This window comes from Chiloscyllium plagiosum, unplaced genomic scaffold, assembly GCF_037043375.1.
Source record: "Chiloscyllium plagiosum isolate Xiang-an unplaced genomic scaffold, Cpla_swu_hap1 HiC_scaffold_37, whole genome shotgun sequence".
Taxonomy (NCBI): Eukaryota; Metazoa; Chordata; class Chondrichthyes; order Orectolobiformes; family Hemiscylliidae; genus Chiloscyllium; species Chiloscyllium plagiosum.
In genome coordinates this window covers 29,991,540-30,063,628 of record NW_028270175.1, presented here as the reverse complement: position 1 = coordinate 30,063,628, position 72,089 = coordinate 29,991,540, and positions in this window count along the sequence as shown.

Below are 72,089 nucleotides of genomic sequence, written 5' to 3'. Positions count from 1 at the left end.
GAGTTAGATTTACACAGGTATCTCTGAGGGAAACATCTTGCCTGCATTTGGCCCATATCCCTCCAAACCTTTCCTGTTCATGTACCTGTCCAAATATCTTGTAAATGTTGTATCTGTATCTGCAACTATCACTTCCTCTGGCAGTTCATTCCATATACGAACCACTCTCTGTGTGAACAAGTTGCTGCTCAGGTCCCTTTTAAATCTTTTCTCTCACCTTAAGTATATATGCTGTAGTTTTGGACTCCCCCAACCTGGGGAAAAGACCTTTGCTATTCACCTTATATGTGCCCATCATGAATTTATAAACCTCTATGGGGTCACCCCTCAAACTCCTATGCTTCAATGAAAAAAAAGGGGGGAGGTTACAGATGTAGGGAGAGACAAGGTCATAAAAGGATTTGAAAGCAATGAAGGGGATTTTATAATCAAGATCTTTCTTGACTCGGAGCTAGTGTGAGTCAGTGAGCACAGGGGTGAATGGTTCATGGAACCTGGTGCGTATTAAGACACAAGCAATGGCGATTTAGATGAACTCAAGGTTACGGATGCTAGAATGTAAGTGAAGTGTGTGGAAGCCGTCAGCACTAGAGGTAATGAGGCTTGAGTTTTCCAGTTACTCAACACTTCCATCTCCAATACCAAGGCCATTATTTTTGTTTCTCTCTCCACAGTTAGCCTGCGCATTTCCATCATTGTCTCTTCTAGTTTCAGACTTCCAGCCTCCGCAGCATTTCACTTCAGTTTTAAAACATACATAATTTGCTTTTACAAAAACACACACTTTCCAGCAAAGCCGCTTTAAGTGGTTTAATTAACATTAGTGACTCTGGCATTTTCATCCTGTCTGTCAGTAATCTGCTTAAATAAAAGCCATCCTACTCTAATTCATTCACTGCAAATCCTTAGAGCTAAATATTAAGAGAGTGAGCGTGCGCTGACTTTCTGATACCCAGCAAGAGATTCAGCTCAGCTTTATCTTCTCTGACAGGCTGGCTGGTGAGTGCACGTGAAGGCATTGTCCTCAGTAGGGCTCAAACAAGCACATAGGTGGGACCCTAGGGTCATACAGAGCTCTGGCAGGGCATGGAAATGGTGAGGGTGGGGGGGGTGGGGGGGGAAATCAGCAAGATCAGCTGCACCTAAGGAACCAGCAAGGATCGTAGAAGGCAAAGAATCAAGCGACAGTAGCCCACAGTGCTCTGTCAGAATGTGTGCGTCAATAATTTGGCATGCGTTTCTGTGCGTCTGTGTGTGCTTGTGATTTGATGGTGGCAGATCATAATTGCTCAAAGCTGCTCTGAAGCTTATATCTGGTGTTACAACATTTGGTACGAAGCTCTCCAAGGCCTTTATCACCAGTCAAGACAACAAATTTATAGCCCACACAGTTAATAAACTTCACACCTTGTTATCTTTCATTAAATTGATCTCTGAAGGATTCAGAATTACTGCAAAGAGCCTTTTAATCAAAAATCATTAGTTGAAGATGTTTAGGTGACATTCAGAGCTCTGCAGCAGCAAAATACTAATCTTCACGGTCTGCAAAGAACCCCCTGAGTATTTTGTCTCTCAGACATTTAACCCTCATGTTCTGTCACAATAGTCTGCTTTGAGAATCTGTTGACAATAGAGCTGTTGTGGTATTCTTTCTGGTAAACAAGGTGCTCAAAATGACAAAGGTTTCAGAATGTGTAAGTAAGAAAAAAATCATTTCAACTAGCCACACGTAAGTAGATGATGCAGATTTAAGTCATTAGTAAAAGAACCAGAGGGAGGTGAGGTTTTATTTTGTGCTATAAGATATGATCTGATATTGATTTTGTGCAATAAGATATGATCTGATATTGATTTTGTGCAATAAGATATGAATTACACAGCCCTAGCCCCCCAGATGTTAGGGGACTTTTCAGGGTTGACAGGGCTGAGACTTATGCTTGAAATGTCAATTCTCCTGTGCCTCGGATGCTGCCTGATTGGCTGTGCTTTCTCAGCTCTACAATCTTTGACTCTGATCTCTAGCATTTGTAGTCCTCACTTTCTCCTATGTTTACTATTGTCATGCCCCAGGCGGTCCATCAAGTTTCATCTCTTGTTTCTTTTATTGGTTGATCCAATGCATGGTCATTTCAAGGGGCAGTTAAGTGTCAACCACATTTCTGTGGGTCTGAGTCACGTATGGGCCAGACCAGACCAGGGTAAGAGCGGTAGTTTTCTGTCCTCAAAGATTTTAGTGAACTAGGTTTTTATGACAATCAATGATGGTTTTATCTTTTAGCTTTGGATTTTTATTGAATTCAAATTCTACCATCAGTTCTCCTAAAGGAAACCTTTATAGAAGAGATGGAATCTGAAAGGGTCCCAGATTGATATTGGAGTAAGATCCACTCTTCAGGACAAAAAGGACTGTTCCTAGGAGAAGCTAACCAGTGTTTCTAATGTAAAATAAAAACCCGAAAGAACTGCAGATGCTGGAAATCAGAAACAAAAACAGAAATTGCTGAAAGACTTTGATTTCTGTCCACAGATACTGCCAGAACTACTGAGTTCATGTTGCGGATTCAGCAACTCTTTCTCAAAGCATTGTTTCTAATGCCTGTTTTTAATGTGTCTTCTTTACTGTATCAGTCTTGCATTTGTGACCAATGGTTTGTGGGAATGTTTCAATGAGAAGCTTACTCTTACATTGAACTTGACTTCTCATAAGAGACCATCATGCACCTCAGTTGAAATGTAACTTAGTAATGTGTAATAAACATATCCTGTGAAATTAAGACCGAACCTATCTTCTCCCTAATATGTCGTGTGGTTATCATTCCTCACATGGTCTTAGTAACTTAAACTAATAGCAGCAAGCAGAATTGGTCGCAGTGATTTTACCGAAGGCTTCCCAGTTGATTCCAGCAGAAATCAACACGTATAAGATGGTGACAGCAGTGGGCCCCTGAAGATTCCACTCAGCTGGCCCAATGGACACAGATGGGCTGTGACTAGAGAAAAGGATTGAAACTTTTAATAAACTGTAAACACAGTAGACATCCACTGTAACAAAACCAAACATCAAATGGTCAGTGGTAACTTACAGAATTGTCGTGGAAGTAAATTAAATTAATATGTCACCTCCAGGGGTGATGATGTATCCTAATCTCCAAGGACTCTGCAGGCCCCTCTCCATGGAAACCAGGACAGGGACTTTAACAATGGAACAGGGACAGGTAGTTGGGTGCTTTGACCCCCCACTGAAACTGTCTGTGATGCTCTTGGTGAATACCCTGCCAACACCCACTGCCTGAGCAGTCACATGGGCAAGGTATCAGAAGTGAGATTGACTTCTACTGTGTATCCCTATTCCAGCAGTCAGGCCAGAAGAGCAGCCAATTATTAAAGTTGTCGGTGTTGGCAAGTCAACGCTTACCAGACATTGAGGGTGATCTCCTTAATATGAAGGTGATGGATTTCCAAGCCCTGGCAGTCTGAGCTTCATTCCCAGGCAGCCTACCATCTGGTGTTTGATGAGATAGCCTCAAAACGCATGCATCACAACAACTGATTTGGAACAAAAAGGGCCAACTGAACAGACGAGGGCAAAATTTTAAAGCGGATGTCACTCCCGTAAATAGTATTTTTCAATGTTTGATGCATGCTATGATTCTATTGTTCTCCTGATCAATTTTCCATCTTTCATCATTCATAAACTTGAGATCATCCAAAATTCTGCTGCCTGTGTGCAAACTCTTGCCAAGTTCTGTTCACCCATTGGCCTGATCTTTGGTCACGATCATTCGGTTCTATTACGGTCATCTTTTTCTTCCAATTTCCGCTGAGGCCTTTCCCTCCCTTTTCCTGTAATTTCTCCTGGACCTACAAACCTCTGTGTGCCCGTTGAATTTGGTCTTTCTGCGCTTCCTGGAATGTTATTGCTTCACGATTGACAAGCGTCATTTCAGTTGCTGGGACCCTAACGTCAGGAATGCCCTTCCTAAACCTCTTCACCTCTTTCTCTTTTTTTTAAGAGACTGCTGTCTTTGGCCAAGCTTTGAGTCATCTGTCCCAATGTCTCCACAGTGTCAAACTTGGTCACAGCTGATTTGCTCATCAGCAGCATTCTGAGCGGAACATGGAAACCGTTGTAAATGGAAAGTGATTCAGAAAGAGTTAATGTAGAAATTGCATTGACTCCACCCAACCTGATGATGTCACATAAGGTGGAGAACCAGTTATAGAGTCATAGCCGTACAGCATGGAAACAGACCTTTCAGTCCAACCTGTCCATGCCATCCATAATCCCAAACTAAATTAGTCCCACCTGCCTGCACTTGGCTCATATCCCTCCAAACATTTCTTATTCATGTACTTAACCAATTATCTTTTAAACATTGCAACTGTACTTGCATCCACCACTTCCTCTGGAAGTTCATTCCACACATGAACTACTCTCTGTGTAAAAAGGTTGCTCCTCATGTCTTTTTTAAATCTTTCTCTTCTCACCTTAAAAATATACCCCCTAGTCTTGAAATCCCCCACCCTAGGGAAAACGATACCTGCCATTCACCTTATCTGTACTTCTGATGAGTTTATAAACCTCTGTAAGGTCATCCCTCAACCTCCTACATGAGATCCCAATGGAGACAGATAGCAGTTCCTGATAGATGTATTTATGCCTAACTAGTTAACTTTAATTGTATTTATTGGCAACATGTAATGAACTGTACCTTGATACAAAAAAATCTATATCTTGTTATTTAAGACAAATTCCTTTTCTTGTTAAAACTCTCCGATGGATGATCCTCAAACACTGTTATGCCCGTAGGTCCAGCATAGGAAGGTGGACTGGTGACAGTAAAGCAGATGGCAATGGTTGGTATCAAGATCTCAATACCACAGAAGTCACTCCTGCAGAAGTGACTTGTAGATTTCTCAATTTTTAAGGTGGACTGAAGATATGATGCAAGTACCAGATGGCTATTTCTCTTTAGTGGTCAGAATTGTTAGACAGTTTGCCTGCAGAAAATAGCAGAACTGAAGCCAGTTCCATCCTCACCTACAACTGCACGAATTGATAGCCAACCAGCAGGCTCAGGACTGTGATTGAGAGCAATAATCCTCGCTGGCTTTAAACCTCCTTCCTAGCCAAGGAGACCTATAATTTTCTTCATAATGTCTTATGATGCAGGCAATTATCCACTCATCCATGACAAAAGCCATTTACTAAGTGTTCTATCTTCCTCTGTTGGCAAACAATAGCAGGGCTGCAGTACACGACAGCAACAGCATGTTCACAGACAACTAGGTAACCTGCAATAATGGCCTCCACATAGCCTTCGCACGTGACCCATTGCCTTTAGTCCCAATACAACAGAATTAAAGCTCTGTGCTTCTACAATCAATATTAATGCTTGACGTTCAATCTTGGGGGGATATGGAGAGAATACTTTGTCTTCAAAGTATGAAAGAGAATGAGAGTAAAGAATCCTTCACACTGTCAGATTCTCCTGCTTCTGGATCCCCACTGTACAAATTTTAAAATTCAACAGCAAAAAATAATCAGATAATCGTATTTTACAAGGTTTAGACATGGGGGGATCTAAACCCACATTGAGCGATGACTCAAGTGTTCGAGGAGCTGCCTGCTGTACACAGAGCCTGATAAAAGGTGACTTGATTGATAAGATTGGAGAGCTGTCATCAGGGGGGACATGGAGGGGATGCTTTCTCTCAGAAATATGAAAGCAAATGAGAGTAAAGAATGGTTCACACTGTCAGATTCTCCTGCTTCTGGATCCCCAATCTACAAATCTTAAAATTCAACAGCAAAAAAAAACAAATAATGTATTTTTCAAGGAATGAGATGAAGGGGCAGGACCCTATGGTAGAGGATGCTGCCAGTTTTAGAAATAACGGTACAGTTGAGGTAAGCCAAGAACTATGAATAAGTTAGTGACCAAGGTATCTGCTCCTCCGAACGTTCTTGCTCTTCGAAAATTCCAAATCCTTTCTACTGTGCACAGAATCATTTCACACTGAGATGAGGATTTGTTTTCACTTAGAGGGTGATGACTTTTTGGAATTCTCTACCACAAAGGGCTATAGAGCCTCAGTTGTGGAATTTAATTCAAGGCAGATATCATGGGATATGATGTTAATGTGGAAAAATGGCATTGAGGTAGAAGATCAGCCATGATCTAGTTGGATGTGGAACTAGCTTGGGAGGTCAAATGGCCTCTCCCTACTATTGAATTCTCTACCACAGAGAGCTATGGAGCTATGGATGCTCAGTCTTTCAGTGTATTTAATGTGGAGATTGATGGATCTTTGATTACCAATGGTGTACAGGTTTATGGGGATAAGATAGGCAAAAGGCATTGATAGTGTTAAATGGTGGTGCAGGTTCAACAATCTGAATGGCACATTCCTGTTTCTATGTTCTAAATACACGTGTCATTGCAACATCTTCTGCTCCAACTCCATGTCTGCAAGAGTATAAAAACTGTGGAGTTTTTCATTTACTTCAGCGTGTTGTCTCAGTCAACAAACTGTCTCTTTATGATTTACCTTGACTACTCTTCTGTTCTTCAAACTCAACATCTCCTTAATTATGGGCCTTGTCCATTCACCTCCACCCCTCCCCAGGAACATCCCCTTTGCTCCATGTGAATGTGGTTTCTCATTATCACGTTCCACCTAAGTGTCCCTTCCAATACTTCCCTCATATTAACAGGTCCAGAAAACCCATTAGACATTCTAAATCTAAACAATGTTTAAGAATCCAAAGAAATTACTGGCGGGTTAATGGGAGGCATAAAGTAATGTTCTTTGTGACCTAACTTCAGAAATGAGAGGCCTTTTTCAAATGGCATTTATTTATTTCACGATTTAATGGTTCTGGGATGGATTGAGTTGTTATCAGGTAGAGCAGGGGTGGTTGGAGTAGGCATCTGCTAGAGAGTTGATGGACAACCTTTCAAATGTGTCTCTGATATGGGTGGTGTTGTCTTTTAAGGAGCTATTGATTATGCAGTGTTACTGGAGCTTGGGAGAGAATTAATCGTCCCATAAGATCTGTATTTGTCAGACATTCTGTAAACGTGTCACAGTCCGTAATCAGGAACAATGCCCAACTCTTACATAGGCTTTTCACACAACTCCACAATACAATTCAATTATATTTGTATTTCTATTGAACACTTCCTTATCTGTGAATTAATACACCATGTCATTATCTTACCAAAGCAAATTGGGCTGCCTGTTTTCTCTAAGCTTGATGTTCCAGGGCCTGGGGAGATTTTGCTTTTATCAGAATGCATGCAGCCAGGTCCCAGGCACAGAATTTTTCTTTTAGAATGGGAACATCTACATGACAAGCACTGAGCAACCTGCTGTCTAAACCCTGGTGCCTTTTTTAAATGACTGGTTACAATTAAATCATGTTTTAGGTTGCATGTTTCAAAAGAGCAAGCCACATTTGGGAAAACAGATCTTGAACAATCCTGGTTGGTGGTGACTCGACTTTAACTCTTGCCTCACTGGGTTGCTGGTTTACAATGTTTTCTTCCACATGTGGCCTGGGTTAGTGAGCGCAGTAGGTTCTCCTGTTTGTGTTATGGTTTAGACATGAGGGGAGTGAAACCCATATTGAGTGATGACTCAAGTGATTGAGGAGCGGCCTGCGGTACACAGAGCCTGATAAGAGGCTTGATTGACAAGATCCGAGAGCCCTTGCCAGGTGGGATATGGAAGGGATGTTTTCCCTTATGGGAGAGTCTTGAACTCGGGGGGACACACTTTCAACTTTAGGGTCTGCCCTTTTTAAACATAGATGAGGTGAATTTCTTTCACTCAGAAGGTTGTGAGTCTTTGAATTCTGTTCCTGAAAAAGCAGTGAAAACAGAGCCTTTGAATATCTTTGAGGCAGAAGTGGGTCATAGAGTCAAACAACGCGGAACAGATCCTTCAGCCCAACTCGTCCATGCCAGTCAGGCTTCCTAAACTGAACTAGTCCCATTGGCCTGCATTTGGCCCGGATCCCTCTCAACCATTCCAATGCATGTACCTGTCCAAATATCTTTTAAATGTTGCACCTGCATCTATCACTTCTTCTGACAATTTGTTCTGTATACCTGTGTGGAAAAGTTGCCCCTCAAGTTCCTTTTAAATCTTTCTCCTTTCACCTTAAATGTATGCCCTCTAGTTTTGGACTCCCCTACCCTAGGGAAAAGACCTTGACTATTTACTCTATCCATGCCCCTCATGATTTTATAAACCTCTACTCAGCTTCCCATGTTCCAGGGAAAATGTTCCAGCCATTCAATATAACTCAAACCCTCCAGTCTTGGTAACATCCTTGTAAATCTTTCTGGCACCCTTTCCAGTTTAATAACATCCTTCATATGACAGGGCATTTAGAAGTGTACGCAGTACTCCAAATGTGACCTTACTAATGTCTTATACAGCTGTAACGTAATGTCCCAACTTGGGTACTCAGTGCTCTGACTGATGAAGGCAAGCATGCTAAATGCGTTATTTACCACTCTGTCTACCTGTAATGACAATTTCAAAGAACTAAGGACCTGAACCCCTAAGTCATTCTGTTTGACAACACTCCCAGGGCTTTACTATTAACTGTCTAAGTCCTGCCTTGGTTTGTTTTGCCAAAGTGACATACCTCACATTTATCTGTATCAAACTACCTCTGCCATTTTACAGCCTACTTGCCCAGTTGATCAAGATCCTGGTCTTAGATAACCTTCACTATTTAGTATGCCATCAATTTTGGTGTCATTTGCAAACTTACTAACCAAACCTCCTATATTCACATCCAAACCATAACAAAAAGCAGTGGACCCAGTATTGATCCTTGTGGCATACCATTGGTCACAAGGCCTCCAGTCTGAACAACAACCCTCTACCACCACCCTCTGTCTGCTACTGTCAAGCCAATTTTTTTTGTTCTAGTTGGCTATCTCTACCTGGATCCCAGTTGATTTAACTTTAGTAACCAGTCTACCATGTGGAACCTTGCCAAAGGCCTTGCTAAAGTCCATGTTGATAACATCTACTGTTCTGCCTTCATCTAGCTTCTTGGTCTTCAAAAAACTCAGCCAAGTTTGTGAGACATGATTTCCCCATGTACAAAGTCATGCTGACTATTCCTAATCTGTCCTTGCCTTTCCAAATCCATGTAGATCCTGTCTCTCAGAATCTCCTTCAACAACTTATTCACCACTGACATTGGGCTCACTGGTCTGTAGTTCCCTGGCTTTTCCTTGTAGCCTTTCTTAAATAATGACACAACATTAGCCAACCTACATCATGCCACCTCATCAGTGGCTGCCAATGATACAAATAACTCTGCTAGAGGCCCCACAATTTCTTCCCCCAACTTCCCACATCATCCTGGGATACACTTGATAAGGACCCGGGGATTTATTTACCATTATATGCTTTAAGACCTCCAGCATCTCCTGTTCTGTAATGTGGACTATTTTTAAGACTTCACTATTTATTTCCCTAAGTTCCCTAGCATCCATGACCCTCTCCACAGTAAATATTAAGGTGAAATATTCATTTAGGATCTCACCCATCTCCGGTGGTTCCACATGTAGATGGCCTACTTAAACCTTAAAGGGGCCTATTCTCTCCCAAGTTACTCTTTTACCCTTAATATACTTGTAGAATCTCTTTGGATTCTCCTTATCCTCATCTGCCAAAGTTATCTCATGTCCTCTTTTTGGCCTCCTTAAATGTACTCCTACACCCCGTAAACTCCTTAAGGTATTCACTTAATCCCAGCTCTATACCTGACATCTGCCTCCTTGCTTTTCTTGACCAGAGCCTCACTATCTCTAATCATCCAGTGTTTCCTACTCCTGCCAGCTTTGCCCTTCACACTGACATGAACATGTTGTCCCTGAACTCTTGCTATTTCGCTTGTGATAGCCTCCCACTTGCCAGACGTCCCTTTACCTGCGAACAGTGTACCCCAATCAACTTTTGAAAGTTCCTGTCTAATACCATCAAAATTGGCCTTACTCTAATTTAGGACTGTAACTTATGGACCAGGCCTATCCTTTTCCATGACTATTTTAAAACTAATAGAATTATGGTCACTGGTCCCAAAGTGCTCCCCAACTCGCACCTCAGTCACTTGCCCTGCCTTATTTCCCAAGGGAAGATGGGGTTTTGCAGCTTCTCTAGTACGGCCATCTACAAATTGCTTGAGAAAGTTTTCTTGAACATGCTTAACAAATTTATCCCCATCCGAATGCTTAACACTATGACATTTCCAGTCAAAAAGTGTGGCGCTGAAGAAGCACAGCCAATGAGTATCCAAGGAGTGGGAGAGTCGACATTTTGAGCATAAGCCCTTCATCAGGAATGTGGGGGTGGGGGGGGGGGGGGGCCAAGAGGGTTGAGAGTCAAATGGAAGGTAGCCCCACCTCCCCCCCACCCCGTTTATCTCTCAGCACCTTTGGGATCCCCCACCACATTCCTCATGAAGAGCTTATGCTTGAAACGTCTATTCTCCTGCTCCTCAGATGCTGCCTGACCTGCTGTGCTTCTCCAGTGACACACTTTTTGACTCTGATCTCCAGCATCTGCAGTCCTCACTTTCACCTACTATGACATTCCCAGTCTATGCATGGAAAGTTATAATCCCCCATCATTACAACGCTATTATCTTTACAGATACCTGAAATCACCCAACATATTTGCTTCTCAATTTCCGGCTAACTATTGGGGTGCTATAGTGTAATCCCATAAAAGTGATCATCCAAGTTCTTATTTCTCAATTGCACCCATAAAGTTTCACTGGGTGATTCCCCCAGGAATATCCTCTCTAAGTATTGCCATGATGTTTTCCCTAATCAAAAATGCCACTCCTCTCCTTTCTTGCCTGCCCTTCTATCCTTCCTATAGCATCTGTACCCCAGAGTATTAAGCTGCCAGTCCTGTCCCTCCCTCAGCCATGTTCTTGAAATATCAATGATATCTGAGTCCAATGTTCCCAACCATAGCCTGAGTTCATCTGCCTTACCTGCCAGGCCTCTTGCATTGAAATAAATGCTGTTTAATTCATTTGTCTTTCCATGTTCTCTGCTCTTCCCTGCCTTGTGTATTTACCTTGCTCTCTTTAACTTCTCTAACAGCCGTAACCTTCTCTCTTGTCTAACAACTGCTCAGGGCCCCACCATCTCCCTATTCCCCCCAATCCTGGCCAGACTGGTTTAAACACTCTTGAATAGCTCTAACAAATCTCCCCAACAGGATACTGGTGCACCTCCAGCTCAGGTATAACCTGTCCCTCTTGTAAAGGTCACGTCTGTCCCAGAAGATATTCCAACGATCGAAAAATATGAACCCCTGCACCAGCTCCCCAGCCACATCTTCATCGGCCCTGTCTTCATATTCCTATCCTCATTGGTGAATAGATTCTTGGTTGAGCAAAGAGTGAAAGGTTCTATGGGAGAGTCAGAAATGGGGATTTGAGGCTCCAATCACATCAGCTGTGATCTTATTGCAGGCTTGAGGGCCCGAATGGCCAACTTGTTCATATTCTGTTTGCCTTCAGTTGCATGGGCAAGAGAGAAGCTATTGTCTCCAGATCCCATTCCAGAACTCTTTGTAGCTATTTGTCATATTTAACCATGAGTTAAGTATCGGACAATTTATCCGAACTATCACTATGATGGCCTAATTCCACCGCCATTACATAACTTTAGTCTCTGTCTCATCTCTGCTGCTGAAATTGTCATTTATGCCTTTATTATGTTTGCACCACACGCTGGATCAGTCTCACATTCCACCCTCAGCAAACTTGAGGGGAAACTGTGTTCTAATCCGACCATTCCACCCTCACCCATTTCCATGGCACTTAGAGTCATAGAGATATGCAGCATGGAAGCAGATCGTTTAGTCCAACTCCTCCGTGCCAACTAGACATTCTAAATTAATCTCGTCCCACTTGCCAGCATTTGACCCATATCCCTCTAAACCCTTCCCATGCAGATGCTTTTTAAATGCTGACATACATTGGCTAGTCAAGCAATGCCTTGATTTTGAAATTTCTCAGCTTTATTTACATGTTGTTACCCTTATTTACCTTTTTAACTTCCTCCACCCTCATACCCTTCTAAGAAATCTACACACCTCAAACTCTTTTGTGCATTCCAAACTTTGACTCCATCATGAGCCACATTACCTTTGAGAAAGTTGTAACATTCTTGACCTGCTGCAAAGATGGTGGTTTGCTACGTCTGAGTGGTTTGCTTGGTCAATTCAGGCTGCCATATGTCAATCTGGAATAACATACAGGGCAGGCAAAGATTGTTTCAGTCATGGTTGAGTGATCTCCAAGTTGAAAGCTTGTCTGTTCAGAATCCACACCAGGACTTGACAACACAAGTTGAGATTTACATTCCAATGTGTGTACTGAGGAAGTGCAGTTTTTCAATAGACCATTGACCAGAGGCCCAACTGGATCCATTGTATAAACACAGTGGCTAGGTCAGAGGCTATGAGTACTGCAGTAAGTAACTCATCTCCTGACTCCCCAGAGCCTTTCCACCACCCACAAGGCACAAGTCAGGAGTGTGATGGAATACTCTCCATTTGCCTGGATGGGTGCAACTCCAACAACACTCAGGAAGCTCGACCCCATCCAGGACAAAGCAGCTTCTTGACGGGCACAACATCCTTAAGCATCCATTCCCTCCACCACCGACGCTCAGTAGCAGCAGGGTGTACTATCTACAAGATGCCCTGCAGAAATTCAACAAAGATCCTTCGACAGCACCTTCCTAATCCTGACCACTTCCATCTAGAAGGACAAGGGCAGCAGATACATGGGAACACCACCATCTGCAAATTCCCCTCCAAGCCACTCACCATCCTGACTTGGAAATGTATCACTGTTCTTTCACTGGAGCTGGAATTCTGGAAAAATTCTGAAATTCCCTCCTTAAGGGCATTGTGGGTGAACCCAGGTAAACTGCAGCGGTTTAAGAAGGCAGCTTGCCACTACCTTCTCAAGGGCAACTAGGGACGAGTAATAAATGTTGGTTAGCCAGTGAGACCCAAGTCCCAACAATGAATTTTAAAAAATTAAACTGTCTTACTGGTTTTTGAAGTGGACTTAAATGATCACACTTGCACTATTTTGAAAAGAGAATGAGAGTTATTACTAGTGTCCTGTACAATACTTATTCTTCAACTTACGTTGCTAAAACAGAATATCTGATCATTATTTCAGGGTGGCACGGTGGCTGAGTGGTTAGCACTGCAGCCTCACAGCGCTAGGGATCTGCGTTCGATTCTAGCCTTAGGCGACTGCCTGTGTGGAGTTTGCACATTCTCTCTGCATTGTGTGGGTTTCCTCTGGGTGCTCTGGTTTCCTCCCACCTCCAACATACAGGTTAGATGGATTGGCTATGGGAAATGTGGGGTTACAGGGTTAGGGTAAGAGAATAGGTCTGGGTGGGATGTTCTTTGGAGGATTAGTGTGGACGTGATGGGCTGAATGACCTATTTCCATGCTGTAGGAATTCTATGGTTTAGTGTGAACAAATTGGCTGCCATATTTCTTACTTTGAAACAGTCAGTACATTTCAAAAATATTTAATTGTCTATAAAGTACGTTGGAATGTCACAAAATATCCTTATGTTAGGCGCTCCAGAATTTGTTGCACCCCTATCCTAGTGCAACTACAACATGGGCATCTCCCTGACAAGATGGAAAATTCCCCAGATATATCTTGTCCAGAAAAAAACCCAGAACAAATCAGGCCACTTACCACCCATCAATCTACTCGCAATCATCAGTAAAGTGATGTAAGGTGTCATCAACATGTTATTAAGCAATGCTTGCCTAGCAATAACTCGTTCACTAACACTCAGCCTGGGTTCTGCCAGGGTCACTTAGCTCCTGGCTTCACTCTCTCCTTGGTTCAAACATGAACTGAATTCCAGAGGTGAGGCAAAGGTGACATCAAGGCCACATTTGACAGAGTGAGGTGTCAAGGAGCTCAATCAAAATTAGAATCAATGGAATCCGGGGGGAAAACCATCCCCTCCTTAGAATCATGCCTAGAAAATGGTTGTGGTTGGTGGAAGTCATCATCTCAGGTGCAGGACACCCCTGCAGAAGTTCCTCAGGGTAGTGTCCTAGGCCCAACTCTCTTTAGCTAGTTTATCAATGCCTTTCCTTTCCCCCTCTCCATTATAAGGCCAGAAGAGGGGATGTTCGCTGATGGTGAACAATATTCAGCGCCATTCACAGCTTCTCAGATATTGAAGGAGTCCATGTTCAAATGCAACATGACCTGGACAATGTCCAGGTTCAGCCTGATTAGTGGAAAGTAACATTTGTGCTGTACAAGTGCCAGGCAGTGACCATTTCCAACAATGGAGAATCTAACCTTTGTCCCTTGACATTCAATGGCATTACCATCACCGAATCCCCTACTAACAACAACCTGGGGGTTACCATTGACCAGAAACTAAACTGGACTACTGTGACTACAAGAGCAGATCAGTGGCTAGGAATCCAACACAAAGTGACTCACCTCCTGACTCCCCAGAGCCTATCCACCAATTACAAAGCACAAGTCAGGATTGTGAATGGAATACTCCCCACTTTACATGCATCTCTAACAACACTCAAGCAGCTTAACACAGTCCAGATGAAGCACCCCACTTGATTAGCATAACACCCAGAAACATTCAGCCCCTCCACCACCAGAGTGTTCCATCTACGAGATGCATTACAGAAACTCAACAAAGCTCCTTAAACAGCGCCTTCCAAACCCACAACCACTACCACCTTGATGGACAAGGGCAATAGATAACACCACCATTTGCAACTTCCCTTTCAAGCCACTAACCACCCTGACTGACAAATATATTGCCGTTTTTTTCACTGCCACTGGGTCAAAATCCTGGAATCCTCTCCCTAACAGCATTGTGGGTCAATCTACAGCACAGGGACTGCAGCAGTTCAAGGGGCAGCTCACCACCCCCTTCTCAAGGGCAACTGGGAATGGATAATAAATGCTGGCCCAGCCAGCAACACTCACATCCATGAATGAGTAAAAAGCATGGTTTTATTTTCATTAAAATTGAGAAATAAATGTTAAATGTTTAATGCAACAAAATATAAGATTACCCTCTTCTTGATATATTAGATAATAAAGATGTCACTTAAGTGTCCATGATTTTAAAATGTCTGCGAGGCATTCAGTTAAAATTACCTTGGGGACTTGTACTGCCTGTCCCTAGTTCTTTTAATTTGAAGCTATTTTGGTGGGACAGGCGAATGCCTGCTGAAAGTCGGGACTAGCTCCTTCTTTGAGAATGCCGACCTGACAGCAGAAACAACACTGGGACTTGAGAGCTGCTTTAATCACTTCGGAGCAAGGAAGCAGTTGTGTTAAGTTCACCCGATGTAGAAAGAAACCTTACGTCAGCAGAGGACAAACACAGAAGCTATTATTTTCTCTTTACTTCCTTTGTTGAGGGGGGAATGCACAGAGTCATGGAGCCAGACCCTTTAGCCCAAACAGGTCTATGCCGACCAAAATGTCCACCCACGCTAACCCCATTTCCCTGCACTTGGCTCATATCCTTCTAATCCTTTTATATCCATGTATTTGTCTTAATGCCTTTTAAGTGTTGTTAATGCACTCACCTCAACCACTTCTACTGGCGGCTCATTCCATATGCGAACCACCCTCTGTGTAAAGAAGTTGCCCTTCAGATTCCCTTTTATTCTTTCCCCTCTAACCTTAAACTGATGCCCTCTAGTCCTCGAATCCCCAACTGTGGGAAAAAGACTGAGTGCATTCACCCTATCCATGCCTCTCATGATCTTCTTCACCTCTATAAGGATCCCCCCCTCAGTCTCCTACACTCTGAAGAAAAAAGTCCTAGCTTGTCTAATCTCTCCCTTTCACTCAGACCATTGAGCCCAGGCAACATCCTTGTAAATTTCTTCTGCACTCATTCCAGTGCAGAAGAGTATTTTGAGACTGCTCTCATCAGTCATTGCAACTGCCTCTTTCTGCTCATGTCGTCTTTACTGCTGTTGAGAGGGTGGGGGTGAAAATAGGACCCAGGAGTTTAAATCTGCTAGGTCTCATAATATCATGGTGAAGACCACATCAAACCCCAGCCTGATGCCTCTTCCAATTTTAAATCAGGATTAAAGGTTTTCAAATATAAAATCTATTTGATCACACTGGAAAGTCATTATAAATCCAATATAAGTCTAATGTTATCCCAAAATAAGCCCAGTTCTTACCTTGTAGAATATACGACTGTTGCTCTGGATTGTTTAATCAATTAATATTTGTGTTTGCACACATGAATATCAGGGCCAGTTCCAATGAAGATTAAAGACTTCCTGAAGCCTGTCTTGAACTGAAATGACAAGCAGTGAACAACACCTTAAGCATCAAGGAACCATTCTTCTCAAATGACCTCCTTTGTGACTTCCAGTTTATATATAAAAAAAGCTAGCCCCTTAGATTTTAGCCATAAAAAACTATGAAAAATAGCTAACAGATACAAAGCCTGATCATCAACAATCTGTCCTGGTCCATCCACATCAAAGTGACAGTCAAGAAAGCACAACAACATCTCTACTTTTTTAGGAGGGTAAGGAAATTCAGCATGTTCATAAGCACTCCTACCAATAATTATGGAGGCACCATAGAAAGCATCCTACCCCGATGCATCACAGTATCATATAGCAACTGCTCTTCCCAAGATGGCAAGAAACTACAGAGAGTTGTGAACATAGCCCAGTCCATCACACAAACCAGCCTTCCATCCATTGACTCCATCTATACTTCCCACTGCCTTGGAAAGACAAGCAATATAATCAAAGACCCCCTCCTACCCCAGTTATACTCCCTTCCTCTTCTATTGGGCAGAAGATATAAAAGTTTGAATATATGTATGATCAGGTTAAAGAGCAGCTTCTTCCCCACTGTTATCAGACTGTTGAATGGACTCTTGTTACGACACAGGCTAAACCCTCCTGCTTAATTTAAACCAGCAACATGGAAAAGATTTATCTCATGCAGTAATCTATGAAAATTCAAGAGGCCAAAAGCTATTTAAAGTAAAAATCAACAACTTTGTTTCTTAAAATATAACCAAGAACAATTAACTGTTTACAACTCCTTCCTCTGACATATCTTTTACTTTCCCCTCTGCAATACTGGTCCAATAAGAATCCCGATTAAGATATACAAAACTTCTTATCTCAAAACCAGACAGCTTTCGGTTCTTCTCTGTATTCCTGTCTTCTTCTTCTTCAGAATTCTGCTTCACAGGTTACTGATTGATAAAGGTACCTTTAAGAGAGCTATTTTTTGGGCAGTCTTTACATGCTGGTGGCATGGCAGTCCTCCTCCCAACTGTTTAACTTTCCTCAGTCTTATACCCCTAAAGCATTGGATCATGTCATTGGCTTTTAAGATTGTCAATATATTAAATTCAAACTTGATTGAAGTTTAGTATTTCTTTTAGGGTATAATTTAAACTGATTGGCCGAATTCAAATTTGTTTTGTCTCATAGCAACTTAACTAGTGCTACCTGTTCTGATCCAAATGTTACATTGTAAATTCTCCAGCACTCAGTGTGTTTGCCAAGTCCTTCACGCTCTTAAAGGTACAGTACACTTCTACACCTTCATAACACTTCTCAAATGTTAATGTTGATCTCTCTCTCTGTCTGCACCTTCTCTGTGGCTGTAACAGTGGATTCTGCACTCTCTTCTGCTACCCTGATGCACTTTGTATGGTATGATCTGCCTGGATAGCCAGCTAAACAATACTGTTCACAGTATCTTGGAACACACGACAATAATAAATTAATCAAACAATAAATCAAGTGTAGGTGAAGCTGTTTTACCTCAGACCTACTGGGAATATTACAGTTGAACCTGACTCAGGCCTCCACATGCACACTTCCCAGTTGGGACCACAGCCTGGAGTGTTTGGGCAGAACTCTGCCTTATTCCCATCTTTCCCAAGTGCAAGGAGCCTGAGGCCAATTGTACCCCCTGTCTTACTGTCTTCAAAAACAATCCTGACCCTTTGTCTCTCCTCCACACTACATTACAGCTGGGACTGAGGCAAACTGGCTCCATTCAAGAAAACCAAATGATCTACCAGGATGTACTTAAAGGGACTGCTGCAAATCACCAGCAAGAACATCGGACTTTAAAATATACTTCATGGAATGTGGACAGGAAGAATAGGAGTCTTCTCTCTGATCCCACATTCTAAGAATGTGAGAATAATTTCAGATTGTGAACACCTTCCTCCACTAGATTCATATTCCCCTCCCTTCTCTTGTCAGTATTCCACAGGGACCACTCCCTCCAGGAAACCCTAGTCCCCTCCTCCTCCATTCCCATTATCTCCCCACAGCAACTTCCCATGCAATCACAATACATCCCCATTTACCTCCTCCCTCCTCAGTATCCAAGGTGCCAGGCACACCTTCCAGGTGAAGCAATGATTTACCTGCCCTTCACTCAGCCTAGTCTATTGTATTCGCCGCTCACAATGTGTTCTCCTCTACACTGGGGACACAAAATGCAGACTGGGAGACCGCTTTGTGGAATGACTATGCTCCTTTATTAAAAAATGACTTGAGTGTCCAGTTACTTGCCACTTCAACACACCTTTTTGTGTTCTCATACTAACATTTCTGTCTTATGTCTGCTACAGCAAAGCTCAACACAAACTGGAAGAAAAACAAATCATCCTCTGCCGAAGTACCTTGATAACCTTCAGGCTCAACATGGAATTTAACAAGTTCAGAATATGAACACTCTCTTCCATGTTTGTTACCCTCCCACCAAGTCCTGTTCTGTGTGGATTGCTCCCAGCACAGCCAAGTCATTTTTATCGATTGACACTTCCCATTCATACCCATTCAGCATTCACACCTCTCCCAGCTTACTATCAGCTCTACCCTTGTCTGCTTCACTTTCTGACTTTCTCTGAGTACAGTCTACATCAATTCAACTCACACCTCCAACCTCCCACTCCCACACCCCAAACCCCATTCCCTACCATCAGTATAAATACCACCTTTTCTCAGCTGCTTTCCATTTCAAAGGGTTACTGGACTTGGAACATTAACTCTGCTTTTCTCTGTGCAGGTGCTGCCAGACCTGCTGAGTTGCTTCTGTAATTTAAGACTATAAAACATAGGAAGCAGAAATTAGGCCAATCAGCCCATTGAGTCTGCTCCACCATTCAATCATGGCTGATAAGTTTCTCAACCCCATTCTCATGCCTTCTCCCTGTGACCCTCAATTCCCTTAATACTCAAATACCAGTCAATTGTAGTCTTAAATATACTCAATGATCTGGCCTTCTCAGCCTTCTGTGGCAATGAATTCCATGGATTAATTACTCTCCGACTGAAGAAGTTTCTTCTTATCTCCTCTCTAAAAGCTCTTCCCTTTACTCTAAGGCTGTGCCCTCGGGTCCTAGTCTCTCCTACCAATGGAAACATCTGTCCAACAATCTGCTCTGTCCAGGCCATTCAATATTCTGTATATTTCAATTAGATCCCACCTCATCCTTCTAAACTCCATTGAGAATAGACTCATAAGTTCCTCACATGTTAAGCTCTTTATTCCTGGGACCATTCTCGTGAACCTCCTCTGAACATGCTCCAGAGCCAATACATCCTTCCTGAGATATGGGGCCCAAAAGTGGTGCACAACACTCCAAATGTGACTTGACCAGAGCCTTATAGAGTCTCAGAAGTACATCCCTGCTTTTATATTCAAGTCCTCTCAAAATAAATGCCATCATTGCATTTGCCTTCCCAACTACTGACTCAACCTGCAAGTTTACCTTGAGAGAATCCTGGACTAGAACTCCCAAGTTTCTTTGCACTTCAGACTTCTGAATTTTCTCGCTATCTGGAAAATAGTCCATGCCTCTATTCTTCCCACCAAAGTGCATGACCTCACACTTTCCCACATTGTACTCTTTCTGCCATTTCTTTGCCCACTCTCCTGACCTATCTAAATCCTTCTGCAGCCTCCCCGCCTCCTCAATGCTACCTGTCCCTCTACCTCTCTTTTGTATCGTCTGCAAACTTACCCAGAATGCCCTCAGTTCCTTCATCTAGATTGTTAATGTATAGAGTGAAAGGTTGTGGTCCCAACACTGAGCTTGTGTAACATTACTTAGCACTGGCCGCCATCCTGAGAAGTACCCTTTTATCCTGACTCTCTGCTTCTTGCCAGACCTCCAGCATTTTCAGTCTTTGTTTAATTCCCAGAATACCTTGTTCCCAATCCCAAGACTGACCCAAATCCATACTACCTAGGCTGACTAGCACCTCCCCTTCCAATCTTCCATCTGCTTTCCCTCGATAAAATGCAGTTTCATACTCAGTTGTTGGTGAGATGTAAGCAGATTCTTCAATCAGTAGATGAATCAAAAGGTTAATTGTTGAATCTTGTCAAAAGGCTTGGTTGTTGATGCTAACTCAAGCCATCTGAGGGATAATGGCCATTTGCTGGGTAAACATCTATTCCTGCCCATCAGCCAAAGTATGTTTCAACTTCTGACAAGTGTTTAAAAGTATTTGAGTTTCCAGGTGGATTCAATCCTACTCAAATCAGCAGATCTTCATTGCAAAACAAAGCTCAGATTGTACATTGTTCTGAAGGTGCATAAAAACTGGCCAAGTTGTGATGATAAAGGCTGTGAGACGTTGTGGCCTGAGGTTTTGCTCCTGCGACATCTCCAGGTTCTCCAAACGAGACCGGGGAGAAAGTTCCACCCATTTTTCTTACTTTGTTACAGGATGATGGGGGTCCCCAAAATCAGAGCAGAGGTTGGGGTAACAGAGGTGGACTGGGTTAAAGGCATTCAATCAAGCTGTTTTTTTAAGGAAAAAAATAATCAAGCACAAAGCAGCTTGCCAACCCCTCACATCACCCACCCATGTTAATCCATGCCCGTCCTCCCATTCCCATAATCCTGCATTCCCCCACGCCCACTATGCATTTTTCCCCATGGCCCATTAAGCCTTCTGAGCGAATGTTACTGCTACACCCAATCTCAATGATCCCATAGAGCCACTATGCCTACTTAGTGACAATTCATTTCAAAAGATGCCCCTGACCTCCATACCCTTCCATCTACTATGCCAACTTGCCCAATACATCCACCATGGGGTAACATTAGGGCTCTTGCTGCGATGAAATAATATGAAGTTTCTGTTGCCAACTTGCCTTTTTTTTAAAAAAATCTCATTCATAAGAGACGTGTTACTTCAACTACATAATCCCTGATTACCACAAACATTTCATTCATACATAGTCTCTTCTGGAAAGTGTTGGAATTCATAATCTATTTTGAACAGTTTATAACTAACTGAACTGTGAATCAAACTGTGAACTGGAAGGTACCCTACTGTGATAATGGAAGCTTGTGAAATCAGTTGAGAACCAATGCAGTAATATCAGGCTTGAGGTTTATGTTAACAGTGTGAAATGGCAAGCAATGATTTTTGTAAAAGTATGTTGACTGTGCCTTTTGATAGTTTCTCCTGACACTTTTGACAGCTTCATTTGCTATTTCTTCTTGATACTTTTGATTATTTATCCTCACAGTCCGACTGCTCCAATGAGTTTAAGCACTTTTTTATGCACCTTTGTGCTGACCTTTTACAAGCCCAAAGGGCGCCTGACCTCCTTCAAAGTTGTCCTGGACAATATCCAAAAGGTTAACTTAGCTACTTCTGCCATGTCTGATCTGTGCATGCCATGTCTCACCCATTGGTATCACCAAAATCACAAGGGTAAAGGCAACTGCTGGTTTCTATGGGCAGCTGCTGCTGTGAAACATAGAACAGTACAGAACAGTACAGGACAGTACAGGCCCTTTGGCCCTCAATGTTGTACCAGCCTTCTATCCCACTCTAAAATCAGACTAACCTACATACCCTTCATTGTACTATCTTCAATGTGCCTATCCAAGAGTCAAAATGTGCTTGCAAAAGTTTGATCCGGTTCTGGTCCTATGGTAATGATAGATGTCATGTTCAGGGGTGGGATTCCAATTTTCAGGGTTTGCCCACTATTTCTGCAATGACTGAGAGGCTCTCCTTCGTTGTTCAAATCCAGACCAAGATCACAGTAAGTACCCCCATTTGAGGAACAGGACATTATTTATCATCTTGAGAATGTTTCACCATTCAGTGAGATCATGGCTGACCTGTGACCTAACTCCATCTACACACCATATCCCAGCATATCTCAAATACTTTTGGCTACCAAATATCCGAATTTCCACATTAGGATTAACAATTCTTTGAACATGAATTGCCATTCATGGAAGAGGATTCCAAACCTCTAACACTGTCCATGTATAGATGTGTTTCCTAACTTCACTCTGTGAGATTGGTTCTAATTTTTAGACTATGCCACCTGACCTATAGCTCCCTCCCTAGCCTTATCCATCTGTTCACCATACTATCTTGAAAGCTTTCATTGAATCACTCCATAACCTACTGAATTCCTGGAATATATACAACCCTCCTTTGTACAATCTCTTCCCGTAATAGAGCATCAGAGTTTTTTTCACTTATGTATTTTGTTTTCTTGTATGAAGTGATTGAAACTGCTTCTGCAGAAGCACTGCTTATTTTCTATACCTTATCTCAGTTTAATTGCTGCCCAAACCCTCATCCAGGCCTTTGTTGCCTCTGGAGTTGACTATTTCAATGCACTCTTGGTGAGTCTCCTGCATTCTGTTCTTTATAAACTAGAGGTCATCCAACAGTTCACCACCATGTCTTAACTTGCACCAAGATGTTTTCCTCTATCATTTTTAGACTTGCTGACCAAAGTTATTTCCTATTGAACAACATCTTAAGATTCTCATCTTGGCTTTCACCTGTCCATGACCTTACACCTCTCTATCTCTGTAATGGTCTTCAGCCTCATGATCCTCCAGGATATCTGTAACCATATCTCTCTAATTCCAGCCACTAGTGCACCCCTGATTATAATTGTTCCACCATTGGTGGCTGAGCCTTCAATTCCCCTGGCCCCAAGTTCTGGAATTCCATTGCTACCTTTCTTGACCTTCCTACTTCCCTCAGGAAGCTCTGAGGAAGGGTCATTGGACTTGAGATGTTTGAGCTGCGAGAGAAAGTGGTGGCGGCTGGTACAATTGCAACATTTAAGAGGCATTTGGATTGGTATATGAATAGGCAGAGTTTGGAGGGATATGGGCCGAGTGCTGGTAGGTGGGACTAGATTGGGTTGGGATATCTGATTGGCGTGGACGGGTTGGACAGAAGGATGTGTTTCCATGCTGTACATCTCTATGACTCTATGACTCTCCACAGATGCTGTCAGACCTGCTGAGTTTTTCCAGCAATTTCTTGTTTCCTTATGTCTCTTTGCTTCTTTAGGACACTCCAATACCTTTAAACTTATCTCCTTAGTTATCTGACCTGATATCTCCTTAATACACTTAGTGCCATTATTTTGCTTTTCAATGCTCCTGGAAAGCACCTTTAGGCAGACTATTGTGTTAAAGATATAAATATAAGTTGAAAGTTATCAGTTAAAAACCATCAAAATGTGCTAAAACATTTCTGGGTTGTCTCCTCCCTGCTTTTGGAATAGCTTCTGCAGATTATAAATCAAATATTTTGTTATCCATTCTTGCTGCATTCTTAACTCAATGTTCAATCTTATTTCTATTTAAACTTCACATGCCATTTCTGTCTTGAATTCTCATCTGATATTGCTCTATATTCATTGCTAACGGAGTGAATGTGAGGAATTGATAGGCATGCCCTGTGGCCTCTGCACTATACAATGCTTATGTGGCAATAATTAATCTTGTGGCGTGTCATCCCAGTCAGAACATTCATTCAGATACAGGTTTCACTTCAAAGACGGCTTTGTCAGCTGTGGGAATTTTTTCCATATGCAAGCGAGAGTTTAATATTTTAAAATCATCGACTCAATATAGAAAGAAGTCTTAATAGGATTGGCTCATTGCCCTATGTAGGACTTCAGGAGATCAGACAAGCAAAGGAAAATCCTTGTTAGCTAGTAACTGTGTTTGAGTTGATTTATTGCTATGCTTTGCTAGCCAGAGTAGTAGTATGTGAAAGATCTGAGTGTGTATTTTGTTTGTTTGGTGTTCCTGGACATTTTTATTCTTTATTTGTAGCAGATATGTGAACTGTGTTTATGGTTTGTATATGTGTGTGGTATGTATATGTATATGTGTATGTGCAGGACTATTAATGATTTGTCTGTAAGTGTGTTGTGTACGCACAATGTGTGAACTGGAGTTTACATACTCATGCCTCATGAGTCATGTAGGATTCCATGACAGGGAATGATAGTTTCTGCAAAACTCCTGGAAGAATCCATACATTACCCTCGATGACTGACAGAAATCCCAGAGGTGGTCTCCCTTTTTTAATGTTTAATCGCAAACAACTCAATCTCATGAATAAGCCAGACTAATTCAATTAAGGCAATTCTGCCAAACACATGAAGCTAAAACACTTTTAATACAGTTACCTGAACTCTTGAGATTTAATTATAGCATTGTAGCCCTCTCAGACAGTTGTTATTTTACATAAAATATACTCCAGGGGCATAGGGAATTATCATGTGTTTGAGTTAAGTAGATCAAAAAACTAGCAGAGTGTATATAAAATATCTCAGTTTTGGGAGTGGAATTTTTTTAATGATAATAAACAAGGAAAGAGACTTTACAAGTTTGCGTGTTTCATTTGAATGACTCAATTCATACTCGTGCAAAAGCTTAGGAGGAAAGGTAGTGGGGCTAGTCAATAGGAGCTAGATTTCACGCTATAGGAAGTTGACTCCAGAGACTGGAGGGAATGGATCTAGCCTGCTGGACCAGCTGCTATCTCTGGACGAGCTGACCAAGGCCCTCGAGTCCTTCGAAAAGAATAAAACTCCCGGAAGTGACTGCTTACTGATCAAGCTCTATTCTGCTCTGTGGGATTTGATTGGCCAGGACCTGCTGGAGGTGTATGTCAGTATGCTTCGGGCAGGTACCACGAGTGAATCCATGAGGAAAGGCATCATCACTCTCATCTACAAGTGGAAGGGGGAGAGGGAGGAACTCAAAAATTGGAGACCAATCTCACTGTTGAATGTGGATTACAAAGGTAATCGCCAACTGGGTCAGGTCTGCTCTAGGGTCGGTGATTCACCCTGACCAAACCTGTGCTGTACCGGTCAGGAAGATCGCTGAGAGTCTCGCACTCCTCAGGGATATGATCGCCTACATGCAGGACAGAGGGTTGGACACCTGCCTGATCAGCCTGGACCAGGAGAAAGCCTTTGACAGGATATCACACACGTATATTAGATCAGATTCAGATTACTTACAGTGTGGAAACAGGCCCTTCGGCCCAACAAGTCCACAACGCCCCGCCGAAGCGCAACACACCCATACCCCTACATTTACCCCTTACCTAACACTACGGGCAATTTAGCAAGGCTAATTCACCTGACCTGCACATCTTTGGACTGTGGGAGGAAACCAGAGCACCCGGAGGAAACCCACGCAGACAAGGGGAGAACGTGCAAACTCCACACAGTCAGTCGGCTGAGGCGGGGATTGAACCTGGGTCTCTGCCGCTGTGAGGCAGTAGTGCTAACCACTGTGCCACCGTGCCACCCACGTATATGAGAGATGTTCTCTACAAAATGGGCTTTGGGGAGGGAATCTGCAATTGGATCATCCTGCTCTACACCAACATTGTCAGTGCAGTCTCTATCAATGGGTGGGAATCAGATAGCTTCCCAGTCAGATCTGGAGTCAGGCAGGGCCGCCCTCTCTCTCCTGCCTTATTTGTGTGCTGCATAGAGCCATTTGCTGAGTCCATCAGGAAGGATGCGAGCCTGAGAGAGGTGACTATTCCTGGCAGCGGGGGCCTGCAGGTTAAGGCCTCCCTGTACATGGATGACGTCACCGTTTTCTGCTCGGATCCGCTATCCGTGCACAGACTCATGTGCATATGTGACCAGTTCGAAAGGGCCTCGGGGGCCAAGGTAAACCGAGGCAAGAGCGAGGCCATGCTCTTTGGGAACTGGGCCAACCAATCCTCGATCCCCTTCACTGTCAGGACCAACCACCTGAAAGTGCTGGGTATTTGGTTCGGGGGTGCTGGGGCGTGCGCCAAGTCTTGGGAGGAGCGTATCAGCAAAGTGAGGCAGAAACTGGGCAGATGGAAGCTACGGTCGTTCTCCATCGCGGGAAAAAACCTGGTCATCAGGTGTGAGGCACTGTCATTGCTGTTATACGTGGCACAGGTCTGGCCTATTCCCAGAACCTGTGCCGCTACAGTCACCCGGGCCATCTTCCAGTTTATATGGAGGTCAAAGATTGACTGAGTCTGAAGGGACTCGATGTATAAAGATCTGGGCAACGGGGGAAAAAATACACCCAATGCCACCCTCACCCTGATGGCCACCTTTGTGTGTGGCTGCATCAAGCTGTGCGTGGATCCCCGGTACGCAAACACCAAGTGTCACTACATACTGAGGTTCTACCTGTCCCCGGTGTTGCGATGGATGGGCCTGGCCTCGCTGCCGCGGAACGCTCCGAGTAGTTGGACTGTTCCGTATCACCTGTCCTTCGTGGAGATGGTTATGAAGAAAAACACCTTTGACCACAAGTGCATCAGGAAGTGGTCAGCACGTAGTGTCCTTGAGACCCTTTGGGAAAAGGAGAGGGCGGATCCTGTCGAGCAGTTCCCTGAGCAGACTGTCAAAGTCATTTGGCAGAATGCCTCATCGCCAGAACTTTCCAACAAGCACCAAGATATGGCTTGGCTGGTGGTGAGAAGGGCTCTGCCTGTGAGATCCTTTATGCACGCCCGGACTCTCAGCTGCACCGCACGCTGCCCTCGAAGCGGCTGCGGGGGGGACGAGACTGTTACACACCTCCTTCTGGAATGTGCCTATGCAGAAGAATTCTGGAGAGGAATGCAGTGGTGTTTGTGGAGGTTCGTCCCGAGCAGCACCGTGACGTGGGACTCCGTGCTCTACGGTCTGTTCCCCAGGGCGCACACCGAGATGAACGTCAACTGTGCCTGGAGGATCATCAACTCAGTGAAGGACGCGCTCTGGGTGGTCCGAAACCTGTTGATCTTCCAGCTGAAGGAGTTGACCCCAACTGAGTGTTGCAGACTGGCACATTCCATGGTCCAGGACTACGTGTTGAGGGACGCGCTGAAGCTTGGGGCAGCTGCCGCCAAGGCGCGGTGGGGAAAGACCACCGTGTAACATCTGCCTGCCTAACGAAGAACTGGGGGCCCACGTAGTAATTTTGGCTCCGCTGACGTCTCAGCTAAAGATGTAATCATACAGACCTGTATATATGAATGATTACTCTGTCTCTGTATACCAAGAAATGGAATTTTTACGGATGTATGGCATGGCCAATTGTACAGATCATCAAAATATTTTATGAATAAAGTATATTTTTGAAATATAAAAAAACTAGCCTGAGTGAATTGCACTGGAGATTACCAGGATAGCATTGAGGCAGGGTAGCTATAGCTCAACAGAAGCCAATGTTTTCCTTTGGAATAGCTCCCTCTTAACTGAAATTGATGTGATTTATGGTTTTCTATGTGCCACCTTCAGTGAAGACATACCACAGATAGTCAAGTTCTCATTGAGCCATACATCTTGAAGCTAATTTACAACACTGATTATTTAAAGGGCTATGATATGACAGACTGACACTTTATTTCAACATTAAATCTCAAAATATATTTTGTTCAAAACATTTGTGAACGAAAGCATTTTACTTGAACCTGCAAGCAATATCAGTTTGTGCCAAGACAGTATGTACCATTTTGATATTCTTAATCTTTACAAAACATGTTCCACGTCAGGTGCATGGCCCAAAGGCAAAGCATTTTAAATTGGATTTACAGAAAGTGCAAAAGATATACAATTTTCTCTGTACATCATACTCCACTCTGGAGGTGCCTCAATACATTTCAGTGCTCTTGAATTACAGTGTACATTTTTTGGAATATACGCAACCTGAGGAGTTCTACAGTTTTCAGAACCTGTGGCTGAAAGGCCTGGGTGGCAACATTCCTCAATATGCCTCTACAAAAGCTGCCCCAAGCTTTACTGAGTCCCTCAACACTTAGTTCTGGATGTTGTAATGGTGCCTTGGTTCAAGGACAACTCCTGGCACTGGAAGACCAGCAAGTTTCAGACAGATCAAGGAGTGTCTTTCACTAAGTTGATGGTCTTCCAACCACAGTTGATGTTTGACTCATTAAGAATCCCCAGGAATGGCCTGCAGAGCACAGCGTTCTGTGTCATGGGACTCCTCTGGATGAAACCTCAACAAAAATCACTCATCTCACACCAGATCTTGTTTGCAAAGACACAATGAGGTGGCCAGCAGTATCCTCTCCACATAACCATCTCAATGGCAATGTGTGGATATAGTGAGATTCCAGGTGTGTTGGAAGTTTCTGAAGGCAGGACCCTTCTCACCACTTGCCAAGCTATGTCTTGCTCTTTATTTGTAAAGTCTGGCCATCATGCATTCTTCCAAATGACTTTGATACCAGGGAACCATCCGACTGATTGACCTTCTCCTTTTCTCACACGACCTTGTGGACATTACATGCTGACCATTGTCTGATGGACTTGTGGTAAAAGGTGTTTGCACAAACACCATAATGTAGGGCATGTGATACCACATGGTCTAATTAATTGGAATGTGGCCAGACCCATCCTTTGCAACACCAGGGACAGGTAGAAAGTCACTACATTGTGACGCTTTGGTGTTTGTGCATCAAGGGTCTATGCACAGCTTGATGCAATTGTCCCCAGAGGAAGCCATCAGAATGAGGGTGATGTTAGATATTTCTGCTTTGATCTTGAAGTTGCATATCAGGGTTACAAAGGCCCTGTGAAAACAAAAAAAAACCTTTATTGACCTCCAAATAAAGAGGAAGTTGATCACCATCTCACAAAAGTGAGGAATGGGTCAGACTTGCACTGTGTACAGCAGCACTAAGAGATCTGTTTGCTATCTGCAACAGAGCAGGGAGCTATCTCCCATAGGCTCAATTGACTAAATCATGGCTATTTGCTCCTCCCAGCATGCCTTGCACCTTCAAATCAAATCCCCAGCATCTTCACCAATATTAGAGTTTAGAGGAATGAGAGGTGATCTTTCTGACGCATATAGGATACTTTAGAGGTTTATCAGGATAGTTGCTGAGAGAATATTTCCCCTCATGGGAGAGTCTAGGACCAGAGGCCATAGTCCCAGAATCAAGGGGGGTTAATTTAAGGTTGAGATGAGAAGGAATTTCTCCTCTCAGAGGGTTAAAAGTCTTTGGAACTCCTTGCGTCCAGGAGCTGTGGGGTCAGAGTCCTTTAATATCTTCAAGGTTCAGACAGACAGGTTGGTATGGGGAGAGGGCAGGCAAATAAGTATGAAGAATGTTGGATCAACCATGATCCTGTAGAATGACAAAGCAGGTTTGAAGGGCTGAATGGCCTACTGAAGTTCCTATTCTTACAGGCTTCTACAGAGCAGGGGATAAAGAATTGCACACTGTCTGGGTTCTCTGCCTACCGATGTTACAGTACATTACAAACACTGAGTTGGCAGAATACACTGATTTCATGAAAGAGAGAGAGAGAAAGCGACTGAAGGCGAGATGGGTACCTTTGTACTAAAATGCGCACATCTTGTGACGTGATGTCCTTACCTTAAAGATGCAGGTCTTTCTAGTGTGAAATCCATGCCACAACGCAACTGAGATTGTGTAAGGGCATCTTCCAAGGTATTTACCTATGTTTGCAACAGCTGAAACCCGGCCGGATGCTGGCTCTGCAACCCAGTGCATTCCTGTTGGTGGAGAATTTGATTCTCATGCACCCAGACCTGTTTTGAGACCTTGCACAGGTGAAGGATGGAGAGATTGAGTTTCTGCTTTGGGCACAAATTGCCATTTTAGCACATATCGTGTCAAAATTGTGCCCTTTCTCCCATCGTCTCCTAGTTTCCCACTGATTCACATATTGCTCAGGGCAATATCTACCATGGACCATGTGTTTTAAACTTTTGTAGACATTTGCAGCTTTTTATTCATTCATGAGATGTGGGCATCCCTGGCAAGGCCAGCATTTATTGTCCATTCCTCATTGTCCCCAAAGAGCAGTTAAAGAGTCAACCACATTGCTGTGGGTCTGGAGTCACAGGGAGGCCAGACTAAGTAAGGGTGGCAGTTTTGTTCCGTAAAGGACCATTAGTAAACCAGACAGGTTTTTCCTGACAATTGACAGTCATTAATTCCAGATTCAAATTCCACCATCTGTCATTGCGAGATCCGAAGCCATGCCCACAGCACCTGGGTCTCTGGATGGGCAGACCGATGATAATACCACTGGACCATGACCTCTCCTTTTATTATTGATGAATTGATCCACTACTTGCATTGAGAAGCCTTACTTTAAATCACTCTTAAAAGATACTTTAAGACATCCCAATTATTGTGGCTGACTCCAGTGATCTTCTGAGGAAATTGAAAAGAAAACTCAAAAACGTAATCTGTTATTGTCCTTGTGCGTCCGGTTTCATTTTGAAGATGATCAAAGGATCAGCCTGTCCTCAGGTCTGGTCAGTCCTTTGGGTGGTGATTCCTTCTTTGTGATTTGATAAAACTGTCACAAAAGGTGTTGGAACTTCATGCTTTGCAGAATGTAACTTTTGTTTAGAATACTCTGCTCTCTTCCATTAGTTACACTGATATCAGCCAAAATGTATCAAGGAAACTGACACCAAGTGAGTCCAAACTGCAGGTTGAGATCAAAATTGTTGAAGTTGTGCATCTGTGCCTGGACACACCCAGAAGATAAAACAATGGAAGAACAAATACATCAGAAAGCATTTGAGACTATTTCATTATTCATTAACACCGGGCAGACATAATTAACGTTGTTGTGCTCCTCTATGAAATAAAAACAGAAATTGCTGGAGAAACCTGCAGGTCTGGCAGGATTTGGCCCATCAAGTCTGCTCTGCCATTCAATCATAGACAGACAGGCCGGAGGCTGGAAGATCACAGCAAGCCAGGCAGCATCAGGAGGTGGAGAAGTCGACATGTCAGGTGTAACCCTGCTTCAGGACTGGGAGTGGGTGTGGGGGGAGCTGCAGGTAAAGGGGGTGGCAGAGGCAGGGTGGTGAAGTGGGGATAGGTAGAGACAGATAAAGGGTATGAATTGGTTGGTCAATGGGAGGAATGAATCTGGTTGGTGGCAGGGAGGAGAGGAAGGGATAAGGAGGAGGGGATGGGAAGGGAGTCGGGGGAAAAGAAGGGAGGTTATTTGAAATAGGAGAACTCAATGTTGAGTCCTCCAGGCTGTTCAATCATGGCTGACATGTTTTTCAACCCCATTCTCCCATTTTTCTCCCTGTAACCCTTGACCCCCTTCACAATCAGGAACCTACCTATCTCAGTCTTAAATATACTCAATGACCTGGCCTCCACAGCCTTCAGTGACAATGAATTCCATAGATTTACCACTCTCTGGCTGAAGACGTTTCTCTTTATCTCCATTCTAAAATGTTTTCCCTTTACTCGAAGGCTGTGCCCTCGGGTCCAAGTCTCTCCTACCACCTTCAGTGGGCGGCACAGTGGCACAGTAGTTAGCACTGCTGCCTCACAGCGCCAGAGACCCGGGTTCAATTCCCACCTCAGGTGACTGTCTGTGTGGAGTTTGCACATTCTCCCCGTGTCTGCGTGGGTTTCCTCCGGGTGCTCCGGTTTCCTCCCACAGTCCAAAGATGTGCAGGTCAGGTGAATTGGCCATGCTAAATTGCCCGTAGTGTTAGGTAAGGGGTAAATGTAGGGGTATGGGTGGGTTGCGCTTCGGCGGGGCGGTGTGGACTTGTTGGGCCCGAAGGGCCTGTTTCCACACTGTAATGTAATCTAATATCTTCCCAACATCCACTCTGTCCAGGCCATTCAGTAATCTGTATGTTTCAATTAGATCCCTCCTCATCCTTCTAAACTCCATTGAATATAGATGCAGAGTCCTCAAACGTTCTTCCTTTGTTAAGCTTTTCATTCTTGGGACCATTCTCGTGAGTCTCCTCTGAATACGCTCCAGAGCCACTACATTCTTCCTGAGGTGTGGAGCCCAAAACTGCTCACAGTACTCCAACCGTAACAAGGAGAGAATCCCTCTGGTGCTCACCTTCCACCCTACCAACCTTCGCATAAACCACATCATCCGACGACATTTCCGTCCCCTCCAAACGGACCCCACCACCAGGGATATATTTCCCTCCCCACCCCTTTCCACTTTCCGCAAAGATCATTCCCGCCGTGACTACCTGGTCAGGTCCACACCCCCCTACAACCCACCCTCCCTTCCTGGCACCTTCCCCTGCCACCGCAGGAATTGCAAAACCTGTGCCCACATCTCCTCCCTCACCTCTATCCAAGGCCCTAAAGGAGCCTTCCACATCCATCAAAGTTTTACTTGCACATCCACTAATATCATTTATTGTATCCGTTGCTCCCGATGCAGTCTCCTCTACATTGGGGAGAGTGGACACCTCCTAGCAGAGTGCTTTAGGGAACATCTCCGGGACAGCCGCACCAATCAACCCCACCGCCCTGTGGCCCAACATTTCAACTCCCCCTCCCACTCTGCCGAGGACATGCAGGTCCTGGGCCTCCTCCACTGCCGCTTCCTCACCACCTGAAGCCTGGAGGAAGAACGCCTCATCTTCTGCCTCGGAAAACTTCAACCCCAGGGCATCAATGTGGCCTTCACCAGTTTCCTCATTTCCCCTTCCCCCACCTCACCCCAGCTCCAACTTTCCAGCTTAGCACTGTCCCCATGACCTGTCCTACCGGCCTATCTTCCTTTCCACCTATCCACTCCACCCTCCTCTCTGACCTATCACCTTCATCCCCACCCCCATTCATCCATTGTACTCTATGCTACCTTCCCCCACCCTCCTCTCTGATCTATCACCACCATCCCTATCCCCATTCACCTATTGTACTCTATGTTACTTTCTCCCCACCCCCACCCCTCTCTCATTTATCTCTCCACCCCAGAGGCTCCCTGCCTCTATTCCTGATTAAGGGCTTTTGCCCGAAACGTCGATTTTCCTGCTCCTCGGATGCTGCCTGACCTGCTGTGCTTTTCCAGCACCACTCTAATCTAGACTCTGGTTTCCAGCATCTGCAGTCCTTGTTTTTACCTATACAAATGTGGCTGGACCAGAGCCTCTTAGAGTCTCAGAAATAGATCCCTGCTTTTATATTCAAGTCCTCTCAAAATAAATGCCATCATTGCATTTGCCTTCCTAACTACTGACTTAACCTGCAAGTTTTACTTGAAAGAATCCTGGACTAGAACTCTCAAATCTCTTTGCACTTCAGACTTCTGAATTTTCTCGCTATTTAGAAAATAGTCCATGCCTCTATTCTTCCTACCAAAGTGCATGACCTCACACTTTTCCAAGTTGTACTCCATCTGCCACTTCATTGCCCATTCTCCTAACCTGTCCAAATCCTTCTGCAGCCTCCCCGCCTCCTCAATGCTACCTGTCCCCCTACCTCTCTTTGTATCATCCGCAAACTTAGCCAGAATGCCCTCAGTTCCTTCATCTAGATCATTAATGTATAAAGTGAAAAGTTGTGGTCCCAACACTGAGCCTGGCGGAACACCACTTGTCACCAGCTGCTATCCTGAGAAGGACTCTTTTATTCCCATTCTCTGCTTCCTGCCAGACAACCAAGCTTCTCGCCATGTTAGCAACTTGCCTCTGACACCATTATCGTATTCAGTAGCCTCCCGTACAGCATCTTGTCAAAGGCCTTCTTGAAGTCCAGGTAGATAACATCCATTGGCTCTCCTTGGTCTAAGCTTTTCGTTATTTCCTCAAAGAATTCTAGTAGATTCATTAGGCATGACCTCCCCTTGATAAAACCATGCTGACTTTGCCCTAAATTACCATACACTTGCAAGTAATCAGAAATCTCATCCTTCATGATGGATTCCAGGATCTTACCTGCAACTGAGGTTAGGCTAATCAGTCTGTAATTTTCCATCTTTTGATTTCCTTCTTTTTTAAACAGGGGTGCTATGTTAGCGATTTGTGACTCTCCCTGATTCTAGTGATTCCTGAAAGGTCACCACTAATGACTCCACTATCTGTATGTAAGTTAGCTCGTTGAACTGGAAGGCTTGTTTTCAGATGTTTTGTCAACATGACTAGGTAACACCATCAGTGAGAGTCTCCGGTGAAGCGCTGGTGGTATGTCCCGCCTCTCTATTTATAGGTCTTGGTTTCTTAAGTTGGATGATGTCACTTCTAGTTCTTTGTTTCAAGGGAAGTTAGAGAGGATCTAAATCAATCTGTATTTTGATGGAGTTCTGGTTAGAATGCCATGTCTCTAAGAATTTTCGTGTGTGTCTTTGTTTCACCTGTCTGAGGATGTGTGTGTTGTCCCAGTCAAAGGGATGTCCTTCTTTGTCTGTATGTTTAGAAACTAGTGATAGTAGGTCATGTCTTTTGGTGTTCATGTATCCAGGTGGCAAGTGTCCTGCTAGTTTGTCCGATGAAGTGCTTTTTACAGTTCTTGCATGGTATCTTGTAAATGACGTTAGTTTTGCTGGTGGTCTCTAATGGATCCTTTCGGTTCATTAGTCGTTCTTTAAGTGTGTTGTGGGCTACCAGGATGCCAAGGGGTCTGAGTAGTCTGGAAGTCATTTCTGGTATGCCTTTGATATAAGGTAATGTGGCAAGAGTTTTTGGCTGCGTTGTGTCTGCTTGTTTGTGTTTCTTTCCACTTTCTCTTCAGCTATCTCTCTTGAAACTCTGAATTGTAATCCATCTGGTCCAGGTGATTTATCCACCTTTGGGCTATCCAGTTTTTCTAGCACCTTCTCCTTGGTTTTGGCCACCTTACTCAGCTCTGTCCCCTCACTCCCTTGAACCTTTGGGATATCACTCGTGTCTTCCACTGTGAAGACTGACACAAAGTAATTATTCAGTTCTTCAGCCATTTCCTTGTTCCCCACTAATATCTTCCAGTGTCATTTTCCAGTGGCCCAAAGACCACTTACTCCTCACTTTTACCCTTTCTATATCCAAAGAAATTCTGACAGTTTTCCTTTATATTACTGGCTAGCTTACCCTCATATTTACTCTTCTCCCTTCTTATTTCTTTTTTTGTTGCCCTCTGTTGGTTTTTGTAAGCTTCCCAATCCTCTGGTTTCCCACTACCCTTCACCACATTATATGCTTTTACGTTTGCTTTTATACTATCCCTAACTTCCCTAGTCAGCCATGACTGCCTCATCCTCTCTGTACCATGCTTCTTTCTCCTCAGGGTGTGTCTCCTGAATTACTCCCAGAAACTCCTGCCATTGCTGTCCCACTAATCTTCCGGTCCAGGGTCCGCTCGGTGGAGCAGGACGAGACGTGCTCACGTTTCTTCTTCCAGAATGTGCACAAAGAGAGCTCCATGCTCAGCAGCCTGAAGGAAGAAGATGGCTCGATAACGTCATCTCAGGCTGACATCATGAGGATCAGCAAATCCTTCTATGCCAGTCTGTATGACGCAAAGCCGACCGACAGCGCGGCCTCCCAGTCGTTCCTGTCCTCTATCACGGAGGTCTTAGACGACAGAACACGAGAGAGCCTGGACCAGCCGCTATCTCTGGACGAGCTGACCAAGGCCCTCGAGTCCTTCAAAAAGAATAAAACTCCTGGAAGCGACGGCTTACCGGTCGAGCTCTATTCTGCTCTGTGGGACTTGATTGGCCAGGACCTGCTGGAGGTGTATGTCAGTATGCTTCGGGCAGGTACCATGAGTGAATCCATGAGGAAAGGCATCATCACCCTCATCTACAAGCGGAAGGGGGAGAGGGAGGAACTCAAAAATTGGAGACCAATCTCACTGTTTAATGTGGATTACTAAATTCTCTCAAAGGTAATCGCTAACTGGGTCAGGTCTGCTCTGGGGTCAGTGATTCACCCTGACCAAACCTGTGCTGTGCCGGGCAGGACGATCGCTGAGAGTCTCACACTCCTCAGGGATACGATTGCCTACGTGCAGGACAGAGGGTTGGACACCTGCCTGATCAGCCTGGACCAGGAGAAAGCCTTTGACAGGATATCACACACGTATATGAGAGATGTTCTCTCCAAAATGGGCTTTGGGGAGGGAATCTGTAATTGGATCAGACTGCTCTACACCAACATTGTCAGTGCAGTCTCAAACAATGGGTGGGAACCAGATAGCTTCCCAGTCAGATCTGGAGTCAGGCAGGTCTGCCCTCTCTCTCCTGCCTTGTTTGTGTGCTGCATAGAGTCATTTGCTGAGTCCATCAGAAATGATGTGAACCTAAGAGGGGTGACTATTCCTGGCAGCAGGGGCCTGCAGGTTAAGGCCTCCCTGCACATAGATGATGTCGCCGTTTTCTGCTCGGATCCGCTGTCTGTGTGCAGACTCATGTGCCATTGTGACCAGTTCGATCGGGCCTCGGGGGCCAAGGTAAACTGAGGCAAGAGCGAGGCCATGCTCTTTGGGATGTGGCCGACCAATCCTCGATCCCCTTCACTGTCAGGACTGAAGGTGCTGGGTATTTGGTTCGGGGGTGCTGGGGCGCGTGCCAAGTCTTGGGAGGAGCGTATCAGCAAAGTGAGGCAGAAACTGGGCAGATGGAAGCTACGGTCGCTCTCCATCGCGGGAAAAAACCTGGTCATCAGGTGTGAGGCACTGTCATTGCTGTTATATGTGGCACAGGTCTGGCCTATTCCCAGAACCTGTGCCACTGCTGTCACCCGGGCCATCTTCCAGTTTGGTCGGGGGGCAATGATAGCCGCGCCTCCGAACTGGGTATCCTGTTGCGAGGAGGCAACTTCACCATCTCCGAGGTTAAGGAAGTGGTGGGCGGGCGCCTCCTCATCACCGACATCATGTACAGGAATGCTCCCCTGAGACTGATTAATGTGTACGCCCCAGTGGGTAAGAGTGAACGGTTGGTTGTCCTGCAGCAGCTTCCACCATTGCTGGATAGATTACCTATTTGTGTCCCGAACGCTCTCGGTCAGATCCACCGACGTCAAGCCGGTGTTCTTCTCTGACCACTGCCTCCTGCTGGTCGACTGTCACCTACAGGACGAGCAGCGGGCTGGTAAGGGAACGTGGAAGCTGTTGATCCCGGGAAACATTGAGGAGCTCAAGACGGACTACGCAGGTTGGAGAACCGTGAAGCCCCTCTTTGAGTTCCCAGCGGACTGGTGGAAAACAGTAAAAGGGAACATCAAGAGGTTCTTCATCTTCAAAGGTGTTCAGGAGTCGAGAGAGAGGCGGGGAAAACTGTCCCAGCTCCAGGAAAGTATGCAGAACCTGCTCCTGCTGCAGATGATGGGGGTGGATGTCAGGGAGGACCTCAAGGAGGTGAAGGGCCAGCAAGCCTCGCTCTTTGCTTCGGAGGCCTCCAAGATGATCTTCCGGTCCAGGGTCCGCTCGGTGGAGCAGGACAAGACGTGCTCACGTTTCTTCTTCCAGAAGGTACTCAAAGAGATCTCTGTGCTCAGCAGCCTGAAGGAAGAAGATGGCTCGATAACGTCATCTCTGGCTGACGTCATAAGGATCAGTAAATCCTTCGATGCCAGTCTTTGGACGTGAAGCCGACCGACAGCGCGGCCTCCCAGTCGTTCCTGTCCTCTATCATGGAGATCTTAGGCGACAGAACACGCGAGAGGCTGGACCAGCCGCTATCTCTGGACGAGCTGACCAAGGCCCTCGAGTCCTTCAAAAAGAATAAAACTCCCGGAAGCGACGGCTTACCGGTCGAGCTCTATTCCGCTCTGTGGGACTTGATTGGCCAGGACCTGCTGGAGGTGTATGTCAGTATGCTTCGGGCAGGTACCATGAGTGAATCCATGAGGAAAGGCATCATCACCCTCATCTACAAGCGGAAGGGGGAGAGGGAGGAACTCAAAAATTGGAGACTAATCTCACTGTTGAATGTGGATTACAAAATTCTGCCAAAGGTTATCGCCAACTGGGTCAGGTCTGCTCTGGGGTCGGTGATTCACCCTGACCAAACCTGTGCTTTGCCGGGCAGGAAGATCGCTGAGAGTCTCGCACTCCTCAGGGATACAATCGCCTACGTGCAGGACAGAGGGTTGGACACCTGCCTGATCAGCCTTTGACAGGATGTCACACAGGTATATGAGAGATGTTCTCTCCAAAATGGGCTTTGGGGAGGGAATCTGCAATTGGATCAGACTGCTCTACACCAACATTGTCAGTGCAGTCTCAATCAATGGGTGGGAATCAGATAGCTTCCCAGTCAGATCTGGAGTCAGGCAGGGCTGCCCTCTCTCTCCTGCCTTGTTTGTGTGCTGCATAGAGACATCTGCCGAGTCCATCAGGAAGGATGCGAGCTTGAGAGGGGTGACTATTCCTGGCAGCGGGGGCCTGCAGGTTAAGGCCTCACTGTACATGGATGACGTCGCCATTTTTTGCTCGGATCCGCTATCCGTGCACAGACTCATGTGCCAATGTGACCAGTTTGAAAGGGCCTCGGGGGCCAAGGTAAACCGAGGCAAGAGCAAGGCCATACTTTTCGGGAACTGGGCCGACCAATCCACGATCCCCTTCACCATCAGGACCTGAAGGTGCTGGGCATTTGGTTCGGGGGAGCTGGGGCGTGCGCCAAGTCTTGGGAGGAGCGCCAAGTCTTGGGAGGAGCGTATCATCAAAGTGAGGCAGAAACTGGGCAGATGGAAGCTACGGTCGCTCTCCATCGCGGGAAAAAACCTGGTCATCAGGTGTGAGGCACTGTCATTGCTGTTATACGTGGCACAGGTCTGGCCTATTCCCAGAACCTGTGCCGCTGCAGTCACCCGGGCCATCTTCCAGTTTATATGGAGATCAATGATGGACCGGGTCCGAAGGTACTCGCTGTACAAAGATCTGGGCAACGGGGAAAAAACACACCCAATGCCACCCTCACCCTGATGGCCATCTTTGTGTGTGGCTGCATCAAGCTGTGCGTGGATCCCTGGTACGCAAACACCAAGTGTCACTATGTACTGAGGTTCTACCTGTCCCCGGTGTTACAAAGGATGGGCCTGGCCTCGCTTCCGCGGAACGCTCCGAGTAGTTGGACCATTCCGTATCACCTGCCCTTCGTGGAGATGGTTATGAAGAAAAACACCTTTGACCACAAATCCATCAGGAAGTGGTCAGCACGTAGTGTCCTTGAGACCCTTCGGGAAAAGGAGAAGGCGGATCCTATCGAGCGGTTCCCTGAACAGACTGTCAAAGCCATTTGGCAGAATGCCTCATCGCCAGAACTTTCCAACAAGCACCAAGACATGGCTTGGCTGGTGGTGAGAAGGGCTCTGCCTGCGAGATCCTTTATGCACGCCCGGACTCTCTGTCGCACTGCACGCTGCCCACGAAGTGAGGGGGGGGGGGGCGACGAGACTGTCACACACCTCCTTCTGGAATGTGCCTATGCAGAGGAAGTCTGGAGAGGAATGCAGTGGTGTTTGTGGAGGTTCGTCCTGAGCAGTGCCGTGACGCGGGACTCCGTGCTCTACGGCCTGTTCCCCGGGACGCACACCGAGACAAACATCAACTGTGCCTGGAGGATCATCAACTCGGTGAAGGACGCTCTCTGGGCCGTGCGAAACCTGCTGATCTTCCAGCTGAAGGAGTTGACCCTGACTGAGTGCTGCAGACTGGCACATTCCAAGGTCCAGGACTACGTGTTGAGGGACGTGCTGAAGTTTGGGGCAGCTGCCGCCAAGGCGCGGTGGGGAAAGACCACCGTGTAACATCTGCCTGCCTAAGAAGAACAGGGGGACCACCCAGTCATTTGGGCTCTGCTGACGCCTCAGCAGAAGAGCAGGATATTAAATGTACAGACTTGTATATAGGAAAAATACATTTCGATGTCTGTATGTAAAGCAATGTAATGTGTGCACAAGAAAGACATGACCAATTGTACAGAGATCCAAATAATTTTATGAATAAAGAATATTTTTGAAATTAAAATAAATTACAGCCTGAAAGCAGTCACCTGCAGATTGTTGCGCGCGTGGTAACAAGGGTTGCTTAAGGCCCAAATACAATATCTCAGTAGTGTTTCCTGATGAAGGGCTTATGCCTTAAACGTCGATTCTCCTGCTCCTTGGATAATGCCTGATCTGCTGTGCTTTCCAAGCACCACACGCTTGACTCTGATCTCCAGCATCTGCAGTGCTCACTTTCTCCTAGAGTTTCTCTCTGTCACTCTTCCTCTCACCCAAAAAAAGGGGTGTGTGTGGAGAGCTGTGCTGTGCACAATTTGTTGGTAGCAGAGTAAGTAGTTCAGGGCCAGGGCTGAGCAGGAGTGAATGGAGAGCAGTCTGGGAAGTTAAGAGATTATAAAAACTTACCTCGTGGGTTTGGGGCCTGCATTTTAGGACCAGAGCTGAGCAGGAGCAGTCTGGGAAAGTAAAAGATTCTGATTTGAAACTGTTTTTACTGATGAGGAGAAACAGAAAAGTGACCATACAGGAGGGCTGTGATTTTATTGGCTCCTAAGGGGTCTACTAAATTTGAATTTGTGTTAAATTGAATCTAGTTAATTTATTGGTTACAACTTGCGTCAGCAGAGATACAAAAATGATTTAAAAAATTTTAAAATTAGATTCAAAACTAATTAAATAAAGCAGGGATGGAGAGTTAGGTGATGTATTGTTTCTGTATAAGGTGGGAGCTGGTGGACCCCATTGTGGTTCCCAGTAACCATGTCTGGAGTAAATGTGGTTGCTGGAAGAACTCCGTCTCAGAGTCAATGAGTTGGAGTCTGAGCTTCAAACATTGGTTTTTAAGAGAAACGTCATTGGAGTCAAAGAGTTAACTCTTCTTTCTCTCCACAGATGCTGCCAGAATTGCTGAGTTTTTCCAGCAATTTCTGCTTTTGTTTCAGATTTCTAGCATCAGGAATTTTTTGTTTTATTTTAGTGTCCACCCCTATGATAGTAGTGTCACCACACAGTTCTTCAAAGCAGAATTCCAGTTTTTTTTTAATCTTAAAGAATATGGCCAAGTTTTTGTAGGCAGCTAATTCCAACAGAACAGAATTTCATGCATGCTACATTCCCTTTACTGAACACATCTTTCCAGAACATTCTCAACTCTTCCCTCTCATTGGCCATGTTAGTGTAGACATGCTGCAATGACCTCTCCTCGCTCCAGATCTTCTGTTCCTTCTTTTTCAACTGGGTGCCACACCTCCTTTGCATCTCAACTTCCTCCTAGTTGGTACTGCTTCTAGGTCAAGGGTCACCAGGTCACATGCACCAGTCATTCTCATTAAAATAGAAACTACAATTGATTCTTTTACTAGTAAGACAAACTCTTAAAAAAAAGTCCCTTTCCAACATTTTTTTAAAAACAATGACAGATTTCCTCAAATGTTTCAAAGTCGTTCCAAATTTTCCTCACTGCTACTGCTTCTGGATCAAAGCCCATCACAAAGGCTCATTTTCTGCTTCATTTCACCAACACATTGTGTAATATAGCTCACATGGAAGATTGCCTGCATTTCAAGTTTCAGACTTAATTGACTGTAAAGCACTTTGGGACCTCCTGAGGTCATGCTATATAAATTCAAATTATTTTCTCTCTACCCATAAAAGGATTTAGGGAAGTGATTCCTCTGCCAACACTTGGTTGACAGAAGTCAGTCAACATGAAAGAGGTTTAAGGAGCTTAGGCAGCTGATTTGGTGATAGAACAGTCATCCCTTTAAGACCATACAACCATAAGAAATAGGAACAGGAGTAGGCCATTCGGGCCCTCACACCTGCTCTGTGATTCAATAAGTTCATGGCTGAGCTGACATTCCTCATGTCAGCTTACCTGCCATTTCCCCATAACCCTCGACTGATCAAGAATCCATCTATTTCAGCCTTAAATATACATAAAGACTCTGCCACCACAGTTGTCTGTTCCAAAGAATCACAACCCTATCAGAGTCTTTGTTATCATCAAAGCCAAGTTTTCTCAGAATACCTGTGTTGTCTTGCACACAGTAAGTGCCTACTCATTGCTTTGAGTCCTCTATGGAGGTTAGATTGATCTTAAGGGTCAATCCTGGAGTGAGAAAAGCAGGGGTTGGGAAGGGCACTTAATGATGTGGAGTGATGTTATACCCAATTCCTGTTGCCTCCCCAACTCTGTTGGAAGTACCTTAGAGGCAGAAAGGCTGGCCCCGTCCCAATGCCAATTGAAATCCTTAAGTGGCCAATTAAGGACAACTGAAGGTCCTCAGCTGTCCCTTGACAATGTGATTTACACAGTGGCAAGTGACCTGACACCATGCAGTCTTCCAGGAAGAGAGCAGGCAGCCTATCAGCAGGCAGTGGGGGGTGCTGGACCCTCGATTGATCAATGATAACCAGTGTCCACTGAGACATACCTGCCCATTCTCTCCCTGTGACCCCTACCTTGGGAAATCATCCCAATGCCCACCTCCACCTCCTTGCAAAAAATGGATTGTCTTGCCCCGAATCCTTGGATGATCCTTTATTTTCCCGCTTACCAGCCTGACGCAGCTGAACTGAGGAGCTGCCCTCCTCAGACATCCCAGCAGCCCCTGGTGGTTGGGACCTCTGCTTACACAGAGGCCCACCAATGTCCCAGCAAATGACCTGATTGGCAAAAGATGTTGCAGGATCAATTACAAAGCAGCAGGAAGTATCTCTTGCCTGCTCTTCAGCTGGCAAGTGGCACTCACTCCCAAAGAGTCTGCCCAGGATGTGGTTCCCAGTAGCTCTTTGCTTCCCTTCAGCTCAGGTTTCTTTAACATGCCTTACCTCACAGCACAGCCTTCCACCATCTTTGCTGGTGTATACCAGATTCTAGTCGAGATTCCTGATGAAGGGTTTATGCCCGAAACGTCACCTCCCCTGCTCCTCGGATGCTGCCTGACCTGCTGTCCTTTTCCAGCACTACCCTCTTGACTCTGATCTTCAGCATCTGCAGTCCTCACTTTCTCCTAATTGGTTCCAGATTCCAACCAATACTTAACATGTAACAACGATACTAAAGTTTTGCAAATGAGCTATCTGAGTGTTCCTCCTTCCCCCATATTATCAGAAACCCTTTTAGTCTGTTAATGTTTTCTGTTGACATTCTGCTTCTGATACACAGCATGATCAATAAAGCTCCTTATAAACACGAGAATCGATATCTTTAAAGCTACGATTAGGAGGTCAGGAGATCAAATTGAAATCTCTCTCCTATTCCTGCTGTGGGATTGGCACTTGTGCCACATTCTGTGACCTTCTGTGCATCTCTTTATATTAACCGCTGGCAATGCCAGTCCATTACCTGTTCAATAACTGTGCAATGCCATAGGCAGGCTGCTTAATGTAGCCTCACACAGGGCATCACTCGCACATCACTGGGCAAAGCTGTTCACTTTGTACCAGAACTCCCTCTGGGTTAAAGGCTTCATTTCTTTTCTTTCTTTCTACTGCTTTCACTCTGCAAAATTCTCAGGGACATCACTGACATGGTGCTGGCAGAGAACAAAGGGTAATTTTATGGCGTTGAGTCAGACTAACAGTACCTCAGGTCCCCTTCACTGGGAAAGTGAAGTCATAAAATTGATCTCATATTATTTGCTTGGAATCCCAGTTTGGTAACAACTATTTTCAGAGTAGAGTGGAGCTCCCTCAGTAGTGTTACAACAAGCACTTCCAAAAAGTGAAGGACTTAGTGTGGAGGTCTTCTTCAGCAATGACTTCTGGGTAGTTGAGCGTTCATCATCTTAATGGACTTTTACAAAACTGAAATTCATCTGAGATGAACTCTATCTTAATTTTTTTTCTTATCTATGACTTCTGTCATTACTACAGGTGTCATGGTATGGCAACGTAAGAAAGGTTTCACATTTTTGTTGTGAAAATACACGTGACAGTAAATTTCTACTCTATTCGAAAAAAATTGGCAGGTTGTTAGGTTGACACAGACACTGTTGTGCCAATGTGTACTTACATGTCAGGTATAATATTTGTCATATGCAGAGTGAAATTCCCCCTACTTTGTCTCCTCAAGCATTATCCAGTACAGGCAAATCTCCTGCTCTAACTCACATGTCCTAACAGCAATAAAAATACTGAGAGTGATCAAGGGACTTGAGAACATCTGTGGACAGGAAAAAAAGTTAATAAAAAAGGTGTTAGGAAGGTGTGTTATATTTAATATGGCTTGAAGGACTTCAGTTTTGAAGGACTGGGGAAAATTGATTTATTTCAAGCTTTGTGGACATTCCTGATGTGGTTTCTTTAAAAGAGGTCATTGAAACATTCTTAATAAACATACTAATTGAACTATTATCAAAGGTTAACTGGATGACTGACAACTGTTTGCTAATGGGTCTGTTTTGAACAGCAACTGGCTTAGAGAGGCATTTATTTTATTTGGTTGAGTTTAAGAGAAGTCTGCTAAGAAGAAGTTGCTTTGGGGCAAAGTTTGCTGAGAACAAGCTGCCCAGCTGCTTCTTCTTTCCCCATTTCGGAGAAGTAAATGCTCAACGATTGAAACCTTATTTGTTTGTTTGAAAGAGTGAGTGAAGGAACAATTCAAGCCTGTATTTCCTGTATTTTCACCCTGTGTGATTAGGGGCATGGCCACAAATGCCAGAACATTAGAGCAACAGATGCTGGAACATTCTGTGCTTCATCCCTTTGCTTTCAATAATAACCCATTGGGCAAAGTGATTTTTCTTTTGCAACAAGCGAGTTTCTGTAGAGAAATTTGTTTATTTTCCCACTTTTCCTGAAGATTGAATGTGTGGTGTGTGTGCGTGTACACGTGTGCGTGTGTGTCTGCGCATGTGCGCGTGTGTGTGTGTATGCGCACAGTCGTGTGTGTTTGTGTGCATGCATGTGTTTGTAACATGATTGTGTGTGTGTGCATGTGTGTGCGTAACTGTGATTGTGTGTGTATGTGTGTACGTAACCGTGACTGTGTGTGTGTGCGTAACCGTGATTATGTGTGCGTGTGTGTGTAATCATGATTGTGTGTGTGTGCATGTGCGTGTGTGTGTGTATAACTGTGATTTGTGTGTGTGTGTGTTTGGGATATTTAGAAGGATAAGCATTATACTGACGATGTATATTAACAAATTATTTCACCTTCATTGAATAAATTCTGTTTTGATAATAGTTCAATTAGTATGTTTATTAAGAACCTTGATTGCTAGATTGTGTTAATTAAAACCTTATTTAGATAAAGTATTTAATTGGTATTTTAGTGACTGAAGAAAGTATTTTTATTTCATGTTGCGAACCGTGATGCAGCAGAAGTGGGGTTACAGTGCACTCCTGCTGCCTCAGTCATATCTAAAGGTTTTCTCTTTGCAGCTGCTGCCGAACTTGCTGCACATTTCCTGCATCTTCTGTTTACACTTTGTATTTCTGTCACCTTCAGTATTTTTCTTTTCAAAGCAGCCTCAGAAGAACACCCAGTGCCATCATTTTATTTCCAATTCCAACATTCTGCTGCCTCTTGGAATAAACATGATAATTGAGTGTTAATTTGGACCAAATTGTGAGCAGTTGGTTGCCCATTAGGACCTAGATTGAAACAACTTGGAAATTATTGCCTTAACTATACAGTCAGCAGAAAATCTGTCTTTAGCTCAATGTACCGAGCCCAATTTGAACACAGTCCAGAGTGAAAAATAGATGTACTGACTAGGTGATGGAAGACTTTAAACCCAACTGTAGCTAAGGCTGTTACTCTAAATATTTCGATCCTGATTTCTGCATTAGAGTATCTATCACAACCAGAGGAAAAAGCAGTAAAGTTTGTGAATGATTGAAACTGGTCTAACTCATCTCGCAAACTTCAAATTTGGGCTCAAATGTGACCAGCATGTTCATTTTCAAGTATTCAATTTTTAATTTTTTTTGCCCGTTCTGGTCTGCCAACCAGCCCTTCACCTCTTCCCCTCCCTCACACTTTGCCTGGCTTCTACTCACCTCCAACCCTTATGAAATTATGCTTTAGAAAGTGCTGGCAACTAATTAAAACTTACTTAACCTGATGGTGAGAGGCCAGTGAGGAGGACGAGGGACAATGCAAGAATGATGGGGGAATTAAATGGTGAGGGCACATTGGGCTGGGGAGAGGAGGGATGGTAAGAGTATGGAGATCTTGGAGGATGATGGTGAGAACGGTAAAGGGGTGAATGCTGAATGAACAATGCAGAGCTAGAATAGCGAGGGGATGCAATAAGGTGCAATAGAAAATGCAAAGATTGTGGGGGCCAGGGGAGGGTGAGGGTCTGGAATGTGAGGGGTGGAGTGTGAAGGGGCAGAGGGTCTGTGCAGTGTTGAGGGGTATGGCTTAGAAGGTGAGGGCTGAGCTGGTGAGGCGGTAGATGGTGGCTGTGAAGATGGTTGGAAGAAGACAGTATGAGACTGGTAGGGTTGAGGGTAAAGGGGCAGATGACGAAGAGGGAGGATGTTGAGGTAGTGAATGGCAACAGTTGGCAGGGTTGAAATAGCCAAATTTCACTCGAACCTGCTGCAACTTGTTCCGTCCGAAGTATAATCTATTGATTGAGATACTGGAAAGTAGCCAGTGACTGTGGGAGCTATAGCCCAGTGAGACTCAACACCCCCAGCAAAGGAAGAAAGAATCAATTTAAAAGAAAGTAACTTGGATTTCTCAGACTGAATTCCTGAGCAAGATCAGGTTACTGCACTGACTAAGACACTCTGAGAAAGCACAGGAAGGGAACCAGCAGGAGATTTACTAACACAGTGAGAGCTCACGGCTTGAGTCACTTCTATTTTCTCTTCACCCACATCTTAATCAGCAACCATTACATTTGTAAGTGCTGTGGGATGGGAGGAAAACAAAGATAAATTTGCCATATTGAAGCCTTACAGAGTAAAAGCCTCAGTTACCTTTCACAACTTCAGAGAAATGCAGAGGGTTAGAAGAAGTAATCGATCACCCTCTACTCTTAAGCCAAACTATGTTAAAGGGGCAGCACACAGAAATGCTCATAGGGACTAACACTGTAGATCTGAGCCTGTGTGGATGGTGCTACCTCTTGAATCATGCCGACTGCCTCAGATTGAAGATGTTAGTCTGGGATTTATGTAGGTAGGGGTGCAAACCTCCCATAACATAATGATCAATTGAAGAGGAACAATATATCACCTTCATTTTTCAATTTCATCATTTCTTAATTATAAAAATATTGGAGATGAGGAGTAAGGTTTGATTGACATGACAGGAAGTCACTCCTGAGAGTGACATCCTGCCTCCTGAGAGTGACTTCCAAGGACATATCAAGGGTCATGTATTCATTTTAGTTTCAATGGAGTGAGAACCTGGTTCTGTAACTGGCAGGGAATTGGCCTCACCTCGCCAGGTGAATCAAGAAGAGAATTTATCCTTTCTGTGTCCTCCAGACATACTTAAGTATTAGTGTAAAAATTAGCGATGAATACGTTTGTCTCATACCCTGTCATGAATGCCGATAAAATATTCTCAGATTGCCTGCATGGGTACTGTACCCAGGATGGGTGCATGCCCTCAGGACAGGACTAATGCAGGAAGATTGGCATGCTGGCATTTCTTATTAGCATTTTCTCTACTCCTGTCCTGAAACTGCCCAAACTCACATTGGGCATATTTGATTTGATTTGTTGTTGTCACATGTATACTGAGATATAATGAAAAGTATTGTTTGGTGTGCCATCCAGGCAAATTGCACCTTACATAATCATTGAGGAGAAAGTGAGGTCTGCAGATGCTGGAGATCAGAGCTGAAAATGTGTTGCTGGAAAAGTGCAGCAGGTCAGGCAGCATCCAGGGAACAGGAAAATTGACGTTTCGGGCATAAGCCCTTCTTCAGGAATGAAGAAGGGCTTATCCCCGAAACGTCGATTCTCCTGTTCCCTGGATGCCGACTGACCTGCTGCACTTTTCCAGCATCACATTTTCAGCCCTTACATAATCATGTCAGGACAATAGAGCAGAATGCAGAATGTAGTGTAACTACAGAAAAGGTACAGAAAAAGATGAATATATGAGAGGTCCATTCAAAGGTCTGATTACAGCAGGGAATAAGCTGTTTTTCAATCTGTTGGTACGTGCTTTCAAACTTGTGTATCTTCTGCCCGATGGAAGAGAGTATAACCAGGATGGGAGGGGGTCTTTGATTCTCTTGGCTGCTCTCCCAAGTCAGTGGGAGGTGTAGATGGAGTCAATGAATGGAAGGCTGGTTTGCATGTTGGACTGGGCTGTGTCCACAACTCTCTGTAATTCCTCACAGTCTTCACACAGTACAGTGTGGAAACAGGTCCTTCAGCCCAACAAGTCCACACTGACCCTCCAAAGAGTAACCCACCCAGAAGTGCTGTACCAAACTGTGATGCATCCAGATTGGATATGATTCCAGAAGTCTCAGCAGCCCCATGATATCTCACCCAAAGTGGCCTGTTCCTTCTGCCATAGCCTGCTGCACGAGCCCAGATTTTCTTTTTGCCTTCAGTCCTTGGGTCAGAGTGAACACACATCGAAATTAGTTGCCATTAGCTTGCTAGTTAGCAATAAACTTGTGAGTGGGGCTTTGAAGCTGGGCCCAGTTTCTTAGGGCTGCAGCAGATTAAGAAAGCAGCTCACCACAACTTACCCCAGGGCAGTAAGGGATAGACAATAAACACTAGCCTAACCAGTGATGTCCAGATCCAACATACCACTGAAAAACAAATTTTGCCAGCACCCATATGAAGATGTTGGAGTGTCATCAGGAATAGGTAGTTTATCTCACAAGCCTCAAGTCACCAAGGGCAGAGTCAGCTATTTACTTTCTGGATGGGGTGGGATTACTTCCACGTTCCTCACATGAGGCCCAACCCCTCAGACTCAGCTCCATCTTCAACTTATGGCCTTCTCACATTCATCCAACATGAGATAAAATGATTGCCCTCTTGCAGACTGAGGAGATATTCATAGTAAAACCAGCATCCACTATTAAGACATTTCAGACTGTCCCTGGAGGACATTTTCAAGCAGAAAGCATTTCTTTAATAGTGTCCTGTTACAGGTTATTACTATGAACAGCAGGGCCTTGTAGCTTTTAATTACAAACTGAAGAAAGGCATTATCTTATCATTCAAAATTAAAATCATCCTAAAGCAATTTAGTCTTCATTGAAAATTTACATAAGCAAGTAATGTTCAAGGTCGCTGCCTTATTTTAAATGCCAGCTGATATAAAATGTAATGTGAACTAAGGAAGTTTCTCTTGGCTAACTTGCAGTTGGACTCTTACCAAAAACTAGTTTTCTATAGCATGTGAAAAAGAGCCAAATGGATTAGGATAGGCCTGGATTTAATTGCATTGATTTTTCTCAGGTAAGGCGAAAGAACACATACTAGCCAGTACCACGAGGGCAGGGAGGAGACAGGAAGAAGTGAAGAGCAAGATCTTGCTGTTTCTCATTGTTTGGCATCCAGGTGGCAAATACTAACAATGCTGTGTGTTATCAATTGAAACTGCAGGAATACTTGTCACTTTATCAAGATGACTGATGGAAGATTGTGTATCTGTGAAACCAGTCTCCAGCATGCTTGTCATCTACTGGAATGGAGAATAAAGGATTGAGGAACAAGGAAAGAGAGTAGGCTTTGGTGAAAGACTGCTGATAAAGATGTTTCCCGTTCTGTCATTGTGAGTTGAGCCTGTAGCTATTCTTCATTTGTGAGACTTTTATTGGGCCACTGAATCCATAGGAATTCCAGATAAAAATTCATAGTGGAGGAAGAATGCGGAACGTTTTCAATGAATGACATTGAACTGGCCGGGGATGGGGGGAGTGTGGGGTGTGAGTGGAGGTGGGGCTCGATCTTGATGTTGTGTGATAGTGTAGAACAAGTGACAGTAATTCGCTTCCTCTCCAGCTCATTGAGAACATCAAATGTGCTGCTGATTCACTGTCGCCCATTTCACATAGTCTCACAAAGGCGAAATTAGCACCCTGTGGAGTCTCAGTCAATGTGACACATAACATGTCCAGTCTTTGCAGAACAGCAATCAACAAAGTAAGCAACACACTGAGCTAGGATGTCAAGTCCATGAAGTATAAGCCTGAAGGTGCCACAATGAAACTGTCCCATGCCCTTGTTAGATTACACTCTGAATTCTGAACGCAGCACATATTCAACATAGTACAAGGGGAAACTGTAAACTCTGGATATCATGTACAGAAGGATTGTGAGGCTGATGTCTAAAATATCAAAGGACAGGGTTTACGAACTTTGACCAGAGGAACTTGCATCTTCAACTTTGAAAGGAATCATCCTTTCGGTGGGGCAATGGAACAATTAAGGAGATATTTGGATGCTGTGGTGGCAGAGCCATTGGCTTGACTTATAGGCCTTGGACCAGAGATAATTGGGACTGAAAATTGCCCTAGCAGTTGACATGTCAGTCGCCTGGCTCTGCCTCATCTCTGTCCATTTTTGCAGATGTGGAATCGGGTCTGTCAGGGCTTGATGAGGGTCGTTAATGGCCAAATTAATTCTCATTAAGGGAGGCAGAGTGGACATTTTCCAATTGTTCTCCGGTTTCTGTACTGGGGTGGATCAATTTTAAGTGCTCTGAGATGGACATGGGGCTGAGGACTGGCAGTGCAGAGCATTCCCAGCCTGGCCACAGGCCATTGACACAAAGCTAGTCCCTTTTTTTTCCTAAAAGCTGTTCCTTGGGTCAAGGAGACTCTGTCTTTGATTTTTCTCAGAGGGGCAATAAACCAGGCCGGGCTCTGATCAGTCTGGTTTGGTACAGAGATGAAAAGGATTTTGAGAGGCCTTTTGTTTATATGTAAACAGATGAGACTTCAGACCAAAGTGGTCATGTTTTCGAAGTAACCTGTATAAAGAAAGGGGAGTGGTCAGCTCTTTAGCTGAGCTGAGCAGTTTTAGTTCATTCTTGAACTGGGAGGTTCAACAGGGACCTGTGTGAAAATTCTCTCTCTTTTCTGCCTTCAACTTCAACCTGTAAGCATGTGTTCCATTTATACTGGTTTTTAAAGGGAGTTTGCTTCTTGGGACTATTGTGTATATTCGGAACAGTATAATTAAGTCAAGTTGAATAGGTTGAGTTCTGTAGGAGTTCTTTATTCTGTTCTTTGTGTTTCATTGTGTAATGTTGTGAATAAATTTTTGTCTGCTTTAAAATCTAGTAGTCAACCGAGCTAACTTGATTTTCACTGTACACTTACCGAAACAAATTGCAAAGTTATGGTCTGGGGTTGCCTGCTTCAGAATGTTTTGAGTGGTCTGACTTAGTCCATAACATCATCCCCATCTGCCAAGGTATTAGAACAGTCAATGGATGCCTTCCAGAGAGATTCCCCTCAAATGCTGAAACAGTGGCTGCTGAATATATTTTGTAACGAAGATGTAAAGCGCAATGGAAAGACAGAGTCTCCATGCTGAAGTGCCATCTCTCTTACTTCACACTGCAGATGGCTACAAAGACTTCTGATGACCCTCCAACCTTTAGGGCTCACTCATGGGGTCACAGAACACCACTGTCCATGCCAATGAAGGTGGCAGCCCTGGGAAAAGTCCCAGTGTGTGGCTTCGGGACCTTGAAGCAATCCTGATTTCTGTTCCGTAGCCTTGACAGGGAAAGGATAACTCTCTAGGGTTCAATGGAAAAGTTGGGAAATTGGGTCAGATGATTTCCTCACTTTTACATATCCTTAGGGAACAGGTCACACTGCCATTGATAACCTTGCCCTCATATTAATTCACACACAAGTTGCTTGATAAATTTAGAAAGTGGAATTCATGCATCCTCAGAAACAGAGCCCTTCCGTTATTTGCAATTCTCATTTCATTGAACTGATTCAGCACCAACCAGAGATTGAACTGAAAACCTTTCTGCACAGTCACTGACTTAGACTAAAGGACAGCAGTTCACAAGTATCACCAGCGAATGAAAATGCAGACTGTTAACACAATCCCACCATCATGTAGCATCCTCAAGACCCTGCAGAGAAAGGATCCTATCAGGCTATTCTCTGAGCAGATTGCCAAAGTCATTTGGCAGAATGCCTCATTGTCAGAACTTTCCAATAAGCACCAAGATAACGCTTGGCTGGTGTTGAGAAGGGTACTGCCTGTGAAATCCTTGTACGCTCGGTCTATCCGCACCACCGCATGCTGCCCTCGAAGCAAATGTGGTGGGGGGGGGGGGGGTGGTGTGTGGGGAGGGGAGAAGCGGATAGACACTGTCACACATCTCCTTCTGAAATGTGCCTTTGCAAAGGAAGTCTGGAGGAAGATGCAGTGATTTTCATTGAGGTTTGTCCCAAGCAGCTCCATGACACAGAACTCTGTACACTTATGGTCTGTTCCCTGGGACACACACTGAGACAAACATTGACTGCACCTGGAGGACTATCAACTCGGTGAAAGACGCTCTTTGGTCTGCCCGAAATTTGTTGGTCTTCCAGATTAAGGAAATGACCCTGACCTAGTTTTGTAGACTGGCACATTCCAAGGTCTAGGACTACATGATGAGGGACACACTGAAGCTTGGGGCAGCTGCGGCCATGGCTCAGTGGGGAAATACCACTGTCTGAGGTATTCCTGCTGAAGTTAAGTGGGGGTCCGTTCCATTGTCAGACCCTCCCAGTGCCTCAAATACATGAAAACATAATCTTGTACTAGTAAAAAATGTCTTTGGTTGGTTTGTTGGATAAAGTCAAACTCCAAAGTTTGTTTGTTTCTTCATAGCTACTGTACAGAATCAAACTGTTTCAATGACTGTTATGTATATAAAGATATTTTTATGAAAAAATTAGATTTTTGAATTTAAAAACATAATAGAAATATAACTGTAATCAAGTGAACATTAATTAATTGGAATGAAAAGCTTTCAACAAACCACATGTGATTCTAGGGATATAGAGATACTAGTCTAGAGCAACATGAATGCTTTCACAAGAGTGGAATTGAAGATAAAGTGATTAGACAACAATAGCTCTGGACTTTGAAACCCTGCAGAATGTCGGGATGCTCAGGGACTTCCACAGCTTAACGTGGAAGTGAATGACTTTGAGCAGGTAAGAATTTAATGGGCTACGAATTTGACTCGGGCAGAAATGCAAAACGGATAATACTGTATTAAGCATCTACAGTATCCTCACCTGAATATCAGTTCCATTAGAGTCAATGGAAAAGGACCTCAGTTTCATGCTGGTGGACCCAATACCACAATGTTTGCAGTACCAATGATTGCTAATTTCTAATGGAACCTTTATTTCATTTCAATATATGATGAAGGGATGGTAAAGAACAAGTACAATGGAATACACCGACCCAAGGGGGAGCTATGAAGAAATTTTCAGAGGCTTGATGATGACAATCGCCGAAACAAAATAGAAACTAATAACAGTGTGATGGAGAGAGAGAGAGAGATTCATTCTTTGTTTGACATTGGTTGTTTTTAATGGGTGCTCACACCCTTCTCTCTAATGCAGTTAAATAGCTGGCTGGCTGCATTACTGCCTCCGTTTTGCAATATATTCACAGCTGCTCAATCCATCAGCTTCCTTTGTGCTGGACTCTATCATAACAAAAATGAAAATATTACAACATAATTATCCATCTGTGAAACTGTTATTACCTGTTGAAGGATGTAAAGAATTCTAATTTTACTGCTGCTCTGTAAAAACATGCCCTTCTCTTCAGCTGTGTCTGGCTCAGCTCCTTAAGATGGTCTTAACTATCTTTGAATTTATCTTTTCCACATATTAAGATCTCATACGTTACACCTTCTCCCTACATCCAAATGAAATGAAGATTCACCTTACCACCTCCTGTCCAAATCGTACAACCTCAATAGCTTTCCAACACTGTAGAACTCCATAAGTAAAATGGTGAACCGTGGACGTTAGTAATCTGAAATTAAAAACAGAAAGTGCTGGAGAATCTCAGCAGATCTAACAGCATGTGTAGAGAGAAAAACAGAGTTAATGTTTCTCCTTACCTCAGTCCTATAATTAAGAAGGAGAGACAAGGAGGTGTATCAAGAACATGCATACACAACATACAGGATGGAGAGGTAAAGACTGGCCTGGTGTATAAAGTCTGTCAAACACTGACAGCTGAAGCATCATGACGAAGCAATGTCCGACCTCCACCTTTCACGATTGGCATTCATTGCAAGGAGTTCAGAGTACAAAATTAGAGAGGTACATGAATAAGAAAGGTTTAGAGAGTTATGGGTCAAATGCTGGGAAATGGGACTCAGTCAGATTGGGATGTCTGGTCAATGTGGACAAGTTGGACCGAAGGGTCTGTTTCCACGCTGTATGACTCTATGTCTCTAAATCTCGCTAAATTTTACAGAGCCTTGCTAAGCAGGAGCACTGTGGGCACTTTTGATCTGCATATTTAAGGATGGACATAGCTACTTTGGTGGCAGTATAGTGAAGGTGAAGTAGGGTCCCAGGGATGAAGAGGTTGTCCTATGACCAAGGACAAAATTGGGGTCTATACTCACAGAAGAGTGCGAAGCAATATTGAAGGGGCTTGATAGGACAGATGTGAAGTGCGGGTGTTCTGTCCTGCTTTCTATTTGCCCTTTGTCTGCAGGTAGGATTACAATGTTTCTGTCTTTTCTGAGTCCTTCTAGGGCATTTCTTTCCTGTGTGTTGAGGGTGTTCCCTCCCTTCTTCCTGCTTAGTGTTGGTGTAATTGTCTATCTGATGGTCTGCTGGATTTCTTCTGGGAGTCCATTGTCTTTCAGGGTTGATTATAATGCTGCTACAAAGTCTTTTTTGTCCACATCTCTGTAGTTGTAGTTCATCCCTCTTACTAGGACTTTTTTTCCGTGTCTGATAGGTTCTTATTCCAACTTTCAAATCCAAGGGCACATGACTATCATCCTAAATAGAACACAGTTAAAAATCACACAACACCAGCTTATGGTCCAACAGGTTTAATTGGAAGCACTAGCTTTCGGAGCACTGCTCCTTCATCAGGTGGTTGTGGAGGACACAATTGTAAGACAGAATTTTCGCCTATAATTCTGTGTCTTCCACTTAAACCTGTTGGACTATAACCTGGTGCTATGTGATTTTTAAGTTTGTACACCCCAGTTCAACACCGGCATCTCCAAATCATAAACAGAACACAGTACATTGAGAAGGCCAACTCACTGCTTGCAAATATCGACACTTACCAACAGATGGCGATAGACCCGACTTCACAGCTAGAAACCTCGATCACAGCTACACTGAAGAGGCTTCATACATCAGGTGAAATTAACAAGACAGATCTCCAAAAAATGAAACCTGACGGATCCAACACACCTCGCTCCTATGGATTACCTAAGGTACACAAACTAGGGGCCCCCCTAAGACCCATAGGAACTCCACTGCAAGCTGAAATATCTAGAAGAAGACTCACGCCACTCCAAACACTCCACCCAAGAATTCCCGAACGTCAAAGACCAAAATAAACGAGGATAAAAGAATGGTTTCCTTTGATGTAACAGCCCTATTCACATCAATTAACATCAGCCTGGCCAAAGAAACACTGACTTCACTACTAGACAAACCAAGGACACAAACACAGGACAGCACCAATGTCACCAGCAAGGACAACATCCTCAAGCTAGTAGACCTGTGCCTCACTACCCCACTTCACCTTCAATGACGAGACCTACAAACAAATCAATGGAACATCCATGGGATCACCAATATCAGACTTCTTAGCAGAAGCAATAATGCAGAGACTTGAACAAACAGCCCTCCCCATGATCAAACCCAAACTCTGCGTCCACTACGTGGATGACACCTTTGTCCTCACAAAATGGAACAAATTAGAGGAAACCTACAACATCATCAACAACATCCTTACTGACATAAATTTCACAAAAGGGGAGGACAACAACAGACTCCCCTTCCTAGACGTCACAGTGGAACAAACAATTAATGGAGGACTACAGATCAGAGTCTACAGGGAAGCAACTCACACAGAGCAAATACCTAACTACAGAAGCAATCGTCCCAACACCCACAAAAGGAGCTGCACCAGGACATTATTTAAATGGGCCACAACTCACTGCAGCACCCAGGAACTCTGAGCAGCAGAAGAAAAATACCTATACAGCGTATTCAAGAACAACTGGTACCCGATAAACACAGGCCGCCTATTCTTAAACAACAAACCCAAACAAGTAGACGCACACACCCAGAAACTCTAGCCACACTACCATACATCAAAGACATTTCAGGGATGACTACCAGACTACTCTGACCCCTTGGCATCATGGTAGCCCACAATCCTACCAACACACTGAAACAGCTACTGATGACCCTATACCAACAACCAGCAAAACAAATGTTATTTACAAAATACCTTTCAAGACTGAAGCAAATACTACATTGGACAGACAGACAGAAAACTGGTGGCTTGCAAGGCTCAGAGGATAGTTGCATTGCTGTAGGATTTGAATTATACAGAGGTCAGATGAGTAAGAATGGCAGGATTCCTTCTCTGAAACAACATTACTGAAGTTGACGCATTTTTGTGGCAATCTAACAATTACAGAACCACTTTGCAAAGACTGAATTCAAATTTCTGTTCTGCAATGCAGAATTTGACTCTCAAACATGCTAGAAAGTACCACACAGTGCCAAAACCTTTCACTTTACACTCACAGGACAGGTGGGAGTTTGTCAAATTTCAAACAAGACAAGAGAAATTGATTTGTGGAAATTTGACAGAGTTCCACATCATGAAAAGTTCCGATAGAAGAAACCAGGAGAAACTGTTTCCACAATTGGCGACAAAGTTAAGATAATTTCAAACAAAAACTATAGAGCTGACACGAGGAAAAGAACTTATGCAGTGAGCTTCTGTGGTCTGTAATCTAGTGCCTATGTTCCTATGAAAAGATGTGCAGCAAATTCAATAATAACTTTCAAAAGGGAATTATATAAATACCTTAAAATTCACAGTGCTCTGGAAAGAGCTGGGAAGTGGGACTAATTAGTTTAGTAGCTCTGAAGAACCAGTGCAGAGATAATGCATTGAATGACCTCTTTCTGTGCTGTATCATTTTACAATAACTATATTATGCTGTTCTACCTCACACAAAGGAAGGGAATTAGAGAGAAATGCCATTATAAGATTTTCAATTATATTTGTGTAATGGACAATATTATTTCTGTCTGGGAGGTATAATTGCAGAGTCGTGGGTTTGGATGGTGCTGCTGAGGATCTTGGGTGAATTTCTGCAGCGCATCTTGTCAATGGTACACACTGCTGTGACATCATTAAACTTATATTTCTGTCATGCTGAAAGACAGCCTAAAAGGTGATGATGTCTATTTAACAATTTTCCACTGATTCTCTTCAGGCATATTAGATTTTATATTTCCGCAGGACTCATACTTAGAAAGCCATGTCAAGATCATTACATTTCATCCATGTGTAAAGAAACAAATGTAAAATTCAGTCAGCAGAATGAAGACCACCCATTAACTGAGATGCAGGAAATGTCAGGATCAATGGGAGTTTAGAATCAAAGAATGACTGCAACTCTTTGACTCATGCAGTTCCTGCCAGCTCCCAATTTGCAAAAACCTCTCACCAATTCACAGTCCCTGCTTTCAAAATATTCTTCCTTCCAGACAATTATCTAATTCTCTTCTGAAAGCATCTATTGAATCTGCCTCCAATCACACTCTCAGGCAGTGAATCCAGATCCCACCCTCCTGTTGTGCAACAATAAATGATTTTCCTCATGCCACCATGATGTCTTAATTGCCAATTACACGAAATCAGTGTCCTCTGGTTCTCAATTCTTCCACTAATGGTTACTAAGCTTTGCTCTATCTATTCAATCCAGCCCCTCCTGATTTTGAATGTCTCACTTGAATCCTCTAAATCTTCTTTTCTCTCAGGACAATGGCCCCAGCTTTCACATCGTGCCAACATAACTGTAGTTGTCTGTCCCTGGCCTGGAATTACTTTTGTAAATCATTTCTGCACTCTCTCTAATGCCTCCATGTCCTTCCTAAAGTGTAGTCCACAGAATTAGACTTGATATTTCAGTCAAGACTAATCCAGTAATGGATCATCCCGGCCTACTGGTTTCTATATGCTGCTATTTGTAAAGGTTATTATGTTCAATATTAATTTAATCATTAATTAACACATTTGATGCACTGGGTTAGACAAAAATTAGGTGAAAAGTACTCATAAACAAATCAGGCAGGACAGCCAATTATTGAGTCATCCCTTTTATATGAAGTTGAGCAAATCCAAAGGCAAGCACAATTTGGACTCAGATCAAACCAGAACATGCTGGTTAGGTTAGGCAGCACCTATGAAGAAGGAAGCAGAGTTGAGGACCTTGTCTCAGATTTCACTTATTTTCCTTCAGTAAACACACAGAGTTAGAGTAGTAAATCTATTCTCCTCTGACAATCAGGACTCTCTATTTGGCTCTGGTACCAGGAGACTCAGGGACCTGCTGGTCAATACAAATGAAGAACAGGCTCACAGTTCACTCTCCAAAGCCAGTCAGGAGAATAATAAACTCTGACATAATGTCAGAGTGTGTGAAAGTGTGACAGTGTGTCTCTCCTGTTGTGATCCAAGCAGATATTTATTTTTGGACAAATCAGACACCAGACTGAAACCTGGTTTAATAAATCATATGCTGTTTTGTTTTGATTTTACCGAGGTGGTTTCTTACTGAAACATAAGCATGCAATGTGGCCGATCTAATTTTTCTGTTTTATTGTTAACCAAGAGAAATTAAGATGAAATTTAATAAATCGCACTGTTTACTTATAACACAAATTCAAAGAGTTTTAAACACACATTAAAAGTATAATTCCATTGGTCTCAAAACATTTCTTTAGAAGTCTGAAAGATAAAACAACATGCTTTGTACAGTACTCAAAAGCAACCCTTATACATTACTCACAGAGAAAACAAACCCTTCTCCTAATACCTTTCTTGACTTAAGGAACTTGACTTTAATTCCGAGATTGGAAACACTGGTAACTTCTTGCTAGAGTTATCACTCACCTGTGCTTAAATGTATTAGCTTTAAGTAATCCTTTCAGGGTTTTATCCCAGCACGTCTGAATTGGCACTACCATGAACTCCTTATTCTAAGTTAATGAAGTTTTACTAGATTCTCCCCTTCTCAGCAGCCCTGCTAATACAACCATCTCCATCTACAAACTCTAAGAATCTAACTTCAGATATGAAAAACCCAGACTTAAAATTAATATAATAAATACATAAATTAGACAAATAACGTCAAACTTCTCACTTCTGTCCTTCTTTACCTTTCTCCCTTCTGTTTATTTATCTGCAAATTTCTGTGGCAGATTATCTACCATGAATCAACAGATATCAGGGATCATACTCTTCACTGTTGCATTCACACCTGGCACATAGGAAGATGGTCTTGGTTATTGAAGGTCAGTTATCTCAGCCCCAGGACATCTCTGCAGGAGGTCCTCAGGGTAGTGTCTTATGCCCAACCATCCTCAGCTGCTTCATCAATGACCTTCCCTACATTATAAGTTCAGAAGTGGGGATGTTCACTGATGGTTGCACAACATTCAGCACCATTCATGACTGTTCAGATACATGAAACAATTCATGTTCCAATGCAGCAAGATTTGTGCAATATTCAGGCTTGGACTGACAAATGGTAAGTAACCTTCATGCCACACAAATGCCAGGATATTACCATCACCAATAAGAGACAATCTAAACACTGCTGTTTGACATTCACTGAATCATAGAATCCCTACAGTGTGGAAGCAGGCCATTCGACCCATCAAATCCACACCTACCCTTCAAAGAGCATCTCAACCAGACCCAGCCCCCTACTCTATCCCTGCAACCCTGCATTTCCCACGGCTAATTCACCTGCCTGCACATCTCTGAACAGTATGGGCAATTTAGCATGGCCAATCCACCTAACCTGCACATCGTTGGACTTTGGGACAAAACCAGAGGAATCCCTCGCAGGCACTCAGAGAATGTGCAAACTGTGCACAGATAGTCACGTGAAGGTGGAATCAAACCCGGGTCCCTGGTGCTGTGAGGCAGCAGTGCTAACCACTGAGCCAATATGCCACCACACACTATTCTCCACTATCAACATTCTGGGGATTACCATTAACCAAAAACCCAACTCGATTTGCCACATAAACACAGTGACAAAAGCAGGTTAGAGGCTAGGAATACAGCAGTGAGTAAGTCACCTCCTAACTCCCCAAAACCTATCTATCACCTACAAGGCACATGTAAGGAGTGTGATGGAATACTCTCCATTTGCCTGGATGGGTGCAGCTGAACAACACTCAAGAAGCTTGACATCATCCAGGACAAAGCAGCCTGCTTTGATGGGCCCCACAGACACAAACATCCACTCCCTCCCCCACAGATGCTCTGTTGCATCAGAATGTACTACCTACAAGATGCACTGCAGAAATTCACCCAAGGTCCTCAGGCAGCACCATCGAAACCCTTGGCCACTTGCACCCAGAGGGACCAGGGCAGCAGATAGATGGGTACTGCACTTTCCTAAATCCACTTAGCATCCTGATTTGGAAATGTGTTGCCATTCTTTCACTGTTGTGGAGTCAAACTCCTGGAATTCCCTCCCTAAGGGCATTGTGGGTCAACCCGCAGTAGGTGGACTACAGCGGTTCACAAGAAGGCAGCTCACCACCGCCTTCTCAAGCAGCAACTAGGGACAGGCAATAAATGCCGGCCCAGCCAGTGTCGCCCTCATCCCACAACTGGATTAAAAACATACTTGTCTCTTTTCTCAGTCTGTCTGTGTATATATACCTAAACCAATATCCCTGCACATTTATCTCCCTTTATGCCAAAGGTTCTCAAACTGCAGTCAGTGGAGAGTTTCCACAGGGTTGTGTAAAATGTGAAAGTGGTTACCACACAGATCCAGACTCATGGACAGATGGAGTGGGCTACTGTCAAGTCCATTGTATCTGGGGTATACAGGAGGTTGGGAATATTGTGTTCCAAAGTAACTCAATGAGTGACAGCCCGATGCAAGTGTGGGATATGGAAGGTGGGAGCAGTGAGCAGTTACCATGAAAGTAGGCCAGACCAGGTAATGTTTTAATCCCAGATAATTTCTGCCCCGTCCCTCCAATCAAATTAAAATTTTGCAGCATGCTATATTGGAATTTGAATGCATGACCCCAGAATGACCTCTACATTACCAGTCCAGTGATATTGTCAACATATCACCAACTTCCCCATTGTCTGTGCATGTCTTTCTGAATGTACATGTAGACATAATGAATCCTGGCAAATTACTTCTAACTTTCAGCTATCAGCAGGAAACCCTTTGATGCCCGTAAAAATGGATTGCCTGAAATAAAAACAGTTTTTTGTTTCTCTGTGCATATGTACAGTTCTCTTTGCCTCTTTTTATGATTCCATCATTCAATGCCTCTCTGACGTTCTCGTTGTCTTTAGTCATAGCATCAAAGATTGATTACAGCACAAAGGGAGGCCATCTGTCCATCGTGGCCCTGTTAGCTCTTCGCAGTAGCAACTTGCTTTATTCCATTTCCCTGCCTTTCCTCTGTAGCCCTGCAAATGTCGTTTCTTCAGATAATTATCTATTTTTTGTGAAAGCGACAATCGAATCTGCCTTCACTAGACAGCGCTTAATCATTCATTACATGAACAGATTTTACCTTGTGTCAGCATTGATTTAAAGTGATTTGTAACAGGGGAAAAAAAACAATGTCGCCTGATCTTGAACCTGTCCACCAATGGAAACGGTTTCTCTCTATCAGCTCAGTCCAGATCTCTCCTGATTTTCAGCAGCTTTATTAAACCTCATCTCAATTTTTGCTTCTCTACTCTAAGCCCCAGCTTCTCTGATGTACCAGTATAACTGAAAACCTTTTGTTTCCGGATCTGGTAAAGCCTTGCTTGGAAAATCAACCGGCAGTGATGGGGCTGAGCTGCAATTAGGTCCGTGTCTACAGGGCTGTGGATTGGACCGAATGGGGCTAAAGGATTTGAGAAAGAGGCATTAGAAGTTTGTTGCAACAAGCAGTTCAGTAATTGCCTTAGAACAAACTCCAAGGGGTTGTGAGCTCAAAATTTGAGGTAAGTTCTGAGGAAACATTGATTGTTTCGGAACTGTAACCTGTCCTTCCCACAATCCTCATAGGCCTTCTCCCCTTCCCCAGCTACCCCCTCTACCAAGGGGCCACAGCATGTTTTGGGGTCTCAGAGGGAAGATGTTTGGGAAGCACTACTACAGACAGGAGAAGTTGCAACACTGAATGGGAAGCATCATAGCTACAGGCAGCCCATCTCACCAGACCAGCTCCCCTTTTCTCTTCACAGTTACAGCTCCCCCTCTTCCCTCAGATCTGCAGGAGCATTTATCTCCTGGTGTTGTTTACCTGCAACATTGCTCATACAGTTATTGGCATTAGCTCAGTGGCTGATTTTTGATGCAAAGTGATACCATCAGTGTGGGCTCAATTCCCACACCAGCTGAAGTTCCCTTGAAGGACTCACCCTCTCCCCCGACCTTCGGCATGGTGACCCTCAGGTCAAACCACCACGAGTCGTCTCTCTCGCTAATGAGAGAGCAGTCGTGCGATCCAGTAAGAAAATGATGATGCTAATTTAGATTTGATGTGGCTCACTAAGAAGCGACAGTCCAAATATAACATATAGTCAGAAAGATTTGATAGGCATCCAATCTGATTGGTCTTGGGTCAGTCGGACAGGAAGGTCAAGTGCCTGCAGCTTGCAATAACAATCCATTCCCTGCTTCTGGATGGTATTTTCGGTTGGGAAGGTTTCGTGCCCTGCTACTCAGTCAGTGCAATCCCACTGATACTTGCTTCGGCAAGTGGAGGCAGGTCTTCCTTCGCAGCTTAAGGCCTGAATGAGCATTCCAGCCAATTAGGGGAACATTAATTGGCTGGAACGGTCATTCAAGTCTTCAGATCAATCTGACTCCAGCAAGGACAGGGCTACAAGAGGCTCTGAGATTCAAAACCTCAAACTCCAACAGGAGGTAAGTGCAAGTGATTTCGCAGCAGTGTGGGGAGGTAGGCATGGGGCTGGGGTGAGGGAGTGGGGCGGTGAGAAATAGGAATGTGGAGAGAGGGGTGCGGAGAGGATAGGGAGAGGCAGTTGGGAGGTGAGATGTGGGGAGTGGGGCTGGGGAGGTGAGGCGGGAGGGATTAGGGAGATGGGGTGGGGAGAGGAGCTGGGGAGGTGAGAAATGGGGATGTGGGGAGTGGGGTGGGGAGAGGAGGCAGAGGGGGGATTAGGGAGAAGGGGTAGGGAGAAGAGGTAGGGAAAGGGATGGGGAGAGGAGCTGAGGAGGTGAGACATGGGCATGTGGGGAAAGGATAGGGAGGAATAGTAGGGAGGTGAGACATGGGGATGTGGGGATTGGGAATGGGGAGGTGAGGCAGAGAAGGGGTTTAGAGAGAGGGCATGGGAAGAGGAAGTGGGGAGATGCGGCAGAAGGAGATGGGGAGGTGGGTGGGGAGAGAGGTGGGGAGGTGAGGCAAAGGAAGATGGAGGTAGAGAGAGAGAGGATGGGGCTTTTGGTGGGGAGGCTGAGAAGGAGTGGAAAGGATGAACCTATGGAAGTAACAGAAAGTGGGGAAGGTTGTCCGATGGGGCCAACTGGGGAAAACGATGCACCCGCACTGTTCCATGTCTGTAACGCCCTTCAATGAATATATTCTGCCAGCCTCCAAATGGAAGCCAAGCAGGAAATGGCCTTTCAGTGGTCACTCATTGCCAGTTTAAGAAGCTCAGTTAGGAAAGGGGCTTGTGGGCCAGTATAGTTTTCACCCATCCCACGTAACGTTGGAAGTTGGGGCAGCTGTGAGGCTGATATTAAGGCCATTTAGAAGGCAGCATCTTCTTCATTGCTCTGAGGTAAATATGCAACAGGCATCATACATCTCTTAGACTTTCCATGGTTGAGGAAATGTGAATCACCTCGGCAAGGGAGGAAATCACTTTAAGGTAAGTTACTATTTCTTCCTGACTCAGTTCAGCTCTATAAACGGCTTTGTGTTTCAAATTACAAGTCAATTAATTGCCAGTCAACTAAGCATTCCTCACTTATCTCCCCTACCCACACAATCATTCCCACCTCCTCACATTAGATCATTGGTAATTAATAAGGCACTAGCCGCTATCTAGTACTTTACTGAAATAGCAAAAACCTCATCAGTGGCAAATCAATTGTGTAGCAGCACAGTTGAGCTTGATCCTGTGCTAACCTAAGTCTATACATACTTACTTTTTGGCTGGAGTCACTGGATGTCAATCCAGATCAAGTAACCCCTCTTATGTAAGAAGCATCAAGATCACATATGGCACCACAGCTAAGCCTCCTCTGGCAACATCTTCCAAACCTGTTGCCTCAACCATCTAGAAGGGCAAGTGCAGCAGATTCACAGGAACACCACCACTTGCAAGTTCCTCTCCAAGCCACCCAACCATCCTGACTCAGAGCTCTATCTCCACTCCTTCAATGGTGCGGGGTTAAAGTCTTGGAACTCCTTTCCTGGTGCAAATTCGAATAGCTAGCCCACATAGAATAGCACTGGCTGAAGAAAGGGGCACACCACCAACTTCGCCAGGCCAGTGAAGGATAGATAATAAATGCTGGCCCATCCAGTAACACTCACACCCCAACAAATGAATTAAAAAGTTAACTTGGCACAGACTATGTGGAGAACTTTGAAGACTTCTGTTCCATGGGATTTAATAACTGAAGATCTTGCCTTCATTCATTTGACCCCCATGGTAGCTTGAAGGTATCTCGAGTTTTGATTGAAGGGAACTGGAAAATGAAGACCAGGAATGAAGAAGGCATACCAGAGTCACTGAAGGCCCTTCTTCATCTCAACGCTTGAGAATGCCTTCACATCAAATGCCAATTGCTCCCATTGAGAATGCCACACTGTAGGCAGTCAGCCATGACTGAACAATTAATGTTAATGAGCTTAAATATAACAGAGGATTCATCATACAGATTATTCATGGAGTGCATTCATATAGTTTTCAGCAGCACCCCCCTCTCCCCCCTCCCCCGCCCCCACCCAACGGAGCACACGGCTAACATCATGTACCAGTGAAAAGAAGACACTGTGCCTTCTTACTAACTACGAGTATATCAGCCTCCTGCTGGCGACTGTAGAAGTCTCTAGCAGAACCAGGCCCACCTGTTGATCCCTGTCTAACAAGGCTGGGTATCCTGGAATAGAAATCACATTTCACAAACTGTGCATTTGTTTTAATAACTTTTATATTAACCATGATGCTAACATTCTCAATTTCAATACCCATTTATTGTTTTAGCATTACTGTTTTAATTGTCTCAATTTAGCAGGTATGGGAGCGCAGAGAAATCAGATGAAGATTGTGAGTGTTGGCAGCTCTTGCTATAATGACTCCCCCTCTTTGTTATACTGACCCCCCTCTTTGTTATACTGACCCCCCCTCTTTGTTATAGTGACTCCCCCTCTTTGTTATACTGACCATCCCTCTTTGTTATACTGACCACCCCTCTTTGTTATACTGACTCCCCGTCTTTGTTATAGTAACTCCCCCTCTTTGTTATACTGACTCCCCCTCTTTGTTATACTGACTTCCCGTCTTTGTTATAGTGACTCCCCCTCTTTGTTATACTGACTTCCCGTCTTTGTTATAGTGACTCCCCCACTTTGTTATACTGACTCCCTCTCTTTGTTTTAGTGACTTCCCCTCTTTGTTATACTGACCCCCCACTTTGTTATAATGACTCCCTCTCTTTGTTATAGTGACCACCCCTCTTTGTTATACTGACTTCCCCTCTTTGTTATACTGACCCCCCACATTGTTATAATGACTCCCTCTCTTTGTTATAGTGACCACCCCTCTTTGTTATACTGACTTCCCCTCTTTGTTATACTGACCCCCCACTTTGTTATAATGACTCCCTCTCTTTGTTATAGTGACCACCCCTCTTTGTTATACTGACTTCCCCTCTTTGTTATACTGACCCCCCACTTTGTTATAATGACTCCCTCTCTTTGTTATAGTGACCACCCCTCTTTGTTATACTGACCCCCCACTTTGTTATAATGACTCCCTCTCTTTGTTATACTGACCACCCTCTTTGTTATAATGACTCCCCCTCTTTGTTATAGTGACCACCCCTCTTTGTTATAATGACTCCTCCTCTTTGTTATAGTGACCACCCCTCTTTGTTATACTGACTCCCCCTCTTTGTTATAGTGACCACCCCTCTTTGTTATAGTGACCACCCCTCTTTGTTATAGTGACTCCCCCTCTTTGTTATAGTGACCACCCCTCTTTGTTATAGTGACCACCCCTCTTTGTTATAATGACTCCCCCTCTTTGTTATAGTGACCACCCCTCTTTGTTATAGTGACCACCCCTCTTTGTTATACTGACTCCCCCTCTTTGTTATAGTGACCACCCCTCTTTGTTATAGTGACCACCCCTCTTTGTTATAGTGACTCCTCCTCTTTGTTATAATGACTCCCCCTCTTTGTTATACTGACCCCCCCTCTTTGTTATAGTGACTCCCCCTCTTTGTTATAGTGACCACCCTTCTTTGTTATACTGACCACCCCTCTTTGTTATACTGACCACCCCTGTTTGTTATACTGACCACCCTCTTTGTTATACTGACTCCTCCTCTTTGTTATAATGACTTCCCGTCTTTGTTATAGTGACTCCCCCTCTTTGTTATAGTGACTCCCCCTCTTTGTTATAGTGACCACCCCTCTTTGTTATAGTGACTCCCCCTCTTTGTTATACTGACTCCCCTCTTTGTTATACTGACCCCCCACTTTGTTGTAATGACTCCCTTCTTTGCTATAATGACTCCCCCTCTTTGTTATACTGACTACCCTCTTTGTTATACGGACTCCCCCTCTTTTTTATACTGACTCCCCCTCTTTGTTATAGTGACTCCCCGTCTTTGTTATACTGACTCCCCACTTTGTTATACTGACCCCCCTCTTTGTTATACTGACTCCCCCTCTTTGTTATAATGACTCCCCCTCTTTGTTATAGTGACTCCCCGTCTTTGTTATACTGACTCCCCCTCTTTGTTATAGTGACTCCCCGTCTTTGTTATACTGACCACCCCTCTTTGTTATACTGACTCCCCCTCTTTTTTATACTGACTCCCCCTCTTTGTTATAGTGACTCCCCGTCTTTGTTATACTGACTCCCCCTCTTTGTTATACTGACCACCCCTCTTTGTTATACTGACCCCCCGTCTTTGTTATACTGACCACCCCTCTTTGTTATACTGACTCCCCCTCTTTTTTATACTGACCATCCCTCTTTGTTATACTGACCACCCCTCTTTGTTATACTGACTCCCCCTCTTTGTTATAGTGACTCCCCGTCTTTGTTATACTGACTCCCCCTGTTTGTTATAGTGACTCCCCGTCTTTGTTATACTGACTCCCCCTCTTTGTTATACTGACCACCCCTCTTTGTTATACTGACCCCCCGTCTTTGTTATACTGACCACCCCTCTTTGTTATACTGACTCTCCCTCTTTGTTATACTGACCATCCCTCTTTGTTATACTGACCACCCCTCTTTGTTATACTGACTCCCCGTCTTTGTTATAGTAACTCCCCCTCTTTGTTATACTGACTCCCCCTCTTTGTTATACTGACTTCCCGTCTTTGTTATAGTGACTCCCCCTCTTTGTTATACTGACTTCCCGTCTTTGTTATAGTGACTCCCCCACTTTGTTTTACTGACTCCCTCTCTTTGTTTTAGTGACTTCCCCTCTTTGTTATACTGACCCCCCACTTTGTTATAATGACTCCCTCTCTTTGTTATAGTGACCACCCCTCTTTGTTATACTGACTTCCCCTCTTTGTTATACTGACCCCCCACTTTGTTATAATGACTCCCTCTCTTTGTTATAGTGACCACCCCTCTTTGTTATACTGACTTCCCCTCTTTGTTATACTGACCCCCCACTTTGTTATAATGACTCCCTCTCTTTGTTATAGTGACCACCCCTCTTTGTTATACTGACTTCCCCTCTTTGTTATACTGACCCCCCACTTTGTTATAATGACTCCCTCTCTTTGTTATAGTGACCACCCCTCTTTGTTATACTGACCCCCCACTTTGTTATAATGACTCCCTCTCTTTGTTATACTGACCACCCTCTTTGTTATAATGACTCCCCCTCTTTGTTATAGTGACCACCCCTCTTTGTTATAATGACTCCTCCTCTTTGTTATAGTGACCACCCCTCTTTGTTATACTGACTCCCCCTCTTTGTTATAGTGACCACCCCTCTTTGTTATAGTGACCACCCCTCTTTGTTATAGTGACTCCTCCTCTTTGTTATAATGACTCCCCCTCTTTGTTATAGTGACCACCCCTCTTTGTTATAGTGACCACCCCTCTTTGTTATACTGACTCCCCCTCTTTGTTATAGTGACCACCCCTCTTTGTTATAGTGACCACCCCTCTTTGTTATAGTGACTCCTCCTCTTTGTTATAATGACTCCCCCTCTTTGTTATACTGACCCCCCCTCTTTGTTATAGTGACTCCCCCTCTTTGTTATAGTGACCACCCTTCTTTGTTATACTGACCACCCCTCTTTGTTATACTGACCACCCCTGTTTGTTATACTGACCACCCTCTTTGTTATACTGACTCCTCCTCTTTGTTATAATGACTTCCCGTCTTTGTTATAGTGACTCCCCCTCTTTGTTATAGTGACTCCCCCTCTTTGTTATAGTGACCACCCCTCTTTGTTATAGTGACTCCCCCTCTTTGTTATACTGACTCCCCTCTTTGTTATACTGACCCCCCACTTTGTTGTAATGACTCCCTTCTTTGCTATAATGACTCCCCCTCTTTGTTATACTGACTACCCTCTTTGTTATACGGACTCCCCCTCTTTTTTATACTGACTCCCCCTCTTTGTTATAGTGACTCCCCGTCTTTGTTATACTGACTCCCCACTTTGTTATACTGACCCCCCTCTTTGTTATACTGACTCCCCCTCTTTGTTATAATGACTCCCCCTCTTTGTTATAGTGACTCCCCGTCTTTGTTATACTGACTCCCCCTCTTTGTTATAGTGACTCCCCGTCTTTGTTATACTGACCACCCCTCTTTGTTATACTGACTCCCCCTCTTTTTTATACTGACTCCCCCTCTTTGTTATAGTGACTCCCCGTCTTTGTTATACTGACTCCCCCTCTTTGTTATACTGACCCCCCGTCTTTGTTATACTGACCACCCCTCTTTGTTATACTGACTCCCCCTCTTTTTTATACTGACTCCCCCTCTTTGTTATAGTGACTCCCCGTCTTTGTTATACTGACCACCCCTCTTTGTTATACTGACCCCCCGTCTTTGTTATACTGACCACCCCTCTTTTTTATACTGACTCCCCACTTTGTTATACTGACTACCCTCTTTGTTATACTGACTCCCCCTCTTTGTTATAGTGACTCCCCGTCTTTGTTATACTGACTCCCCACTTTGTTATACTGACCCCCCTCTTTGTTATACTGACTCCCCCTCTTTGTTATACTGACTCCCCACTTTGTTATACTGACTCCCCCTCTTTGTTATACTGACCACCCCTCTTTGTTATACTGACTCCCCGTCTTTGTTATAGTGACTCCCCCTCTTTGTTATACTGACCACCCCTCTTTGTTATACTGACCACCCCTCTTTGTTATACTGACTACCCTCTTTGTTATACTGACTACCCTCTTTGTTATACTGACTCCCCGTCTTTGTTATAGTGACTCCCCCTCTTTGTTATACTGACCACCCCTCTTTGTTATACTGACCACCCCTCTTTGTTATACTGACTACCCTCTTTGTTATACTGACTACCCTCTTTGTTATACTGACCACCCCTCTTTGTTATACTGACCACCCCTCTTTGTTATACTGACCACCCCTCTTTGTTATACTGTCTCCCCCTCTTTGCTACAAGACTGTTGAAGCTTAGCCTTGGAGATCTTTGTCATGCTGACTTCGAACATTTGCTGTAATTTGTGGCAAGGCAGGAAGAACAATGCACTTAATGTAAAATAAACAAAGTACTCCAGATGCTGGAAATGTGGGAATGTAAACAGAAGAGGTTGGGAACACTCAGCAGGTCAGCCAGTATCTGTCCCGCCTATTCCCTTCACAGTTGCTCTCTGACCTGCTGAGTGTTTCTTCTGTTTTCTGTTTATGTAAAATATTTATGGGCTTGCCATAATGACAATGATGCAGATAAAGAGAGTTGTCAAAGGAATACAAGGTGTCAGGCCTACACTCACAGAGTGGAGTCTGAGCACAAAGAAACATTGCGCCTGTTGCAAAAGGCATGATTGTATAGATACAAAGAAATAAATATTGTCTCAGGCAGGGGAATAAGGGACATCATCTTTAAATTAGGGCAAGGCTGTATGGAAGTAATACCAGGAAACTATTCTCCGTAGATATTCAGAATATTCTCTCTCAAAGTATTGTGGTTGCTGGGACAACGCAGGCAGGACTGCTGGAGCAGAGAGTCTGAACGGCCTTTTCCCATTTTATATGTGGAGGCAGGGCAGGGGTTAGCCAATCAAGAATGGTTTCAGAATTGCTCTGGGCTTTTAGGTCTCATCCTGCATCTGCCATCATATTGTGGTGCAAGGACAGTTATTTTGCCTGGAACTCTATCTATCCCTTAGCAACACTCCCTTCCAACTTCTCAATGCCTCTGATGAAGCCACAGCACAGGACAAATGTCTGTGATCTCCAAAAACGACATAATCTGTGGGAATACAGTTTTATGATGATCAGTCACAGAAATGATGTGTTAGGGTATGAGAGGCAATACAAATGTTACAGCAATTAATTATATGATACTGTAAGTAGCAAAATTACCTAACAGCAGAGTCTCACAACAACCTGAAGCAGATTGAAGGCCTAGCTGAAAATTACACTACAGCAGAATACTTAATAATAGCAAGGACCAAGACAGACGTAAGAAGATATGATGGGTTGGAAGTACAGATATAAAAATGAACTGTGTCACTCCTCCAAATGCTAAAGTGATCCAAGCTGCATTCAATGCGTGTTAACACTTTGCAGAGACTATCAGCTTTGATAATTACTTGAAATAAACTGCTTTCTGAATTATAGAAATTCACTGTATGTTCCAATCCCACTTTGGTCCTTTAATCTTCCAATATGGTAATAGGATAATTACCTTGCAGCAAGAAAATTGCAGGGTAAATTTAGGATTAATGAGTGGCAGCACAATAGCAGAGAGAATGCTGTGTAATGCTGAGAGTGTTATCTACCTTCCTTTAAAGGTCTCTGCAGTTTGCACCGGCAATTGGAAGGTACAATCAGTGCATGAAGGAGGCACGGTTCAAATTATTTGACACATGATTGCTTTGAATGTGCCTTCCCACTGGCAAGGTGGGGATTGCAGAATTTGATTGTTTAAATAAATTTACAGCCATGGATGGGTTTACAGAAATACATGCAGCAGATTTCACACATACTGGTAAATGGTGAGGGCTCAGAAAGCTTATGTTCGTGTCTTTCCTTCTACCTCTGGGACTGTTGCTATCCTTCGGTTTGGTGTCACTTCACCCTGGTGGCCATTCTCCATGTATAACCCTGACGAGTGAACGCTCGCGGATGATTCACCCTTGCCGAAAGAAAGGTTTTGATTTGTACAGCACCATGCACAATCCCCAAGGCACCCCATTAAGCAGTTTACAATTACTGAAGTACATTTGAACTGCTGTAAGAAACACACTCACCAATTTACAAACAGCAAAGCCCTAAACAAAAGTACTGTCACCAT